Below are 52,674 nucleotides of genomic sequence, written 5' to 3'. Positions count from 1 at the left end.
AATCAAACCAAAGTTCTCCTGCTATATTTGTCTCTCGTCTATCACACAATATCACTAGTTTCATACGTGGTTTTTCTTTAGTCCCAAGGTTTTTCTAATGAAGCATCAAGTTTTCTTGAGCTTCAGCAGTAAAGACATGTGGCATAACTTCACTAATCATCATCTCAAAGCTATGAAAGATATGGAAAGAATGGCCCTTCCCATAGGAGCTGCACTAGAATTAGGGGAGCGATTGTCACCAGTACTCTCGAGAAGTTGCACCCTCAAATGTCTCAATCATTATTTTGTTTGTCAACTATGCTTCCTCAAAATCATGCTTAGCTGAACTGTCTGACATCATGAGGCGCAAGGCCATTCAAGGACATTTCGTTCTTCCCATTTTCTTTATCATGTTGATTGACATATAGAGTTACAGGCTAATTGGTGGGTATTGCCATGTTCTTTGAGGGATTTTCAAAATACCCATTTTATAACCATAAATCAAGAAAGCTAGATCAAGTACAACAAATGGAAATCTGCCTTTGCTGAAGATGGTAAATTAAAGGGGTGGCAGATAAAAAGCGGCAAATTCAATAGGTAACCATATATTTTTTTATCTTCTCATATTCGACTTATCTTTGTTTTAGATTTTATATATAATCATATTTGTATTTTGGTTATTTGCTATTGAGGTTATCGTTGAATATGTTATAAAAAACTGATTGTTGTCATTGATGATGTTAATGACCCAGATTATATGAGTGTTAAATATTTTAGTGATGGAAGTAGAATCATTGTAACATCTCAAAATAAAGATGGGTTAACAAGGTAAAGGACTTTCTTAGGTCTTTTGTTGTCATTGATGATGTTAATGACCCATATTTGATAGATTGTATGGGTGTTAAATATTTTAGTGATGGAAGTAGAATCATTGTAACATCTCGAGATAGACAAAGATGGGTTAATAAGGAAAAGGACTTTCTTCAGGTTTGTTGTCCTTGATGATATTAATGACCCAGATTAGATAGATTGTATGGGTGTTAAATATTTTAGTGATGATGAAAGTAGAATCATTGTAACATCCCAAAATAGATAAAGATGGGTTAATAGGGTAAAGGACTTTCTTCAGGTCTTTTGTTTTCATTGATGATGATAATGACCTAGATTAGTAGATTGTATAGGTGTTAAATATTTTGGTGATGAAAGTAGAATCATTGTAACATCTCAATATAGATAATGATGGGTTAACAGGGTAAAGGTCTTTGCTTAATCTTCTTAATTATTATGGATTCGTCTGTAGCAGTATGTCTGGTGCTTCTTAGGTTCAATGCTAGTAATATCGTAATCCTACTCTGATCATTCATTTTGTTGTGGGGTATTTGAAATACAAACTCTAGAACTATGGTGTAATTAGAGATATAATCATATTGTATATCAATAGTCACTTCATTTCCTTCAATGATATACAAATCCATTGATTTATGGTTTAGTACATTTCCCTAATCAATTCATGATTACAAGATTTCTGATTTTTTTTTTCTTGTTAGCTGATATAAACCTTCTAAGTATTCCGTATGTGTCAGATTGTTTTTTCTTATAGGTTGCAGCCTATGCTTTTATATTGATCAAAGTGTTTGGTATTTACTTGCAGATCCTTGGAGAGTTTAATGAAACATAGTATATGTTAACCAAAACAAAGAGTCAAGTAGGAATTAATAGAAGATCCTTGGAGAGCCCATTATGCTTGGACCTTTACCAATACAAAAGAAAAGGGGGAACAAGTAAGCTTTTAAGAGCTTCTATTTCATCACCAAAGTAATCATTCCAAAGCCTCCAGATCTTCCAGTCTCATCATCATTATTTATCTCAGATTCCACCATTTCACCATAAGTACTCAAGCCTTCTTCGAGGACCCGGTCAGCAACGGTCAATTGGAGCCAACGAAAATCATATCTGGTTCGTAATCCGGAGAAATAATAAGTACTGGAGTCTAGGAGTTAAATTGCTCGGGTTCGTAACTGACGGGTTTTGACGAGGCAAATTCTGACCTAAAGCTGAAAATGGGTTTTCAATGGGAAAGACTATCATATCTGGCCAGCAAGGATGAAGGCTCATTTGGAGGCACAAGAACAGAGAAGACTTTTGAGGTCTGAAAGGACTTTTGAGGGTGCATTGCCTGCAAGGGTTCAGTCAAATCAGGCAGACAAAGGAAAAAAGAAAAAGAAGGAAATATCAAGTTTTGATTCTTCTAAAATCAATAGGGAAACAAAATCTATTTTTCCTCCTTGCAAGCATTGTGGAAAGAAAGGTCATCCACCATTCAAATGCTGGAAAAGGCCAGACCAGCAGTGTGAGAAATGTCAGAAGATGGGGCATCATCAAAAGATATGCAAAAGCAACTTCAAACAAAAAAGAAGTTGCACAGATAGTCGATCAAGAAGAGGAGCAACTCTTTGTAGTAACTTGTTTTGCAACTAGCAGTAGTAGTGACAAGTGACTTATTGATTTTGGTTGCACAAATCATATGACATTTGATCGTGATCTCTTTAGGGAGCTAGATACTTCGATAATTTTCAAAGTATAAATTGGTAATAGAGACTATATTGTTGTTAAAGGAAAAGGCACTATGTCAATTAGATGCCCTTCATGGACAAAGCTAATCAATGATGTGTTATTTGTACCTAATATAAATTAAAATTTGTTAAGTGTTGGCTAGTTTCTTGAGAAAGGCTTCAAAATTGTATTTAAAATCGATCATTGACAAATCAAGGAAGCAGAAGGCAAAGATGTATTCCAAGCAATGATGAAGGGAAAGAGCTTTGCTCTAGATTCGTTAGAGGAGCAAAAAGTTTATGCTATAACTAAGATCAATGCGGAAGTTTAGCACAAAAAGGCTTGGACATTTCAATCATGTTGCTGTAATAAACCTGCGAAAGAAGGATCTAGTTTAGGGGCTAGCTCACCTTGAAGCTGATATATCATACTACAAAAATTTGTCAATTTGGTAAGCTAGCAAGGCTTCCTTTCAAAAAAGCAACCTGAAGAGCTACTGAAAAACTAAAATTAATTCACACAAACCAAGCTAGACCTCAAAAAACTTCGTCACTTAAAAGGGAGTATGTAACACGCCAAAACCCGGCCTAGAAGTTTAGACCAAATCTCGGAGGTTACATTGGCCACCAAATGTGGCGGAAACAAAAGCTTTAATTCAAACCAAGAAAAGCTTTTTGTTCATTATGTTTGAAACAATATTTAACCGACGTCAAACATTTGGAAATAAAATCTACAGTTTCTAAATTTCAATCGACCAAATAACACCTTACGAAAGTCCACCATAAAAACTTGTACCATAGTTTATATAATCATTTTACAAACCGACTTAAAAATTAACCATATAAACTTATGAGATTTGACTTAAACCGAATCAAACTTATGAGACCTCCGGTATGCCGAGTCTAGCTCCAAAACACGAAACGTACCTGAAAGGAAAAACACTATAGAGATCGATGGGTGTCGAGTCCACCAATATAAATCTACGCCTAATTTGCAATAAGCAGTATAGGGAGTAGGGTTGATCCCTCAGAGACTGGGTTTACTGCAAATTGTTGCTCTCTTGACCAGATTTATGTCGGGGCAGTTGTCATGCCCAAGATATTAGGGGGAGGATAAAATCGAAAACCTAGAACCTGAAATAAATAAATAAAATGCGTAAAAAGTAAAAGTTTAAAATGAAATAATAAAAAAGCAGTTAAATAAATTTGAAGAAAAATTAATTAGAATAAGTTCAACTTTAGGCACGGATTTTTCCTCATCTTTGAACCGATCGTCGAAATTAGATTACCTCCTCTTTTCCAATAAGCTAGTTATAGCTACCAAGGACGCCTCGAACACCAACTCTTCCTTCTGTAAATTAGTTATGGAACGTCCAATAACTAACCCTTACTGATCGAACAACCAACGAAACGTTCGTGATTTAGAACTTCAGCAGCTTTGCGTTCTAGAAAAGCCTAGCTCGAACCAATGCCCTCAACCGCGTAGGACATTTAAATCTGGTTACTACTTCCCTTGACGGAACCAAACAGCAATCTCTACTTGGCACGCCAATGCGTTCACAGAAAACCGATTAGAATCGATCCTTTCGGAATTTCAACTGTACGTCTAACCACACTAAATCAAACGACGTCTTTTTTGACTTAGTGTTGATCTGACTTTGTGAGTTGACAAAATCATACTCTTAATCTGGAGAAATAACAAGTACTGCTGGAGTCTAGGAGTTAAATTGCTCGGGTTCGTAACTCACGGGTTTTGACGAGGCAAATTTAAATGCATGAGTTTTAAAAGTTGAAAGATAAACTTAATTTTGAAGATTAACAATGTTGCGCCCTAACTCACTGGCTGTGACATTTTATTTCTTTGAAATAAGAGTGTCTTATTATTTAATTCAATTTATTCAACTTAAAAGGATCGTGTTGTAAAATCTTTTCAAATTTTTGACATTAAGACGTCAAACAATCAATTCGGTACCAATTTTGGGCGTTACGAGGGTGCTAACCCTTCCTCGTGTGTAACCGACTCCCGAACCTATTTTCTCAAAATTCGTAGATCTAAAATCATTTTCAAGGTGATCCGATCACACCTCAATAAAAGATCGGTGGCGACTCCCATTTTTATTTTCAAAATCGATTCTCATTTTTCAAATAAATAAAAATGGTTTCGACAGATTGTTTTCCAACTTACATAATACGATTTCTTTTCTAAAACCGAGACAATCAAAAATTTCTAAGTAAATAAAATTGTTTGGTGCTTATTCTCGTTTCAGGATTTAAGATTATATCCTAACTCACGGGGTATAATTCTTTTTTTCGATTGACGTGAAATGCGCCCTTTTTAAATTCTTTTAGGTAATTTTAACAAAAGGATCGTATTTTAAAATCTTTTTAGAATTTCAACTTTCGACATTAAAACATTAAGTAATCAACTAGGTACCAATTTTGGGCGTATCGAGGGTGCTAATCCTACCTCATGCATAACCAACTCCCGAACCCGTTTTCTGGATTTTGTAGATAAAAAATTATCGTTTTAGTAATTTTAAATATTTATTAAAATGATTAAATTATTAGGTGATCTGATCACACCTAAATAAAAAGGATTTGTGGCAATTCCATTTTTGTTTTTAAATAAAAAGTCGACGCTTCTTTTTGTCAAAAAAGTGGTTTCGACAACTTCTATTAACACTATAATAATAAATGATCAAATTATAAGGATTAAATACTAAATCTGATCATAGTAGATGGACCAAGACAAGAATTTGACCCTTCGCCATCAAAAGCACTTGTCTCTTTTGGCAGTAAAAGAGAGAAAGATTAATATTTTGAAATATATATATAAGTGTTGCATGACACAGTGGCGACACCAAAAAAATTATTTCTTTTAAAAAGATAATGATTGGCTAATGATGGTGTTGAAAAAGTGGGTGGTATTGCTTGACCAACTGGCAACACCAAGTTACATCGTTCAAACTAGGTCATTTTATTAAATAATTTTTTGTCCAAATAATTTTTGTTAATTAATTAATTTTTTAGGCTATTTTACTAAAAAAGCCAAATTAAGCTGTAAAATATAAAAAGCATTTAGACAAAATTGTTGAAATAGAATAAGTAATAAACCATCATTGTGTTGTAATTAACATTATCATCTTGTGTTGTTCATTGTGGTGAAAAATAACATCAAAAAACATTGAAATCTCAAAATAAAGACCTTAAATATGTGTCGCAACTGCTATCTAAATACTTAACTCTTTATGGGCTGATTTGTATTACTTCAGCTTAGTGTGATGATAGACTTTAGAGATACAATAAAAATAAAAGATAGAATTAAGTAATCTTATTTTTCACTTCAAATTATCAAAACATGATCGTTCAAATTAATATTTAAAAGGAATTAAATATTTTAATTTAAATATATTAATAATATTTGTTTAATAAAATAATTAAAATTTAATTTCAAAATTTTCATTGGAGGAGTTCAATAATTATAATGAAAATTGAAATCTATTTTAACAAAATAACAGAAAATATTTTGGTGGATCACTTTTATTAATTTAGGAATTGATTCTTAGATATGAATTGTATAGAAAGAAAGTAAATTTAGCTTTGTTGAATTATTTTAGTTGTTACGAAAAGAACAAAAAATCCATCCTATATTTCGATGAAAAGAAGCAAGAAAAAACAGAACATAGAAAGCATCCAAGCCTTCAGATTGGGAAAATCCGACTAAACAAAAATTTCTTCCCAGTTTAACCAAAACAAAAATATAAATTGTTGAAAACAAGGAAGATGGAACAATGAAGGAGATACCTCAAATTAATCGTATAGAAGATAACGAGCTCAGCATCTTCTCCCAGTTGATGAACATTTTAAACTTATCTTCTTGACTGCTATAAGAATAAACGAAGGCAAGCAAGGTGAACCTAATCAAACTAAAAGTTCTCCTGCTATATTTGTCTCTCGTCTATCACACAATCACTACTTTCATACGTGGTTTTTCTTTAGTCCCAAGGTTTTTCTAATGAAGCATCAAGTTTTCTTGAGCTTCAGCAGTAAAGACATGTGGCATAACGTCACTAATCATCATCTCAAAGCTATGAAAGATATGGAAAGAATGGCCCTTCCCATAGGAGCTGCACTAGAATTAGGGGAGCGATTGTCACCAGTACTCTCGAGAAATTGCACCCTCAAATGTCTCAATCATTATTTTGTTTGTCAACTATGCTTCCTCAAAATCATGCTTAGCTGAACTGTCTGACATCATGAGGCGTCATGAGGCGCAAGGCCATTCAAGGGCATTTCGTTCTTCCCATTTTGGTGATGAAAGTAGAATCATTGTAACATCTCAATATAGATAATGATGGGTTAACAGGGTAAAGGTCTTTGCTTAATCTTCTTATTATGGATTCGACTGTAGCAGTATGTCTGGTGCTTCTTAGGATCAATGCGAGTAATATCGTAATCCTACTCTGATCATTCATTTTGTTGTGGGGTATTTGAAATACAAACTCTAGAACTATGGTGTAATTAGAGATATAATCATATTGTATATCAACAGTCACTGCATTTTCCTTCAATGATATATAAATCCATTGATTTATGGTTTACATTTCCTTAATCAATTCATGATTACAAGATTTCTGATTTTTTTTTCTTGTTAGCTGATATAAACCTTCCAAGTATTCCGTATGTGTCAGATTGTTTTTTCTTATAGGTTGCAGCCTATGCTTTTATATTGATCAAAGTGTTTGGTATTTACTTGCAGATCCTTGGAGAGTTTAATGAAACATAATATATGTTAACCAAAACAAAGAGTCAAGTAGGAATTAATAGCAGATCCTTGGAGAGCCCATTATGCTTGGACCTTTACCAATACAAAAGAAAAGGAGGAACAAGTAAGCTTTTAAGAGCTTCTATTTCATCACCAAAGTAATCATACCAAAGCCTCAAGATCTTCCAGTCTCATCATCATTATTTATCTCAGATTCCACCATTTCACCATAAGTACTCAAGCCTTCTTCGAGGACCCGGTCATCAATGGTCAATTGGAGCCAACGAAAATCAAGGGGAAAAGAAGTCGGAAATTTGCCAAAGAGTTAAATAACAACCCTTTAGCAATTTTCACTCTTATTTATTTATTTATTTATTTATTTAAGGGAAGCAGTATCTACGCATCAACTAACTGACGAAAGGGGGTGAACCAGATATTCGATCTTGCACCCACGGTACAGTAAACACCAACCCAATATCGACGAGGAAAAGATAACAAATAGCAATTACATCCAAAAATAGCTGTAAGAAATATAAGGAACGCGAACTCTTCTAATAATTTTGATTTGTTTAATTATTCTGTTTTACGAAAAGAACAAAAATCCGTTGTAAGAAACAATGAAAAAAAATTCATCTCTTCGAAGAAAACAAAAAAACATTCTAAACAAAAAAACAAGTAAGAGGAATCAAAGAAAGCAACCAACCCTTAACTAGTTGAGTGGAAGATAACGAGCTGAACATCTCTTCCCAGTTGATGGAGATTTAAAACGTATATGCTTCAGAGGTATAAGAATAGGCAAAGGAAACCAAAGTGAAACAAAGCAAACCAAAGCTCCCTTGGTTTATTTTTCTCTCTTTTGCTTCAATCAAACAATCAATACTCTTTCATGGCTTCTTCTTCTCCTCCTCCTCCTCCTCCTCAAACTGACACATGCCTTAACTTCATCACTCATCTACTCAAAGCTGTGAAAGAGGCAACGATGAAGGTCTTCTTCTTATTCTTCACATGCTTTAACTTCATCACTCATCTACTCAAAGCTTTGAAAGAGGTAATGATGAATGTCTTCTCCCATGATGAAAAACCAGAAAAATTGGAGCAACTTTCACAAGCATTGTCTCAAGCAATTGCTTCTTCTTCCTCTTCTCGTCGACTGAAGCCTCAAGTTTTCTTGAGCTTCAGAGGTGAAGACACACGCCTTAACTTCACCGCTCATCTACTCAAAGCTTTGAAAGACAAGGGACTGAATGTTTACTTCGATGAAGAAGCACTAGAAAAGGGGGAGCAACTTTCGCAAGCACTTTCTCGGGCAATTTCAGCCTCTATTCTCTCACTAATTATTTTATCAGTAGACTATGCTTCTTCAAAACCATGTTTGGCTGAACTCGCTGATATCATGCATTGTAAGGACACTCAAGGACATATTGTTCTTCCCATATTTTACCATGTCGATCCTTCTGATGTGCGGAATCTCGGTGGTAGTTTCAAAACATCCTTTGATGAGCATGAATCAAATAGGCTACATCAAGTACAACAATGGAAAGCTGCCTTCGCTAAAGTCGGAATATTAAAAGGATGGCATATAGAAGGGGGCAAATTCGATAGGTAACTATATTTTCCTCTTCTTATATTCAAACTTATCTTTGGTTTAGATTTGGTATATACTTACATATTTTTTCATTATTTTCTAGACCTGAAACTGAGTACATCAAGGATATTGTTGAATATGTTACAAAGAAGTTGATGAGTACCCAATTTAGAAGTGCTTCTGAAGAATTGATTGAAATAAATGATAAGAAAAAAACAATTTTGAGCCTGATTGAGGAGGAAGACAATCATCTAATAGGCCTATGGGGATGGGGTGGTATATGCAAAACTATCCTCTCTAATGCTATATGTTGTTCAAGATTTGCCTCGACTATTGCAGTTAAAATAATTTGGCTATTTTTAGTTATTTTCAATTTGTTGCTTATTTTTAATCGTTTTTGAGCTTTTTAATCATTCATTGTTGCCTATTTTCAATGGGAAAGACTATCATATCTGGCCAGCAAGGATGAAGGCTCATTTGGAGGCACAAGAACAGAGAAGACTTTTGAGGTCTGAAAGGACTTTTGAGGGTGCATTGCCTGCAAGAGTTCAGTCAAATCAGGCAGACAAAGGAAAAAAGAAAAAGAAGGAAATATCAAGTTTTGATTCTTCTAAAATCAATAGGGAAACAAAATCTATTTTTCCTCCTTGCAAGCATTGTGGAAAGAAAGGTCATCCACCATTCAAATGCTGGAAAAGGCCAGACCAGCAGTGTGAGAAATGTCTAAAGATGGGGCATCATCAAAAGATATGCAAAAGCAACTTCAAACAAAAAAGAAGTTGCACAGATAATCGATCAAGAAGAGGAGCAACTTTTTGTAGTAACTTGTTTTGCAACTAGCAGTTGTAGTGACAAGTGACTTATTGATTTTGGTTGCACAAATCATATGACTTTTGATCGTGATCTCTTTAGGGAGCTAGATACTTCGATAATTTTCAAAGTATAAATTGGTAATAGAGACTATATTGTTGTTAAAGGAAAAGGCACTATGTCAATTAGATGCCCTTCATGGACAAAGCTAATCAATGATGTGTTATTTGTACCTAATATAAATTAAAATTTGTTAAGTGTTGGCTAGTTTCTTGAGAAAGGCTTCAAAAATTGTATTTAAAATTGATCATTGTCAAATCAAGGAAGCAGAAGGCAAAGATGTATTCTAAGCAATGATGAAGGGAAAGAGCTTTGCTCTAGATTCTTTAGAGGAGCAAAAAGTTTATGCTACAACTAAGATCAATGCAGAAGTGTAGCACAAAAAGGTTTGGACATTTCAATCATGTTGCTGTAATAAATCTGCGAAAGAAGGATCTAGTTTAGGGGCTAGTTTACCTTGAAGCTTATATATCATACTACAAAAACTTGTCAATTTGGTAAGCTAGCAAGGATTCCTTTCAAAAAAGCAATCTGAAGAGCTACTGAAATACTAAAATTAATTCACACAAACCTAGCTAGACCTCAAAAAACTCCATCACTTAAAAGGAGTATGTAACACCACAAAACCTGGCGTAGAAGTTTAGACCAAATCTCGGAGGTTACATTGGCCACCAAATGTGGCGGAAACAAAAACTTTAATTCAAACCAAGAAAAGCTTTTTGTTCATTATGTTTGAAACAATATTTAACCGACGTCAAACATTCAAAAATAAAATCTACAGTTTCTAAAGTTCAATCGACCAAATAAAACCTTACGAAAGTCCACCATAAAAACTTGTACCACAGTTTATATAATCGTTTTACAAACTGACTTAAAAATTAACCATATAAACTTATGAGATTTTACTTAAACCGAAATCAAACTTCTGAGACCTTCGGTATGCCGAGTCTAGCTCCAAAACACGAAACGTACCTGAAAGGAAAAACAATATAGAGATGAGCTACGCGAGCTCAGTGTGAGTCTAAAATATGAACAGATGGGAAAAGACGGAGCGACACAATAAATATTTCAAACAAGCATATGTATAAAATATCACTTACGAAAATCTCAATCGGTATGTCAAATACAATATCAAACCACATAAATGATGTTCCAGTCATACGCAATAATCAGAACATATTACATGACATTAACTATATTGTCAATAACCAAAAGTTCACACAAACAGACAAAATGTTCTGACAAAAAGACGTCTATTCAGATGTGAACGGATGCACAAGTCAAAATCTCACCCCACCAACCAAACACCACTTCATCCCTCCAGCACACCACATAAGGGCTATGGTAGGTCTGTCCACCATGCACGCCACATGGAACCATAATAGGTTCATCTACCCTACACACCTCAACATGGGACCTTGCCACTTGAGTAATTGTATACAGTTGAGCTGATATACGTAAAGGATAGTGCAGTAAAACGCTATACAAAAGTATTGCAGTTAAAATTGCTAAGTCTGTTTCCTTCTCTTCATAGCCAGATCCCAAAATTTTCATGCTATTCAACAATGCACACACAACGCAGACAACATAAAGAAACGGACATCAACATTTCCAGTTGAACAGATTCAAATTTGATACCACTTGTATTCTAATATTCAGTTAGGACAACAATAATAAACTCATACTTATTCATCACATAAGCGAGCAATAAAATTAAAGCCCATAAACGCACATATATACATGAACCAAACTAAATTGATTTTCAAACACACTTACCGAGGCTTGAACGAGGGTCGAATTACACAGAAACATAAAACAGACATTTTATGACTCAAAACAAAAATTCTGCAAAATAGGGCCACATGGCCATGTACCTCGATCGTATGGAAGTGTCTAAGCCGTGTAGAGGCCTACATGCCTATGTGGAGGAGACACATGCCCGTGTAACCAAGTTATACTGCTGTGTGAGTAGCCCGTGTAACTCACTGTCTAAAAGTGCCAAAAATAAATAGCAAAAGAGACACAACCGTGTGGAGATCTCACACGCCCGTGTGGGGACACATGCCCTTGTTGCCAGGCCGTGTGGTACCAAAAATCATCGAAAACCCTAAATTCCCATTTGCACATGGCTGTGTGGACCGCCTGTGGGTGGTACACGCCCGTATGGTCACGAAACCACACCGAAATAACCTAAAAATCATGCTTCTGATGTTGAAATAATCCCCAACCCATGGTAACCCTGAATTATGCCAAAACATATAGCATTCCATGAAATTCAGTAACAATATGATACTTCAAATAACCAATTTCAGAAACACACAAGACATTATCGAATTCCACCGTAATTCAATACAGAAGTTAAACCATTTTAGAACACACACCTTAGAACGTGATATCAAGCACCAAGGATCAATCGATTCGCCCTCTCCAACTGTTCAGAAACCTCGATTTCACATATAAACTTAAACTATAAGAACTTCAATTAACAAATAATAGAAACAGAAGTAATTCTATCATAAACCCTCATGAATAAAACCTACCCGTTTCACCTCTAATAAAATGAAACACACGAGGACAATCAGTCTTGACAAACAACATGTAACGTGAGTGTAAAACGGAAGAAACAAGAAACCAAAATAACTAAAATTTAGGGAAAAATGAAAAAAATAACAGAGGGAACAAAAAAAATAGAAAAAAGGAAAAGAATGTGAAACTAAAAAAAAACTCCTATTTCAAATTTTAAAAGTAAATCTTTAAAAATTAAAAAGCAAAACCAAAATGAATTAATTCCTCAAAACACACATGAGGACTTGAACCCGAAATCCAAAGGTAAACTAACACACTCACCACCACCGAACCAGTAGGCTCATTCTAACATTAAAATGTGAAAACCCACTCAATTGCTCAACCTATTCAATGACCCTAACCACAACCTCAAAACTTCTAACCCTAAATTTTAGGGTATCACAGAGTAAGTATAACATAGTTTTCATTGATGATTATATTAGGATATGCTAGATTTATTTCCTTATATTTAACTTAGAGGTTGTTGGCATGTTTTGGAAATTCAAACAATAGGTTGAAACTCAAAGTGATTGTAAGATTCAAGCTTTAAAGTCTAATAATGGCAAGGAATACACATATAATCAATCCAATTTGTTTTGTGAAGAAGCTATAATTGAACACCAACTCACTGCTCCATATACTTCACAACAAAATGGAGCTAGAGAGAAGAAGAATCTTGCCATAAAAGGAAAAGAATGCACAAAAGTGTTTGTAGATAATCAAACAGCTATTGCTATCTCAAATAATTCTATTTTTTTATGGGAAAACCAAGCATTTCAATATCAAAATATTCTTTCTTAAATATGTGCAAAAGGAATGTTCAGTTGAATTAAAGTAATACAAGACTGATCTTCAATTAGCAAATATATTTACCAAAGCTTTGCCCAAGAGAAAATTTGAATCTCTTTCAGAAAAATTATTGGTGTGAAATGGGTGTTCAGGACCAAGCATAATGCAAATCGGTCACTAAACAAGCACAAAGTAAGGCTATTTGTAAAAGGATATAACCAACAATATGGTACTGATTTTTTAGAAACCTTTGCAGTAGTTGCAAGGTTAGATACCATAAGGATATTTTTTGCCTTAGCAGCTCAAAAGTTGTGGAAAGTGCACTAGCTAGATGTTAAACCTGCCTTCTTGAATAGTTTTCTCCAAGAAGAAGTCTTTGTTGAGCAGCTAGATGGTTTCAAAGTTCTTGGTGAAGAACACAAGTTCTACAAGCTTAAGAAGGCTTTGTATGGCCTAAAACAGGCTCCAATTGCCTAGTATGATAGGATTGATGCTTATTTATCAAAGTTGGGATTTGAAAAGATCGTTAGTGAGCTTACACTCTATGTGAAGAAATTTGATAAAAAAATCTTATTGATTGTATCATTGTATGTGGATGACTTACTGGTTACTGGTTGTAGGAATGAACTGATTGGAGAGTTTAAGAAACTGGTTGTAGGAATGAAAGTGAATCAGATTGAACATGACATCTTCATAAGCCAACAAGTTTTTGCACTGACGATCTTAAGCAAGTTTTGCATGACAAACTGCAAACCTGCTAACACTCCTCTAGCACAAGATGAAAAGCATTCCAGCAAAAGTGACCATGACAGAGTGGATGAGAAGGGCTACAGAAGCCTTGTAGGTTGTCTACTCTATTTGACAGCAACAATGCCAGACTCATGTATGCAATTAGCCTTTTATCAAGGTTCATGCATTGCTGCAATGTTGCTCATCTCAAGGCTGCTAAAAGAGTCTTGAGAGATGTCAAAGGGACCTTAAACTATATAGGCTGAAGTTTTTGAAGACTAAAGAGCTGAAACTGATTGGCTATTCAGATAGTGACTGGGCAAGCTCAGCTAATGATATGAAGAGCACATTGGGGTACTTTTTCACTCTATGTTCAGGGGTCTTTTGTTGTATAAGAAACAACAAACAGTAGCTCAATCCACTACAGAAGTAGAGTACATTGCAACTGCCACTGTTGTTAATTAAACCATTTGGCTTAGTAAACTTTTAAGTAACTTGAATGTTGATCAAGAAGAAGAAACGGAGATCAAGGTGGACAACTAGTCAGCTGTTGCTATTGCCAAAAGTCTTGTCTTTCATGGCAAGACCAAGCATTTTAAGATCAAGTACCATTTTTTTAGAGAAGCTGAGTGATGATGTGATTCACTTAACTAACTAAAATCATGACAAAGGCAACGCACCTGTCGAATGGTAGTATAGCTATGGTGAGTCGGGAATATCGTATCCACGAGGACTAAAAGTACTAGTAATTACTATCTTTTTTATTATCTAGCCTATAAATTGAAGGGTTGTTTTTATTCTAAAATTAAACTAATTACTAAAGACTCGACAGAGAATGAATTGGGAAAATATTCGAAGAAAACCAATGATAAAGACAATACCTAAGAAAGAATCGACCTATACTTCACTTATTATTCTAAATCTGAGTTAAATGATTTATTCACTTGCCTTGATCCGTAGAAATCCCTAAATTATATTAATATCTCTTTTGAGAGTAAAAATAGCTTACTCTAGGTTGATTAATTGAAATCTCTTTCTAATTAAAACACCTATTGTCACATTAACTCGATTTATGGATTCCCCTATTAGATTTGACTTTAATCCTGTAGATTTATATCGTCCTATTGCTAGGATTGCATGCAACTCCACTCAATTATGCCAGATTTACTTTTAAACAGAGACTTTTGCTCCACTGAATAAGCACATCAATCATGAATTAATATCCTGAAAATATTAAAACATGAAATAAGAACACAAAATTGAGATCAAGAACAAATATTTATCATGTAATTCAGAAAAATCAAATAATAAGATCCGTCTTAGTTTTCATCCTCCCTAGATATCTAAGAAGTTTAGTTCATACTTTGAAAGGAAAACATCTCAAAATTAGGAAAACAACAAAACATAAAGAAACTCAACTTCAAGAGAAATTGAATGGAGATCTTCAGTCTTGAAGGAGATCCTGCTTCTGAATTGAATCTATTGGCGTTCTTCGAGTCTTTTCTGCGTGCTACTCTGCGTGCTCCCTTTAGATCTTCTTCTAGGGTGTATTTATAAACTTTAGAATGCTCAAAAACCCTAAAAATTTGCTTCTTCCGCATGTTTGGGAAATAGGGGCGATATCGACACGGACTGCCACATGGGCGTGTGGGAATGGTCTTGGCTGTGTGGATCCTTAAATTAGTTCGTTTTGTCCGTTTTTGGCCCGTTTTTTGCTCCTTTTGTTCCCCTATGCTCACCTAAGTATAGAAACATGAAATTAAAGGATTAGGAGCATCAAATTCACTAAATTATATAATAAATCATCCAAAAACATGCTAAGCATGGGATTAAAATGTGTTACTTTTATGGTTTATCACTAAGTTATCAAGAGAAGTTAATTTGAGTCATTGTAGTTCAGAGATTCAGCTTGTAGACATCTTAACAAAGGCATTAGCTAATACAAGGTTTGAGTATTTGAAGAGAAACATTGGTGTCTGCTGCTGCTGCATAATAGCCAAGGAGGAGTGTTGAAATTTGGCAACAAGGCAGCAGTAAGGAAATGTTCAATGTCTAATTTGGATGTTTGATTTTTTTTGTAATATGTAAACTAAGTTTTGTGTGATTGTAATTTTGTTTTTGTTTAGGTTAGTCAGCTTCTTAGCTAATTTCGTAGCTTTTTAGGTTGTTATTAAGCTGATTTTATAGCTTGGATACTAGCACAAGTTATGTTTTTTTTCTTCCAATGTAATGAAGCTATTTATGCAAATTGTATTGCTATTAATTATAGTAATTAGAGTTGTCAATTTTTTCTCTCAACCGATTTGTTTTTTTCTCTGTTTTTCATCTTTCAAACACAAATTTTCTTTGTTTTAATCTTTGGATGCTGATATAACTCCACAAACTGTCATGCTCTAGTCCGAAGCTTCAAGCACAGTATGATAGCTTGAATCACAACCACGTTTTACGACTGCTACAAGTCCGGCACCCCCTTAATATCATTCTCCGGAAATAGTGACTGTAAATTCACAAAGAAGAAGTACCGTATGCAGCAAACTGTTATGGAAAATTGCAACGTTCGTCTCAAAACACAAACACCACACTGCAACCGCATATCATGTTCAGCTAAAATAAACACCTTCAAATTTGTGTAAATACTGCAATATAAAATAATCACAGTAGGATGATTTGTGTTTTTTTCTTAATAGTAGATCATAGTTTAGGATTAGAGAAAGTGATTGTATACTAAAGTTCGAATCTTAAACTTGTTGGATATCATCTGATAAAAACGAATGTATGAACTAAATGGATTAAATACAAAATTATAAGGTGATAGAATAGTTATTTCTTAGTGAATAGGTCACTGATTACTAATTCCAATATTGCATCCTTTTAATCCAAAAACAGAGTAAAACTCTGGAATTTTAATTACAAAAATCCAAGTTCTGATAATCTTGGAAAACACAAATTTGATTCAAGTTTCAGCCCAAACTGATAAAATAATGAAGACCATCAATTCAATACCAGAACCAGCAATGTTAGATAAAGCAAGACTATCCTCGTTTTCTGTATACTCAGTCCGCAACTCAGAAGGGCTTGCAATATCTCGTTTATAGCCCAGCGGCAACAAGCGATTCCCATGAGCCCTAAAGGCGTCATCAATCAGTTGCTCCTTAAGAGAAAATCTATGGCTTCAACGATTACTATATCCCTGCCTAATAGATTGGAATTAGCGTCATCCCGCTCTATTGAAAATCCCCCGCCTACATCATCATTATTACCATTACTGACAGCATCTAAGTCTAATATTGCACTATCCTCACAAGCCAACCACTATTAGCATGTGAGCCGACAATAAACAGGTTCTCATGCAATTGTCCGTCAACTCTATCATTTGTCTCAACAGGCTCTTTCAAGCCTGACCGCTCAACTTCCTTACCCATCTTGCAATCTCCAACAGAATACCTCGGTTGAGAGGACGAATCAAAATCAATTTTCGGTTATGAGTTAAGTTTTTGGCCTTCATGTGGGGCATTTTTCGAAAGGGCAGAGGGTTCCACTTCGATGATACGAACTTCATTAGTAGAACCACCACACTTTAGCCTTATTATCTCATCAATTCTAGAGGACTGATCTGTGATATTTTGAATATTAGCCCTAACAAATGATCGAAGTTTTTGAGTATCGGATGGTAATTGATGCATCTCTTTCCTTTTCTTTACGATACTCATCCTTAACAGTGTGAAACTTGAATGGGATTAGACAAGGTGATATCTGCTCCAACAAGTCTGTTGGTGCAAGAGGCAGCAACAAAAGAGAGAACAAGAGCACAGAACATGAAGCAAGGTGCAAGAAGCATTTTTACTTGCTCACAAATGTGCAGCAAGGGAGCTAATGGCTGATAGCTCATTCAGCTCATTCATTCAACTAGAAAAAACATACATTGATAGTCAAATACATCACCAAATAGTCAACTAACCCCACTAATCAGCATTGGGACTATTAAAACATTGCTTGTACACATAAACAAGCCACCTAAACTAGTCATTCAACACCTAATGCATCAAGTTGTCATCAACTTGTCCATTTTAAACTAGATTAATTAGAATGAAACTAAAGAGAAACCTTGCTGTTACAGCAAGCATATGTGCTGCAGCATGTCATCAAGCTGCATGCACTTCAACCACAAAATGTAACAGCAGCATGGTTGGCCAATTTCCAATACTCCTCCTTGGACTCCATGCTGCAAATACCAGTCATTCATCAAGTTTTTTGAACTTGGCAGCTCTTAGATGCTTTGATTCAAGCTGACCAATTCATTTTCTTCTTGCACAAACAGTTCGTGAGTATAGTTGCTTGCCTTCATTCTGCCATTTTGGCTTGCAATTCGACAGGCTCACACTTTGCTTACTATCTTCAAGAGGCTTGCAACTATACAACACGCATTGAGCTTCCACATGTTGCTGAGCTCACACCTTTGACAGACTCACATCTTTGCATATTGTCTTCAACAGGTGTCTTCATCAGGCTCGCACTTTGCTAAGCTTGCAGCTTTGACATCTTGCTAAGCTTGCACATTTGGAAAGCTCACACCTTTCCTTTAAACTCCTCCTTCAGCTTATTCAAGCTAGTTTGGGGATCTTATAAGTTTGAGCTGATATTATCTTCTCTACAAGCAGTCCTTAATGACTTGCTTGTGCTTTGACAGCTTCTTTCTTTTCAACAAGCAGGGGAAGCAAAATCAATGGTCCCGTAAGACATAGGCTCATGATACCAATTGTTGGTGCAAGAGGCAGCAACAAAAGAGAGAACAAGAGCACAGAACATGAAGCAAGGTGCAAGAAGCATTTTTACTTGCTCACAAATGTGCAGCAAGGGAGCTAATGGCTGATAGCTCATTCAGCTCATTCATTCAACTAGAAAAAACATACATTGATAGTCAAATACATCACCAAATAGTCAACTAACCCCACTAATCAGCATTGGGACTATTAAAACATTGCTTGTACACATAAACAAGCCACCTAAACTAGTCATTCGCCACCTAAACTAGTCATTCAACACCTAATGCATCAAGTTGTCATCAACTTGTCCATTTTAAACTAGATTAATTAGAATGAAACTAAAGAGAAACCTTGCTGTTACAGCAAGCATATGTGCTGCAGCATGTCATCAAGCTGCATGCACTTCAACCACAAAATGTAACAGCAGCATGGTTGGCCAATTTCCAATAAAGTCTCAGCTTAGAATTCATATTATCTATATTTTGAACAATGTTCCAGCAAAAACCAGATTCTATCAAAACGAAAAATTCAAAAGATCTAAAAGGAAAAGTTCAAAAGAAGAACAAGGTGTTCTAAATGATTATCCAAAATGTTTTCAAGTCCATATATATTCACACATAATAAGTTGACTAAGACTACAAAACATACTAGTAAGGAACTATGCTTAAGAAGCCTGGTGAATGCATATATGCCATTGACCATTAATCCTCTCGAACACATTTATTACAAACTGCGAACCCCAATTGCTACCTTTTGTTGTCTTGACAAATTCCATGCACGTAACATACCCAAAATCTCCTCTAACATGAACTCGAACATTTTTCAGCTTTATCTCTAGTGGAAATTCGAAGTTCATCCACACAATTTTCCAGCTTTTCATTATGGAATCATAACCAGATATCCCATTTCCCCCTGGGTGTACACAACAAACATCATCTCCTTTCACCCAAAGGTTTTGCATCATGGCTAGATCCCCTCTCCTAAAAGCATCATAAAACGCGAAATTTGCTATCAGTACCAAAGCCTTACTATCCTCATGTAGGACTCGAAGATCATCCTTGATTTTTGCTGCTTCAGCATAGTTTTCTTCCTCGATGGTAATCTGCAGGTCCCTTCGTAAGGTTTGTTCATCCAACATGATGCTTTCAGCATTTCGGTTACCCTCGATGTCATCACCTTTGGCTTGAAAAGGCATCAACAATAGCATATGTGGATTTTGTTTGATGGGTACTGCACTAAATTAATCAGCAATTAGATAAGCTGGATTTTGCAAATATGATGAATCTATATTAAGATAAGTTGCAAAGACAAGAAACTTACAAGAGGTATTCCATTTCCCAACTTGTAGTGTCACTAACCCAGTAAAAACTCGGTCTTGTTTCCTCTTGAAGCCTTCCTTCTTGTTTAGTTTCTCTTGGATAAAACTAGGTCCAATCAAAAGGTTGTCTATGCATATTTCTTCATTTAATAGTTTGGAAAAAAGGTCATTTCTTAAAGTTCTCATCTCTTGCTTTTCTATATTCTCACTAACATTTTGATGAAAATCATTACAATCTCCGGACTTCGGAGAGACTTCCTTATGTACATCACCAACAAGGGGAGTTTTGGTTATACCACCTATTCCCCAAAGTCCAATTGCACGATAGTCTTTTCGCTCAATCAGCCTCAAAATCGTGTTTTTCTGATAGTCCAATCCAACCAGTTCCTCAGAAGCACTTTTAGATTTGCTATTTGTCAACTTTTCTGTAACATATTCAATAATATCCTTGATATATTCCGCTTCGGGTCTAGCAGATAATAAAGAAAGAAAATGGTAAGATGACAGCTTGTAAGTTTGAAAGGTACTTACAGACAAGGTTTTTTTTCCTGTTATAAAGTTTGTTTGTTTGTTTTAATTTAAGATAAATATAATTTTAGAGTTTAGAATTTGAAGGTCTATGATTTAAGGGGTCAAGGTATAGGGTTTTAGTATCTAGGAGTTAAGTTTTTAGAAATTTATAAAAAAATATTAAATGAATTTTACTAAATTTTTTCTTAAATCTTAAAAAGAAATTAAAAGAAAAAGCTCAAGAAGAATAATATGGATGGTGTAGATTTCATGAAATCTAATACAAAGATAAATATAAGAAGAGAAAAAATATAGTTACCTACCTATCAAGTTTCCCACCATCTATATGCCAACCTTTTAATTTACCAATTTCAGCAAAAGCAGCTTTCCATCGCTTCACTTCATCAACTAACCTCTTTGATTCATGCTCTTCAAAGGATACCTGAAAGCTCCCACCAATATTTCGCACATGGGAAGGATCAACATGGTAAAAGATGGGAAGAACAATATGCCCTTGAGTGTTCTTGCGGTCTATGATGTCAGAAACTTCAGCCAGGCATGATTTTGAAGAAGCATAGTTTACGGATAAAACGATAATTGAGAGATTTGAGGCTGCAATAGCTTGAGAAAGTGCTTTTGAAAGTTGCTCTCCTTTTTCCAGTTTTTCTTCATCGAAGAAGACATTCACTCCCATGTCTTTCAAAGCTTTGAGTAGATGACTGGTGAAGTTAAGGCGCGTGTCTTCACCTCTGAAGCTCAAGAAAACTTGATGCTTGATTTGACGAGAAGAAGAAGAAGCCATAAAGAAAGAGTATTCAAACAAACTAACCTAAGGATATTTTGTGAAGAGAAAAATAAAAAGAGCAAAACATACTAAGGAAGATTTTCTTGGCTTGATTTCTTTAAGTATTCTGCAAAAGAAAAGTTGAACATACTAAGGAAGATTTTCTTAGCCTGATTTTCTTTAAGATTTTCTTGGCCTGATTTTCTTTAAGCCAAAGATTTATGTTTCTTAATGTCCTTTAAAACATTAATTTATTTGGTAAATGGTAACTGCTGTGTAGTCGAGTCAAGGTCTTCTAGTGGGACAAAATTGTGAACCAATTTAGTGGATTTTAAAAAAAGAAACTGCGGATTAAGTTTTAACTCAGCTGGCGTTAGAATTGTTATCAATGCAAGAAGACATAGATTTGAGTGCGCTGAAGCACATTATCCTTTTATTTAAGGGTTGGGGAGAAGTCATAAGTAGTTCTAGATATTAATGTATCAAAAAACAACACTACAGCAAAATAGGTTTTTAGAGGCTTTTTTGGCCCTATAGCCCTCTAAAATAATTCGCGGCCTTTTGAGAAGTGCCACAAAAAACCCCGTTAAAGAACATGATCTTTAGCAACGCTTTCCCACAAACGCCGCTACAAAACATGATCTTTAGCTGCGTTTTTAGTGAAAGAGTCGGTAAAGATCATTGTGGGAAAACGCCACTAACTTTAACAAATTTTACCAAACCATTTTAGTTTATATAGAACCCGAATTTTTAACATAATTTCCTATAACATCAAATCTAACCAAAAACTTCAAATCTAAATGATATCATCACGAAAGAAATATGCATATGATCTAAATTAATAAATGAAATAACAAAATATATTATATTCAAAAGTTATATTGTTAATATATTCTCACAATAAGAAAACAAAAGTCTAAGATGGCAGGTTCTGCAACTGCTGAAACATTTTCATCATATTCTGAAGTTGTACTTGGAGTTCGTTATATTTTCTTGTTGCCTTTGCTTCCCTCGCCACTGCCTCCGCTTTAAGTTGTAGCTAGAGTTCATCATATTTTCTTTGAGTCTCTATTTCTAGGTTGTTGTTTATTCAGAACAAATGTTTTTTACGTTGCTGTAGGTTAGAATTTGAAACATGAGAATAAATTAACAAAAAACTAGACCCAAAACAGAAAAACTTACATGGCGATGCAGTAGAGGAGTGTCGACAGCGATGCGCAAAGGAGTGTCGACGGCGATGCAGCAGACGGTCGAGGAAAATCTAAGGGATTGGGGATTTTGATTTAGGGAAAAAATTAAGGGATTTGGGGAAATTTTTTAAGAGAAAAAAATAAGGGATTTCAAGGAAATGATTTGAGGATAAAACTAAGCAGAGCAAAACGGCATAGTATCGATTAAAATAAAATCATACTTTACGGCGTTTTTCTCATAAACGTCGCTATTGCTTACCTTTGGCGACTTTTTTCCATTAGTGCCACTAATGTATAATATTTGCAACGTTTTCAGTCCAAACGCCACTAAAAACACTGCTAAAACCTTAATTTCTTATAGTGCAACTTATCATTTAATAGAGAATACTTCAACTCTTTTATTTTATTTCTTTTAAGATATATTATCCTTTATCAATTTTTATTTTATTTTTTCTTTTAAGATTATGTTACACTTTATCAAATAATATAATTATATTCATTATTTAATTTTAACTAGTACACCAAACAAATTTTATAAATCAAATTTAATACTTAATATTTTAATTTTTTAATTTTTTAACATTTAATTTTTTAACTTATCATACAGAACCTAAAAATTTAAAATAAAATTTATCATGATCCGTTTCTTTACCCATTTTTATTATATAAACTAGTTGTACTTATTAAGGTAAACTATAAAAATAGCCACTTTTGTTTGTCTCAAATTACATTTTAGTCATTTACTTTTGAAATGTTACGTTGTAGTCACTTATGTTATCGTTTTGTTACGAAGTGGCCACTTTACCGTTAAATTCTGTTACCTCCCTAACGACAATCCTACGTGGTAGTCCAAATTAAATTTATTTAACTAAAAACCTATTTTCATCTCATCAATCGGACATCTAAGTTGGTATTTAAAACCCATTTAGACTGCTACATAAGACCACCATTAGGAGGTAATAGAGCTTACCAGTAGAGTGACCACTTCGTAACAAAACGATAATATAAGTGACTAAAACGTAACATTTCAAACATAAGTGACTAAAATGTAATCTGAGGCAAACAAAAGCAACTATTTTTATAATTTACCCTATTTATTATTTATTAAACCATTTGCTTCCTCAATTAGTCTATTCAATTAAATTGTACTTGGTGGATCACAGATTGATACTATTAGATGGCAGCTTATCCAAATATTAAAAAATAAATTTGTATTAAAGAAAACCTAATGAGAAGACAAAATTACGCTTTGTCTTTATTGACTTATTTTTAGTCTAAAAAAATTTGAAGAAACAAAGGAAGGCAGCCAAGCTTTTAGAATTGCGAATAAAAAAATCGATGGATAATTATATGAAACATTGGTCTTTTTATAAGATTAAAAAAAAAACAATTAATCTTAGAGTAAACATTGCTTACTTTTACTGAAAGGTTCACATATCCATACCATTAAATGCCAAATAAAATAGATTTTTATTAAAAACACACGAAAGAAATTAAATGCAAAACTCTTCAAGAAATACATCGGTAAATTCACTAACAACTGGTAACTTATTTAACTTCGACTCTAAATCTCTGGTATCAAGGATGTATGCTAGAAACGCTTCACTACCTTTACGTACCAATCTCTGTGCGGAGATAGCTGAAATGATTCTAACAACACTATTCGACCTGTCAAATTCAACTGAAACCATTTCTACTGTCTGGCATTTCAAATCAATTCATTTCTGTCTACGATTTACCACAACATCATGTAATGATGATAGTCAATTCATACCCAGAATAACATCAAATTCCTGAAAGGGTAGTAACATCAAATCAGCAGGGAGCAACCTCTAATTTTCCATGGACATTTACGATAAACTAACTATTACACTCTAACCTTGTGGATTAGTAACTTGAATATCATATTCAGTTGATTCAATAGGTAGTTTTTTTTTTTTGTTACTAATGCAGTGCAAATATAAGAATAAGTTGACCTAGGGTCAATCAGTGCATACACAGTAACATCAAAGAAATAGAATGTACCAACAATCACATCAGGTGCAGTAGCTTCCTCTCTGGCTCGGATGACATATGTTCGAGTAGGTGCTCTAGTCTCTGATCGTACAACTATATCTTTTGCTCCCATACTAGGAGTCCCAGTAGTGTTGTTCTGGCCTGAACGTCTACCTTTCTGAGATGTAGACATTTGCTTTTCATTACGTTAAGTTTAAAGTTTTAATATGTTAAATTTAATAAAGGTAATGATAAGTTTAATTCTTGATATACTTAATAAGCTTTTATAAGCTTAACATGTTTTTTTTTTCAATGCGTATGATAAAGGAAGAGATGGATGAATGCAAAAGCGGATTGTAAAGTTTTTCAAAGTCGCGGATTTGACTTAGGGCTCTAGACGTTAGGAAAGAAATTTGGATTTTGCCACAACCTAAAACGAAATTGAATCCAAGTCAGATAAAAAAAATTAAAATAAATAACTAAAATAAAATAATAAATCAAAGATTAAGGAAGCGAATAAATAAGATAAATAGAAAGATAGAACGTGGCATGTAGAAGTCCTAAGAAGCCTTGGAAACACGAAGAATCCACAAGCCCCTTCAAGCGGCTCTAATTTCCCCTCCAAGATAGAAACATTGGCAAGAAAAAGTTTGAAGATGATCCCCACAATCTAAAAAGATTGTTAAAACTCTTTTAAAAGAAACTATAGAGAATTTCTTAAAAAGAAACACAGAGAGAATTTATTAACTCAAATGAGAAATAGAATAATAATGAAATATTGAATGCATTGTGTATAATGCAAAGGCCTATATATGGGCTAGTTAAATAAATCTAAATAAAACTCTTAAGTATACTAGAAATCTAATTTAATCTAAACAAGAAGTAGTTTTAAACTAAATTTTCTTGTTAAAATAAAACTCATAAATAACTTGAAATACTTAATAATCATCAAAAATTCGGAATAAATAATAAAATCTGACAAATATAATATTGGGCTCATATATAATAAAAATTAAGTCTAAAATAAGAACCCAACATGACTTAAACTCGAATTAAAAGCCCAAAATTCGTAATTCCATCATAATCCCATTCAGAAATTATGCTCGTGCAGTCTTCACTAAAATAGTCATAACTTGAATTCCCGAACTCAAAATTGAGTGATTCAAAATACGTTTCGAAGCTAAGAGATAGATCTTCAAATGCCATGAGATATCTCAACCCAAAAATGTCAGGATCCTATTCAAAAAGTCATCACAAGTCTGCTGACTTTCTAAGCCTGAAATTTGGTAGTCTTGATTATTGGAATCTAATGAATTTCACCTCATTCGTGTATTTATCAACGTAGGTGGTAGAGGCTTGAATTGAAACTTTAGAGTGAAGACATCTCATCACATCACATCTTAAAGTTTGGAAGAAGATATGGTTTTGATATTTTGGTAATAGATTATGGCATGTATTTAGGTTTAATCAAAGCATGTGTGTAAGATTTCTAGTGGAAATATTTAATGAATAATGATTGAGTTGTATGTACAAAACAAGGAGATGGAGACTTGGGGAAACTTCTCGAGACTACACTATCCATGGAGTCGAAACCAAAGTTGAAAAGAGATGCCAAATGATTGAGGCAAGGAAGTTCAACCAAACTTTCACACTTGGAGTGTCAAACGAGTTTAAAGTTGATTGCTCCTGAAAGATTAGGTATCTTCCTTAAATTCTTGCAATTTGAAATGTCAGTTTCCCTTAAATTAATAAGGTCCTATGCAAAAGAAAAATATATAAAAATAATTATATCACTTTTAAGCTTATGCATCTTCTCAAAAGCAGCAGCACATCTAACTTTTAATTATGCTACGGTCTTTGCTCCACCTAACACCTTTTAATTTCTAATCAATTTTTATTTGCGCATGATGTATATGATGATGAAGATTATGATGATGGTGATGATGTATATGAAGTTGACGATGATGAAGAGCTTGAGGAGGAGGATTGGGATGGAGAAGATGATGTGGATATCTTTGAAGATGGTATTGTTGCTGGAGATGATGATTACATAGAAGAATCAAATCACAAATCAGGTAGTGTTGGGAATAAAGAGGTTAACTGCCTGCCCCTGCACTGCACTGCACATCTTCACCTTCATATTCATCATCTACCTATCATAAGTTTCGGACTACCTTAAATAATTATATCTACGTCGTTGGCTATTGGGAATGTCTTGGAAATCTAGTTATGGCTTCCCGTAGGTCCTCCCTTCCTTCTCACCATTGAGATTCTCGAACGGTGACTCGATTAATCAAGAATTCGGTAACCCAAATTTCAAAATACAAAGAAAGGGGGAAAAATGCATTCTTGAATTGTGTTAAGAAATGGCTTAAAATTGGTAGTGGATTGTTGTTGTTGGTAGTGGGTTGTTGGTGGTAGTGGATTAGTGGATGGTTGTTGGTGTCCATTTTCAACCACAAATCTTTGCCAAAGTTTTGGACAATTATGTCCTTGAACTCTCTTATAAATAGAGAGGTTCATTAGCCATATTAATCATCCCAAACCAAGAGAGAGCAAAGCTTGTTCTTTGAAAGCTAGGATTTTAGCTTTCGGGTTTTCTATAGGGGTTGAGAGTTGTGAGGTTCTCGGGTTGTGTCTTGAGTGTAAAACACTTGTAATCTTCATCTTGTTATAGTGAAATTTCTTTTCGCCTCTGCCCGTGGACGTAGGCATTAAAGCCGAACCACGTAAATCCTTGTGTTCACTTTATTTTTCGTTCCGGTCAATTTACTTGTAGTCATATCGGAGTTCTCGAATCGATCCTTTCCGCAACAAATTGGTATCAGAGCGTAGTTGAAGGAGTGATAATATTTTCTGAATTGCCCTGTGACTGCAGCTTTGTCTGATCTTTCACATCAGGAAGAAAATATTATCATTCATTCAAAGGTTCCAAATTATGGCTACAAGTGTTTCATCGACTAAGTATGATGTCGAGAAATTTACCGGGAAAAATAGTTTCAGTTTATGGCGCATCAAGATGCGGGCAGTGCTGGTTCAACAAGGATTGCTAAAAGCATTGTCTGGTAAAGATAAATTACCAAGCACGCTTTCGGAAGAGCAAAAGGATGACATGCTAGAAAGAGCACATAGTGCTATTCTGCTATGTCTAGGAGATGAAGTGCTACGAGAAGTAGCGGATGAGAAAACCGCGTCCGGTTTGTGGCTCCGGTTAGAGAGCAAGTACATGACGAAGTCATTGACGAACCGGCTCTACCTCAAGCAAAGACTCTATGCCCTGAAGATGGAGGAAGGTACACCTGTTTCCCAGCACCTGGATAAATTCAATTCCATTATCATGGATTTGAATAATATCGATAACAAAATCGATGATGAGGACCAAGCAATAATTGTTTTGTGTTCTTTGCCTCCCTCGTATGAGAATTTTGTTGATACAATGATGTACGGTCGTGATGACCTGACTTTAGAGGAGGTGAAAAATGCCTTAAGTTCCAGTGAGTTGAGGAAGAAAATCACTGGTAAGGTGGTCGAAAACAATGAAGGCGAAGGCTTGGTTGCTCGAGGAAGATCCAAGGCAAAGGGTGGAAGTTCAAGTAAAAGCCATCCTAGATCGCAGTCCAAGAAGAGAATACAGTGCTACTACTGTAAGAAGTACGGGCACATGAAGGTAGATTGTCCGAAAAGGAAGGAGAAATCAGAATCACAGGAGCAACAAAATGATCGTGCGAATGTAGCTGATGCAGATTCTTCAAGTGATGCCGAGATCGTTCTTGCAGTATCCGACTCTTACGCTGGTGGGAGATGGATTCTTGATACGGGAGCTACATTTCATATAAGTACTTCGAAAGATGCATTCTCAACATACGAGAAGCATTCTGGTTCAGTACTAATGGGAAATGACCACGCATGTCAAGTCATGGGGATTGGCACAGTTCGTATAAAGATGTTTGACGGTATTGTTAGAACTCTAACTGATGTTCGGCACATTCCAGAAATGAAGAAAAATTTGATCTCTTTGAGTACGTTGGACAAGAAAGGCTTTCGGTACTCTGCTGAAGGTGGAGTTCTCAAGGTATTCTCGGGTGCTTTGACTGTGATACGTGGTAATTTGGAGCGGGGCCTTTACTTCCTCGATGGTTCCTCGGTTACAGGTGTTGCGGGAGTGTCATCATCAGATGATCTAGATTCTGACACCACGAAGTTATGGCATATGCGGCTCGGGCATATGAGCGAGAGAGGCTTATCGGTGCTAAGCAAACGAGGATTATTGTCTGGGCAGTGTACAGGAAAGTTGAATTTCTGTGAGCACTGCGTCTTCGGTAAGCAGACTCGGGTAAAGTTCAGCACTGGGATTCACAAGACAAAAGGCACAGTGGATTACTTCCATTCTGACCTTTGGGGGCCTTCTCCGACAATTTCTAAAGGTGGTTACAGATATCTGCTTACCTTTATCGATGATTACTCGAGAAAGGTTTGGGTGTATTTTCTGAAGAGCAAGTATGAGGTTCTCATCAACTTCAAGCAATTTAAAGCTTTGATCGAAAATCAAACAGGAAAGAAGATCAAGCGATTCCGGACGGATAATGGCTTGGAGTTTTGCTCAGGTGAATTCAATGAGTTCTGCAAAAATGAAGGAATAGTGAGACACCGCACTGTTCGTCGAACACCACAACAAAATGGAGTTGCAGAACGCATGAATAGAACTCTCTTGGAGCGAGCTCGTTGCATGCGATCAAATGCTGGGCTCGGTGAAGAATTTTGGGCTGAAGCTGTTAATACTGCTTGTTATTTGGTTAACAGATCTCCGTCAACAGCTATTGAGCTGAAGACTCCTGAGGAAGTATGGTCTGGTTCTCCTGCTGATTACTCTGGTTTAAGAGTGTTTGGCTGCCCTGCGTATGCTCATGTAAATGAGGGAAAACTCAAACCGAGGGCGAAGAAATGCATATTTCTTGGATACGGCCAAGGGGTGAAAGGATACAGGTTGTGGTGTCCTGATCCGGTTTCGTCCAAGTTCATCATCAGCAGAGATGTGACTTTTGATGAGTCATCCATGCTTCGATCCACCACAAATTCCCGGGAAAAGGAGGAGTCAGATAGAATGGGAGATCACGGTGTTGAGAAGCAGGTGGAGTGTCAGGTGGACGCTCCAATTCCTACGGAAGGTACTTCAGTCCAGGATGATCAAGTTGAGGTGCAAGATTCCGATGAAGATGAGTCACCTCAAGAAAAACCATATAGCATTGCCACTGGAAGAACGAAGAGACAAATCAAACCAAATCCGCGTTACGCTAATCTGGTGTCTTTCGCGCTCAGTGTGGCGGAGTCCATTGGTATAGAACCTTCCAGTTATAATGAGGCTGTCACGTGTGATGAGTCGGCACAGTGGGCAATTGCTATGAGTGAGGAGATAGAATCTCTTCACAAGAACCATACTTGGGAGTTGGTTAAGCCGCCAAGTAACCAGAAGATAGTTGGTTGCAAATGGGTCTTCAAGAAAAAGGAAGGCATCCTAGGGGTTGAAGCAACTAGATTCAAGGCACGATTGGTTGCTAAAGGCTTCACTCAGAAAGAGGGGATTGACTACAATGAAGTTTTCTCCCCAGTCGTAAAGCATTCTTCCATTCGTGTATTACTTGCCATGGTGGCCAAGTCTGATCTAGAACTTGAGCAGCTTGACGTAAAAACGGCGTTCTTGCATGGTGAGCTCGAGGAAACAATCTACATGCGTCAACCAGAGGGTTTTACAGTTCCTGGTAAAGAAGACCATGTCTGTCTATTAAAGAAGTCTTTATATGGATTGAAACAATCCCCAAGGCAGTGGTACAAGCGGTTTGATAGCTTCATGATTCAGCATGGTTACACAAGATGTGACTATGATGCTTGTGTCTATCATCGGAAGCTCTCAGATGGTTCGCACATTTATTTGTTGCTGTATGTTGATGACATGTTAATTGCTTCCAAAAACATGTCGGAAATCAACAAGTTAAAGTCGCAGTTGAGTGGTGAGTTCGAGATGAAGGATCTGGGTGCTGCCAAGAAAATTTTGGGCATGGATATTCACAGAGATCGCAAGGCGGGCAAGCTTCGTGTGTCGCAGAAGAACTACATTGAAAAGGTTCTTCAACGCTTCGGCATGGATAAAGCGAAAACTGTGAGTACTCCGTTGGCACCACATTTCAAACTCTCTGCAGAGTTGTCACCACAATCTGATGAAGAAAAGCAGCAAATGTCTCACATTCCATACTCGAGTGCAGTTGGAAGCGTGATGTATGCAATGGTTTGCACTCGTCCAGACATTTCACATGCAGTTAGTGTGGTCAGCAGATACATGAGTTGTCCTGGCAAGGAACACTGGCAGGCCGTGAAATGGATTCTCAGGTACTTGAGAGGTTCTGCAGATTTATGCTTGGTATATGATCAGAGTGACTGCACTAGCAGTGTCACGGGCTATGTGGACTCTGATTATGCTGGAGATCTGGACAAAAGAAGATCTCTGACGGGTTATGTTTTCACTTATTCTGGAGGAGCCATTAGTTGGAAAGCTGTGTTACAGTCTACCGTAGCCTTATCTACGACTGAGGCGGAATATATGGCGTTAGCAGAAGCAGTGAAAGAAGCATTGTGGATGAAAGGTCTAGTAAGCAGTTTGGGTTTACAACAGGATTTCACTGTTGTATTTTGCGATAGCCAGAGTGCCATACATCTGACTAAAAATCAGATGTTTCATGAACGGACCAAACACATTGATGTCAGATATCATTTTGTTCGGGAACATGTTACGCAAGGTGACATTGTTATCAGCAAGGTTGCTACCGAGAAGAATCCTGCAGATATGTTAACTAAGGTGATCCCTGCATATAAGTTCAAGCATTGCTTGGACTTGATAGGTATTCGGGATTGATTAGCGCCAGAGAGGCGTTTGGAAGAGGTGATCCAGTTCGAGGAATTCACTATGATGTTCAGCTTGGTAAATTTCAAGCCAAGGTGGAGATTTGTTAAGAAATGGCTTAAAATTGGTAGTGGATTGTTGTTGTTGGTAGTGGGTTGTTGGTGGTAGTGGATTAGTGGATGGTTGTTGGTGTCCATTTTCAACCACAAATCTTTGCCAAAGTTTTGGACAATTATGTCCTTGAACTCTCTTATAAATAGAGAGGTTCATTAGCCATATTAATCATCCCAAACCAAGAGAGAGCAAAGCTTGTTCTTTGAAAGCTAGGATTTTAGCTTTCGGGTTTTCTATAGGGGTTGAGAGTTGTGAGGTTCTCGGGTTGTGTCTTGAGTGTAAAACACTTGTAATCTTCATCTTGTTATAGTGAAATTTCTTTTCGCCTCTGCCCGTGGACGTAGGCATTAAAGCCGAACCACGTAAATCCTTGTGTTCACTTTATTTTTCGTTCCGGTCAATTTACTTGTAGTCATATCGGAGTTCTCGAATCGATCCTTTCCGCAACAAATTGTTTGAATGACGATGGTGGTGGTAAACATGAATGGATTTTGAAAATACTAAAAAGAGCTTGAAAAATTATGATGGCGAAGATCTATGAACAGCATGTACCAAATGAGAAAAATTTTTTAGGGGCGAAAATTAAATTATAATTTTTATGATAGTAAAAGTATAATTTCATCATTTTAATAATTTATATTTTATAATTTTTAAAGAATTAAATTAATTTTTTATATTTTTAAAAAGTTAAAATATAAATTTACCTTTACTAATTTAAAATTTTAAATAGCTTAAATGAAAAATATTCTATTTTGAGTGAGGAAGACTGGGCCTCCCCCAACCTAGTTACTTCCCTGCATTGGGTTAGGTATTGGGTTGGGGCTTCAGCAGTGGAGCAAGGTGGCTCGATTATAGTTTGGCAATGGTGATGGTGAACAAGGACGGTTCTGGGAAAAGAAGAAACCATTAATGAGAAATTAAAAGAAAAGAAAGAAATTTTAAAAAAGTGAATTAATTAATTAATTAGAATTTTTGTTTTTAATATTTAAAAATTAAAATTAAAATAAATATTTTTAATACACGTGGCCTAATATTATTGTTTCATAAATAGACATGGTGCAATATGATTAGATAAGATAAAAAAATTGAACGATAGTCAATTAGGTACTAAGGTGGCTTATAATTTTCAAATGTAAGTATTAGTTAAGTCTAAAAATAAGTTTAGGTACCTTTGTATATATTAAGTTTTTAAAAGAATATATATTTTAATTTAATATAAAAATTAAATATTAAATATTTTCTTATATATTAAACAATAAAACTGAGTATTTAGACAAGTCAAGCAAGGGTTTGGAATAGTGTTTAAGATAGGGCTGCAGCTCGACCCATGGGAATCTCAACGTGACAAAACTTTATTATTTTAAAAGCAAATAAGAGTATATAATAGTATATTATCATTCACATCGCTTGAAGTTCGTTTGGATGATACATATGCATATTCAACAAACAGTACATGTTTCTAGCAAGTGTTGAATTGCATTCTAACTTTTGAGTAGTACTGAAGATTACATAGAGAGTCTAAAGATAAAGGACACTTCTTTAATTTGAGTCATAGATGAATTTTAAGCTTTCAGGGATTTTTAAGAATTCAATAATTGGGAAATGAGTTAGGTCTAGATTATTAAAAGATTCCATCTTGAACCATACATTTTTACCCTTGAGTCACTCATAACTAAAGCCTAAAGATCACTTGGAGGATCGAGAGACAGACACACCTCTTCAATTTGAGTTCCAAATAAGTTTAATCTTTTTAAACTTTGTTGGGGTTTTGACAGCGGCAAAGGAAGAAAACAGAGAACACAGAACAATGAAGCAAGATGCAAGAAATATTTTCACTTGCTCAAAAATGTGCAGCAAGGCAGTTTATGGCTGATAGCTCATTTTTCTCATTCATTCAACTAGAAAAACAATACATTTATAGTAAAATACATCACCAAATATTCAACTAAACCCCACTTATCAGCATTGGGACTAATAAAATATTGCTTGTACACATGGTTAAGCTGATTTATCAACATCAATATCAAAGTTCATTTTCAACCAAATTAAATTACATTGCAACTAAAATAGAAAATATGTTGCTGCAACATGTACAATTGCTACAGCATACATACAAGCTGTATGCACTCAACATAATCATCATAGTAGGATGCACTTTAACAAAAACATAACAGCAGCGGTTGGCCATTTTCAACAAACTTTCTAGGATTTTTGGAAATTTGACATTGGGCAAGCACTTAGACTCAGATCACAAAGGTAACATTTTTTTACCCTTGAGCCACTCATATCTAAAGTCTGAAGATTACTTGGAGAGTCAAGAGATAGGCACACCTCTTCAATTTGAGTTCTTGGGATTTCTGGAAATTTGACCATTGGGCAATGAATAAAGTTCAGATTACGAAAATATTACAACTTTGAAATATTTCTCGATACGTTATTTTTACCCTTGAGTTTCTCAAGCTCAACATTTTAAGTCCAATGGGATACTCAATTGATTCACTTAATTCTAAAATAGGAAAGTAATTTTGAGATTACGACATCCGGTAAGTACAAGCCTTTTCAGTGATGTTGAATGATTGAGGGAAAGAAGTAACCGAACTTTCACACCAGCTAAACAGAAGAACTTCAAGGTTGATGGCTCCTAATAAACTAGGAATCTTCCTTAAATTCTTGCAAAAACTAATGTAAATTTCCCTTAAAATTATTTTGGGCTGTATAAAAATGAAATTCAAAATAATTATAAATCAAATAATGTTGCTATTAAATAACCTATACTACCACATGAAAGAAAATTATCAATTTATTAAATAATAACCCTTAAATATTTTAAAAATCCTATTAACAAATAGATGCTCTTTGTCCTATTGGAAGACATTGACTTCGAGGTTACAAACCCATCGGAGCATAATAATACTACTAATAATAATAAACTCCATCCACCCCCCTTTCTTTACCCATTTTTATTACAATTTTATTGTACTTATTATTTACTAAACCATTTGCTTCCTCAATTAATCTATTTAATTAGATATTGTTTTACAAGACATTAATATTTTTTTATAAGAATTGTAGTTGGTGGTTCACAGATTGGTACTACTAAATGACAGCTCACCCAAATATTAAAAATTAAATTTGTATTAGAAAACCAATTAGAAGACAAAATTACGCTTTGGCTTTATTGACTTATTTTATATTGAAAAAAATTTATTAAAAAAAAAAAGAGTAAGCAATTAATACCACTAAATGGCAAATATTATTATAAAAACACAGAAGAAATGAAATGCAAAATATTATGAATGTGTGCTTCAAAGGTTCACAAATCTATTTTGCTCTCTCTTGCTTCAATCACACAATGAATACTCTTTCATGGCTGCTTCTTCTTCTTCTTCCTCTTCCTCTTCCTCTTCTCCTCAAACAGACACATGCCTGAACTTCATCACTCATCTGCTCAAAGCTCTGAAAGACTCGATGGTGAATGTCTTCTTTCATGATGAAAAACCGGAGCAACTTTCACAACCACTTTCTCCAGAAATTGCCTCTTCTAGTCGATTGAAGCATCAGGTTTTCTTGAGCTTCAGAGGTGAAGACACACGCCCTAATTTCACTGCTCATCTACTCAAAGCTTTGAAAGACACGGGAATGAATGTTTTCTTCGATGAAGAAAAACTAGAAAAAGGGGAGCAACTTTCACAAGCACTTTCTCTAGCAATTGCAGCCTCAAATCTCTCAATTATTGTGTTGTCGGTAGACTATGCTTCTTCAAAATCATGCCTGGCTGAACTCTCCGACATCATGCGCCGCAAGGACACTCAAGGACATATTGCTCTTCCCATTTTTACCATGTTGATCCTTCCGATGTGCGGAATCATGGTGGTAGTTTCAAAACATCCTTCAATCACCATGAATCAAATAGGCTACCTCAAGTACAACGATGGAAAACTGCCTTTGCTGAAGTCGGTAAATTAAAAGGATGGCATATAGAAGGAGGCAAATTCGACAGGTAACTATATTTTTCCCATCATCTTATATTAATAATCATTGTTTTGTTTTAGATTTCGTATAATTATATATTTTTATTATTTGGTAGACCTGAAACTGAGTACATCAAGGATATTGTTGAATATGTTATAAAGAAGTTGATGAGTGGCAAGTTAAAAAGTGCTTCTGCAGAGTTAGTTGGAATAGATGATCAGAAACAGACGATTTTGACGCTAATTGAGCAGGAAGACAGTCGTCTAATAGGACTCTGGGGACAAGGTGGTATAGGCAAAACTACCCTCTCTATGTTATATACAATGAAATCTCTTATAAGTATGAAGATAGTTGCTTTCTTCTAAATGTTAGAGAGAAGTTAAAAAAACAGGGGATGGAATCTTTACGAAATGAACTTCTTCCCAAACTCTTAAACCAAGCAATTCATGTAGACACCCCCTCAATTGGGTCAACTTTAATCCAAGAGAGGCTAAGCAATAAAAGAGTACTTGTTGTCCTTGACGATGTTAATGACTCAGACCAAATAGATTGTTTTGGTGTTAAACATTTTGGTGATGGAAGTAAAATCATTGTAACATCTAGAGATAGACAAGTACTTAAGAATGGAGGTGTTGACAAAATACATAAGGTAAAGAAGTTAAAAGACAATGACTCTCTTCAACTTTTTTCTACATTTGCATTTAAACAATTGAATCCCGCTGTTGAGTTTCAAGATCTATCGAAAAAGTTTGTAGAGTATGCCCAAGGAAGTCTAGAAAAGAGTGGGAAAGTGAGGTGGATAAACTAAAAGAATATGAGCGACCAAAAATTTCACAGATTTTGAGGAGTAGCTTTGATGACTTGGATGAACTAGAGAAGAATATATTCCTTGATATTGCAATCTTCTTTAAAGGAACACTCAGAAAAGATGTAGAAAAAATTCTAAGTTGTTGTTATAAGGGTGTTGTGAGTGGAATAAGCAACTTGATCCACAAGTGCCTACTTGATAGCACACCTGATATTGAATGGATATTTATGCATGATATGCTTGAAGAGATGGGCAAGGACATTGTTCGCAAAGAATCTATAAACCCTGAAAAACGTAGTAGGTTATGGGGTGCTAAAGACGTGTTTCAAGTGCTCAGATATAACAAAGTAAGCCCTAGTTATATTTATATTCTTTTAATTTTTTATATCTTTGTGTGATTTTTATTAGAAAGTATAAAAATTCAATTAATTATGTGTTGTCAAATGTTAACAAGTTTTATTATTTGAAATTATTTTGAGTTTAAGTTTATTGCCAAATCACCGGGAATGACCAATGTATTAAGATATATGTCATGGGATTTTCGCAATGGTTTATAGACTTAGTATCTAATGCATTGCTTTAGAAAAAGAGTAAACTACAAAAATAGTCACTTTTGTTTGCCTCAAATTATATTTTAGTCACTTATATTTGAAATGTTACGTTTTAGTCACTTATGTTATCGTTTTGTTATGAAGTGGTCACGTTACCATTAAACTCTGTTACCTCTTTAACGACAGTCCTACGTGGCAGTCCAAATAGATTTTAAATGTCAACTTGAATACCCAGTTGCTAGGAAGAAGATAGGTTTTTAAGTAAATAAATTTAATTTGGACTGCGACGTAGGACATCTAAGTTGGCATTTAAAACCCATTTGGATTGCATGTAGGATCACTGTTAGGGAGGTAATGGAGCTTAACGGTAAAGTGACCACTTCGTAACAAAATAATAACGTAAGTGACTACAACGTAACAATTCAAACATAAATGACTAATATGTAATCTGATGCAAACAAAAGTGACTATTTTTGTAGTTTACCCTTAGAAAAACAATAAAATTAAACATTTTCTAATATAATTACTTTCTTTTCGTGATATAATTGTTTAATGGAATGGCCATAAATTTCTTTGTCTTGGTTTTTGTTCTTAGGGAATTAATCGAATTGAAGGAATGAAGTTAGACATATCTCAAATTGATAACCTACGGTTACATCGTTCTGCTTTTGAGGGAATGATTAATCTTAAAGTTATCTTCTTCTACACTGATGGTTTTTTTTTTGGGATAAGTGTTTGGCAGAGAAGTTTCTTGCAGACCAAGTTGATAGTGTATCTCTTCCTGAAGAGCTAAAGTATCTTCGTTGGGACTATTATCCCTTCAAATCTCTATCTGGTTTTAATCCAAAGAATCTTGTTGTGCTGAAATTAATACGTGGCGATATAGAATATCTTTGGAATGATGATGATCATCAGGTATATTCTTTCATACTTTCTTCATTCAAGATAGTTTCGAAATTCAAAAATAGTTTATAATTGATATGTTAATGAATAATAGTATAGATTCTATTAATAGTTATAATGTATCATTTTTTATACGGCCGAAAGTAATATAACTATTTATACTTTCTTTGCACAAGGTCTAGTTAATTTAAAAGAAATTAACGTTGCTGATTGCAAGAATTAAGGAAGATTCCTAGTCTATTAGGAGCAATCAACCTTGAAATCCTTGAGTGTAGCGGGTGTGAAAGTTTGGTTGAACTTCCTTGGCTCAATCATTTGACATCACTTAATAAACTAGGACTTACAGGATGTTGTAATCTCAAGACGTTTCCCGTGGTCCCAAAACACTTTCCTATTATAGAATTAAGTGATTCAAAAATAGAAGAAGTGCCTGATTCAATTGAGCATCTCGTCAGACTTATAAAGTTGTGCTTGAAAAACTCCAAGGTCAATACAGTATCAAGCAATATTTCAAAGTTGGAATCACTTCATGATCTGGATCTTAGTCATTGCCCAATAGCTGAATTCCCAATAATCCCAAGAAGCTTGACAGAATTTAACTTATCTGAAACTCAAATTGAAGATGTGTGCTTGTCTCTCGACACTCCAAGTAATCTTCAGACGTTAGATATGAGTGGCTCAAGGGTAAAAAATGTATCCATCAAGATAGAATCCCTTCGTGACCTGAATCTTAATCATTGCCCAATAGTCAAATTTCCCAAAATCCCAAGAACTTTAATAAAATTAAACTTATCTAGAACTCAAATTGAAGAGGTGTCCTTGTCTCTCGACTCTCTAGGTAATCTTCAAACATTAGATATGAGTGGCTCAAGGGTAAAAAATGTATCGATCAAGATGGAAGCCGCCCTTCGTGATCTGAATCTTAGTCATTGCCCAATGACAGAATTCCCAGAAATCCCAAGAAGCTTAAGAAAATTGAATTTATTTGGGACTCAAATTAAGGAAGTGACTTTGTCTTTAGACTCTCTAAATAATCTTCAGATGTTAAAGATGAGCTGCTCAAGTATTCAAAAGCTACAATGTAGTATCATCCCGTTCGGTTTAAAAGAGATTCCAACAGTTGATGTGTCCTCACCAATCTTGATGTCTAAAAGCATTTATAGGCTGCAAATGGATCATTGCGAGAGTCTTACTGTTGGATCTGTAACTGAAATAACAGACTCGGCAAGTGTCTTGTGCAACAAGCCTCGATGCTTGCTGAGGAATCAAATGAATTCGAGCAAAAGAAAGAAGAAAAAGCTAAGGAAAATAGAGAGGAAAATTGATGAACAAACTGATTTCATTCATTGAGTAAACAATAGCATAATGCCAATACATAAACCAAGCACTAAGCTTGTCAAAAATAGTAAACAATCACCTAATAGTTACCTAACACTACTAAACATTGAAACTTGAAGTAATTAACTTGAACATACAAGCAAAGCTGAATTAACAGCTCATATGGCTGCAAATTACATCAATCATATACCTAACATAGTTTTAAATGAACTAAATTACATTTCATTAACTAGAAGTTACAAAATGAACAAGAACTAGATCATTTGAGCTTGAGAAGCAGCTTCTGCCTTGGTCGATCTTCATGATCTGCATGTTGACTGGTGTTGCAGCATGCTGGCCAAGTTCATCACTCATCCTTGGGTAGCATGCTGCAAACTCCTAACATCTTCCTTAAATATTCAAACTTAGTTGCATTAAGACCCTTGGTCAAAATATCAGCAATTTGATCATCTGTCTTGCAATGAATTAGCTTGACTTCTAATGCTTCCTCCATTTCTCGTACAACATGGAGTTTGATGCTGAAATGCTTTGTTCTCCCATGGAACACTGGATTTTTGGCAATGGCAACAGTAGATTGATTGTCACAAAAGATCTATGTTGCTCCCTTTTGACTCACATTCAAATCATTCATGATTTTTCTTAGCCAATTGGCTTGGTTGACAGCACTTGCTGCTACAACATATTCTGCTTCAGTAGTTGATTGAGCCACCAAGGTTTGCTTCTTCGAGCTCTAACAGAACATGGCTGAACCAAGACTGAAAGCATACCCTGAGGTGCTTTTCATGTCATCCAATGAGCCAGCCCAATCACTGTCAGTATAAACAGCTTTAGGCTTTCTTCTTTCCTATACATCAAGCCATAGCTCAATGTACCTTTGATATACCTGAGCACTCTCTTTGCTGCTCGAAAATGCTTCTCATTGCAACAATGCAAGAACCTTGAGAGCAAACCTACAGCATACATTATGTCTGGTCTCGTTGCAGTTAAATACAGTAAGCAACCAACTAGACTTCTGTAGGTTGTTTCACAAACCTTCTCAAAATCACCTTGGCTCGATAGTTTTTCTCCAACAGCAACAGGAGTCTTTGTTGCTCTACTGTTTTCCATAGAGAACTTGGTTAAAATCTTCGAGGAGAAGCTCTTCTGGCTTAGAAATATCCTATTCTGCATTTGTGACACCTCCATGCCAAGAAAATAGGACATCTTCCCCAAAATCAGACATTTCAAACATCTCATGCATCTTGGTCTTAAAATCAGCCAGCATTGCTTGGTCTCCTCTTGTCACCAACAGATCATCAACATACAGAGACACAATAAGCTGTGTTTGTGTCCCTTCCTTCTTAACATAGAGTGTTGGCTCACTCTTGCTCCTGTCGAATCCCAAATCAACAAGGTAACCATCGATTCTGTTGTACCAGGCTCTGCCTGTTTCAAGCCATACAAGGCTTCCTTCAGCTTATATACCATCTACACCTTCCCAGCTATTTCAAACCCCTGAGGTTGTTCAACATAGATGTCTTCCTCAAGAAATCCATTTAGAAAGGCTGACTTCACATCAAGCTGGTGAATTTTCCACTGCATTTGTGCAACTAAGGCAATCAATAGCCTTATGGTGTCAAGCCTGGCCACTGGTGCAAAGGTCTCCAGGTAGTCCAGGCCATATTTCTGACTGAACCCTTTGACAACCAGCCTTGCTTTCAATTTGTTCAAGGTTCCATCAGCATTCTGCTTGGCTTTGTATACCCATTTCACCCCAATTACCTTCCTTTTGATTGGCCTTTCAACCAATTCCCAGGTTTGGTTCTTCTCAATCATGCTGATCTCCTCAGCCATTACCTGCCTCTATCCCTGCTGAGCTTCTGCTTCTACAAAGTTGCTTGGTTCAGCTATGGCTACATGAGCCCTTTCATAAATCTCAGTCAATGGTCTTGTTCCTCTGACTGATTCATCATTAATGTCCATTTCAGGACCATTTTGGTCTGGCTCAGCTTGATCTGCTGCAAGTTCTTCTGAGACTTCCTCAGCTTCATGTCTTTCCCAGTTCCAACATAATCTCTCATTGAATACCACATCCCTGCTGACTAACACTTTGTTTGTTGAAGGATCAAGATCCTATAGCACTTCTTGACAGTGCTGTAGCCTACCAGAACACCAGGTCGAGCCCTTTCAGACAACTTGTCCCTTTTAACAGAAGGTACATGTGCATAACAGATGCACCCAAAGACTTTCAGATGAGCCAGTGATGGCTTGAATCCAAACCAGGCCTCGAATGGAATCTTCTGGTCTAAAGCCATGGTTGGAAGCTTATTTTGAATTTAGGTTGCAGTGTTAACTACTTCTGCCCATAGAGCTTTAGGCAGATTCTTCTAAATCATCAGGCACCTAGCCATATCCATCAAACTCCTATTCTTCCTTTCACTTACACCATTTTGCTGAGGTGTATAAGTGTTGGTAAGTTGATGTTTAATGTCTGCCTTATCATAAAAGGCTTGGAACTGAGCTGAGGTGTACTCAGTCCCATTATCAGACCTTATGGTCTTCAGCTTACAGCCTGTTTCAGTCTCAGCAGCAGTCTTGAACTTCCAAAACACTGAGGCCACCTCTGATTTTTGTTTCAAGAAGTAAAGCCAACAATATCTCGAGAAATCATCAATGAACAGTATGAAATACCTGTTTCCTCTTAATGACTCAGTCTTCATGGGGCCACACACATCAGTGTGTCCTAGTTAGAGTTTTTTAGAGGCTCTCCAAGCTTGATTCAAGGGAAATGGGAGTCTAGCTTGCTTTCCTAGCTGACATACTTCACATACATCACCATGCTCCACTGAGTTGGTGAAGTTTTCAGCCAAGTCCTCTCTGACCATTCGAGCCATCGATCTGAAGTTGGCATGTCCAAGCCTTTAATGCCAAAGCTTGGATTCATCTGATGTAGCTGTGTAGGCAATGTCTGACTCCTTTGTCCAGTCAACCACAAAGCTCTTATCAGCCATAGGGACTGCCATTAGCTTGGATCCACTTGGACCACTGATTTGGCACTGATTGTCTTTGAACACCACAGAATAACCTTTCTCAAGCAATTGAGCTATACTGAGCAGGTTTCTGTCAATTTCAGGCACTAGAAGCACATTTGAAATCACTTTGGCACTTGTGGAAGTACATATCAGCACATCACCCTTGCCTTCAGCTTGGATAAGGTGACCATTACCTATATTGACTTTAGTTTTGCAGCTTCTGTCTAAGGACTTGAAGATAGCAGCATCAGGTGTCATGTGGTTGGTGCATCCACTGTCTAGGAGCCAACCAGATGAGAGTCTTTCCTGTAAAGCTGAGCATGACACAGCAAAAACCTGCTCCTCTTGGTCACTGTCCTCTTTAGCTACTCGAGCCTCAGCTTTCATCTGTTGAAACTGATTCTGCCTTGATTTGGCCTTTCTCTTACAGACTCTCTCAACATGACCCTTCTTCTTACAATGCTGACATACAGCATCAGGATTGAACCAACATTTTTCTTCTGGATGACCAACTCTTCTGCAGTGCTTACAAGTCTGACTCTCTTTTCTTGCAGCATCAGACCTTGGCTTGTCTCTCCAAGCCTTCTTGCCTTTGTAGGCAGTATTTGTTCTTGCTTGAAAGGCACCTTCTTGATGCTCCTCCAGTATGCTTGCTCTCCTCTGCTCTTGAGCATATAGAGCATTGATTAACTCTGTTAGGGAGATGGTGGCCAGGTCTCTTGAGTCCTCGAGAGATGAGATTTTTGCCTCATATCTCTCAGGCAGAGTTGCAATAACCTTCTCCACTATCCTAGCTTCATTGAACTGCTCTCCAAGGAGCCTAATGCTGTTAACCACGGCCATAATCCTGTCAGAGTACTGCTTAACAGTTTCTTCTTCCTTCATCTTCAAATTCTCGAATTCTCTCCTCAAGTTCAACAACTATTGCTACCTAGTCCTCTCTGTCCCTTGAAACTCCTCTTGCAACTTGTCTCATGCTTGTTTTGGTGTTTCACAGGCCATAATCCTTGTGAAAATCATATCTGACACTGAGTTCTGGATGCAAGACATGGCCTTGTGCCTCTTGGTCCTCTCATCAGCATGCTGCCTGATTTGAGCCACTGTTGGATTGGCTTTAAATGGCTCTGGTTCAACATCTGAGTTGACTACCTCCCACAGATCGAAAGCCTGCAGGTAGGTTTTCATTTTGACCACCCATATGTGGTAGCCTTCTCCATTGAAGACTTCAGGTGCAGCTGGTGAAAAGCTTGATGAAGCCATAGATTTGTATAACAGATCCCTTAAGAAATAGGCTCTAGATACCAATTGTTGGAGCTGTAACTGAAATAACAGACTCGGCAAGTGTCTTGTGCAACAAGCCTCAATGCTTGCTGAGGAATCAAATGAATTCGAGCAAAAGAAAGAAGAAAAAGCTAAGGAAAATGGAGAGGAACATTGATGAACAATCTGATTTCATTCATTGAGTAAAAAATAGCATAATTTCAATACATAAACCAAGCACTAAGCTTGTCAAAAATAGTAAACAATCACGTAATAGTTACCTAACACCACTAAACATTGAAACTTGAAGTAATTAACTTGTGCATACAAGCAAAGCTGAATTAACAGCTCATATGGCTCCAAATTACATCAATCATATACCTAACATAGTTCTAAATGAACTAAATTACATTTCATTAACTAGAAGTTACAAAATGAACAAGAACTAGATCATTTGAGCTTGAGAAGCAGCTTCTGCCTTAGTCGATCTTCATGATCTGCATGTTGGCTGGTGTTGCAGCATGCTAGCCAACTTCATCACTTACATTACTCTCAGAGCTTTCACCATATATTCCGTACTTGGATGCACATGGCTGTACATCATTAGAAAAAGTATCATTTACAAATCTTGATCCTTTAGATGATGATGTTGCCGATTGGTTTTACATGTTATTCTGTAATTGCTTCAGCTTGAATCAAGATTCAATTGATAACATTGAGGCAAATGCCATGCTCAAAATTAGATACCTGGCAGAGAAACAGAGATTGACATGGGAGTATCCTTATCTTCTATATAGATTATTTTACTGTTTCACAGGAAACAAAATTTTAACAAATATGTTCGAGCATCAGAGCATGAGTTCTTCGTTAGTTTTGAAGATAGCCCCAAATGGGTCCAGTGGGAGTAGATTCTAGGCCTTTTCCATCAGCTTTGTGGCTGATCTCACGCGCTGCCACCACCATGAATATCTTAAATTTATCTATGAATACCAATTGACAACCGCCAGTGGTGGTGATTATGAAAAGTTCACAAGTCAGTAGAGTTCCTATACAGACCTTGAGACGGAGAGGAAGTATATAAGTGATCATGTGCTGATTCTGTTTAGTGAGGATATGGTTTAAAAAAAAGAGGATTATCAGGGGGCTTCATTTGAATTCTACATTGAAAATCCCAATTACAATGTAGAAGGAGAAGAAATTGAAGTCGAATATATAAAGGTGGAGAAATGTGGTGTACATGTATCTTATATGGATGAAGAACCCAGCACCACCCCCACAACATAAAAGTCCTAGGCACACTTAAGCACTAAACTTAATTCTTGATGAAGTTGGCCAACATGCTGCAACACCAGCCAACATGCAGATCATGAAGATCGACTAAGGCAGAAGCTGCTTCTCAAGCTCAAATGATCTAGTTCTTGTTCATTTAGTAACTTCTAGTTAATGAAATGTAATTTAGTTCATTTAGAACTATGTTAGGTATATGATTGATGTAATTTACAGCCATATGAGCTGTTAATTCAGCTTTGTTTGTATGCACAAGTTAATTACTTCAAGTTTCAATGTTTAGTGGTGTTAGGTAACTATTAGGTGATTGTTTACTGTTTTTGACAAGCTTAGTGCTTGGTTTATGTATTGGCATTATGTTATTGTTTACTCAATGAATGAAATCAGTTTGTTCATCAATTTTCCTCTCCATTTTCCATAGCTTTTTCTTCTTTCTTTTACTCGAATTCATTTGATTCCTCAACAAGTATCGAGGCTTGTTGCACAAAACACTTGCCGAGTTTGTTATTTCAGTTACAGCTCCAAAAATTGGTATCTAGAGCCTATTTCTTAAGGGATCTGTTATACAAATCTATGGCTTCATCAAACTTTTCACCAGCTGCACCTGAAGTCTTCAATGGAGAAGGCTACCACATATGGGTGGTCAAAATGAAAACCTACCTGTAGGCTTTCTATCTGTGGGAGGTAGTCCACTCAGATGTTGAACCAGAGCCACTTAGAGCCAATCCAACAGTGGCTCAAATCAGGCAGCATGCTGATGAGAGGACCAAGAGGCACAAGGCCATGTCTTGCATCCAGAACTTAGTGTCAGATGTGATTTTCACAAGGATTATGGCCTGTGAAACACCAAAACAGGCCTGAGACAAATTGCAAGAGGGGTTTCAAGGGACAGAGAGGACAAGGCAGCAACAGTTGTTGAACTTGAGGAGAGAATTCAAGAATTTAAAGATGAAAGAAGAAGAAACTGTCAAGCAGTACTCTAACAGGATTATGGCTATGGTTAACAGCATTAGGCTCCTTGGAGAGCAGTTCAATGAAGCTAGGATAGTGGAGAAGGTTATTGCAACTCTGCCTAAAAGATATGAGGCAAAAATCTCATCTCTCGAGGACTTAAGGGACCTGTCCACCATCTCCCTAACAGAGTTGATCAATGCTCTATATGCTTAAGAGCATAGGAGAGCAAGCATACTAGAGGAGCATCAAGAAGGTGCCTTTTAAGCAAGAACAAATATTGCCTACAAAGGCAAGAAGGGCTGGAGAGACAAGCCAAGGTCTGATGCTGCAAGAAAAGAGGGTCAGACTTGCAAGCACTGCAGAAGAGTTGGTCATCCAGAAGAAAAATGTTGATTCAATCCAGATGCTGTATGTCAGCATTGTAAGAAGAAGGGTAATGTTGAGAGAGTCTGTAAGAGAAAGGCCAAATCAAGGCAGAATCAGTTTCAACAGATGAAAGCTGAGGCTCGAGTGGCTAAAGAGGACAGTGACCAAGAGGAGCAGGTCTTTGCTGTGTCATGCTCAGCTTCACAGGAAAGACTCTCATTTGGTTGGCTCCTAAACAGTGGATGCACCAACCACATGACACCTGATGCTGCTATCTTCAAGTCCTTAAACAGAAGCTGCAAAACTAAAGTCAAGATAGGTAATGGTCACCTTATCCAAGCTGAAGGCAAGGGTGATGTGCTGATATGCACTTCCACAAGTGCCAAAGTGATTTCAAATGTGCTTCTAGTGCCTGAAATTGACAGAAACCTGCTCAGCATAGCTCAATTGCTTGAGAAAGGTTATTCTGTGGTGTTCAAAGACAATCAGTGCCAAATCAGTGGTCCAAGTGGATCCAAGCTAATGGCAGTCCCTATGGCTGATAAGAGCTTTGTGGTTGACTGGACAAAGGAGTCAGACATTGCCTACACAGCTACATCAGATGAATCCAAGCTTTGGCATCAAAGGCTTGGATATGCCAACTTTAGATCGATGGCTCGAATGGTCAGAGAGGACTTGGCTGAAAACTTCACCAACTCAGTGGAGCATGATGATGTATGTGAAGTATGTCAGCTAGGAAAGTAGGCTAGACTTCCATTTCCCTCGAATCAAGCCTGGACAGCCTCTGAAAAACTCTAACTGGTACACACTGATGTGTGTGGCCCCATGAAGACTGGGTCATTAAGAGGAAACAGGTATTTCATACTGTTCATTGATGATTTCTCGAGATATTGTTGGCTTTACTTCTTGAAACAAATTTCAGAGGTGGCCTCAGTGTTTTGGAAGTTCAAGACTGCTGCTGAGACTGAAACAGGCTACAAGCTGGAGACCATAAGGTCTAATAATGGTACTGAGTACACCTCAACTCAGTTCCAAGCCTTTTGTGATAAGGCAGGTATCAAACATCAACTTACCAACACTTATACACCTCAGCAAAATGGTGAAGTGAAAGGAAGAATAGGAGTTTGATGGATATGGCTAGGTGCCTGATGATTCAGAAGAATCTGCCTAAAGCTCTATGGGCAGAAGCAGTTAACACTGCAACCTATATTCAAAATAGGCTTCCAACCATGGCTTTGGACCAGAAGACTCCATTCGAGGCCTAGTTTGGATTCAAGCCATCACTGGCTCATCTGAAAGTCTTTGGATGCATCTATTATGCACATGTACCTGCTGTTAAAAGGGAGAAGTTGTCTAAAAGGGCTCGACCTGGTGTTCTGGTGGGCTACAGCACTGTCAAGAAGTGCTATAGGATCTTGGATCCTTCAACAAACAAAGTGTTAGTCAGCAGGGATGTGGTATTCAATGAGAGATTATGTTGGAACTGGGAAAGACATGAAGCTGAGGAAGTCTCAGAAGAACTTGCAGCAGATCAAGCTGAGCCAGACCAAAATGGTCCTGAAATGGACATTGATGATGAATCAGTCAGAGGAACAAGACCATTGACTGAAATTTATGAAAAAGCTCTTGTAGCCATAGCTGAACCAAGCAACTTTGTAGAAGCAGAAGCTCAGCAAGGATAGAGGCAGGTAATGGCTGAGGAGATCAGCATGATTGAGAAGAACCGAACCTGGGAATTGGTTGAAAGGCCAGTCAAAAGGAAGGTAATTGGGGTGAAATGGGTATACAAAGCCAAGCAGAATGCTGATGGAACCTTGAACAAATTGAAAGCAAGGCTGGTTGTCAAAGGGTTCAGTCAGAAATATGGCCTGGACTACCTGGAGACCTTTGCACCAGTGGCCAGGCTTGACACCATAAGGCTATTGATTACCTTAGTTGCACAAATGCAGTAGAAAATTCACCAGCTTGATGTGAAGTCAACCTTTCTAAATGGATTTCTTGAGGAAGACATCTATGTTGAACAACCTCAGGGGTTTGAAATAGCTGGGAATGTGTAGATGGTATATAAGCTGAAGAAAGCCTTGTATGGCTTGAAACAGGCTCCTAAAGCCTGGTACAACAGAATCGATGGTTACCTTGTTGATTTGGGATTCGACAGGAGCAAGAGTGAGCCAACACTCTATGTTAAGAAGGAAGGGACACAAACACAGCTTATTGTGTCTCTGTATGTTGATAATCTGTTGGTGACAGGAGGAGACCAAGCAATGCTACCTGATTTTAAGACCAAGATGCATGAGATGTTTGAAATGTCTGATTTTGGGGAAGATGTCCTATTTTCTTGGCATGGAGGTGTCACAAATGCAGAATAGGATATTTCTAAACCAAAAGAGCTTCTCCTCGAAGATTTTAACCAAGTTCTCTATGGAAAACAGTAGAGCAACGAAGACTCCTGTTGCTGTTGGAGAAAAACTATCGAGCCAATGTGATTTTGAGAAGGTTTGTGAAACAACCTACAGAAGTCTAGTTAGTTGCTTGCTGTATTTAACTGCAATGAGACCAGACATAATGTATGTTGTAGGTTTGCTCTCAAGGTTCTTGCATTGTTGCAATGAGAAGTATTTTCGAGCAGCAAAGAGAGTGCTCAGGTATATCAAAGGTACATTGAGCTATGGCTTGATGTATAGGAAAGAAGAAAGCCTAAAGCTGTTTGGGTATACTGACAGTGATTGGGCTGGCTCATTGGATGACATGAAAAGCACCTCAGGGTATGCTTTCAGTCTTGGTTCAGCCATGTTCTGTTGGAGCTCGAAGAAGCAAACCTTGGTGGCTCAATCAACTGCTGAAGCAGAATATGTTGCAGCAGGAAGTGCTGTCAACCAAGCCAATTGGCTAAGAAAAATCATGAATGATTTGAATGTGAGTCAAAAGGGAGCAACAAAGATCTTTTGTGACAATCAATCTACTATTGCCATTGCCAAAAATCCAGTGTTCCATTGGAGAACAAAGCATTTCAGCATCAAACTCCATGTTGTACGAGAAATGGAGGAAGCATTAGAAGTCAAGCTAATTCATTGCAAGACAGATGATCAAATTGCTGATATTTTGACCAAGGGTCTTAATGCAACTAAGTTCGAGTATTTAAGGAAAATGTTAGGAGTTTGCAGCATGCTACCCAATGAGGAGTGATGAAGTTGGCCAGCATGCTGCAACACCAGCCAACATGCAGATCATGAAGATCGACCAAGGCAGAAGCTGTTTCTCAAGATCAAATGATCTAGTTCTTGTTCATTTTGTAACTTCTAGTTAATGAAATGTAATTTAGTTCATTTAGAACTATGTTAGGTATGTGATTGATGTAATTTGCAGCCATATGAGCTATTAATTCAGCTTTGCTTGTATGCACAAGTTAATTACTTCAAGTTTCAATGTTTAGTGGTGTTAGGTAACTATTAGGTGATTGTTTACTGTTTTTGACAAGCTTAGTGCTTGGTTTATGTATTGGCATTATGCTATTGTTTACTCAATGAATGAAATCAGTTTGTTCATCAATTTTCCTCTCCATTTTCCTTAGCTTTTTCTTCTTTCTTTTGCTCGAATTCATTTGATTCCTCAGCAAGCATCGAGGCTTGTTGCACAAGACACTTGCCGAGTCTGTTATTTCAGTTATAGCTCCCGCAATTCTTCAGTTGCATAAGTGAGCTTTATTTCACCTGTAGTTTTTCTAGTATAAGTTAGCCATAACCTAGAGATTAAGGTTTGACAATCTAAATTTGATTCTATGAAGGGAATGAGGATGACAGAACAGAGACAATAGGGAATGGCAAATCTTCGGAGCTTTGATGATGCCACTGCTTAATTGGAGTTTTTGCCATACAAGGAGGAACAACTAAGCTGTAAGAACTTGTTTTACTGAATTCTTGCTTTATACAAGTGTTTGAACTGAGATTTTGAGACAACGCAAGTTGTTAACAGATTTGCCTTCTTCATTCTATTCAACATGGTGCAACTTAATATTTTCTTTTCTTGGATTTTGATTATCATATCAATTTGGGCTTAAATTTCTTTGTATGCAGCCGCCTTTCAAGTTGTTTGAGCATTGTAGTGAGGAGATATTTAAGATTCATACTGACTAGTTGCGGATTGGTTTTAATTCATAGGGAATTAATGGTACATCTTTGGAAAGACCATTATAGTTGGAGCTTTAACTACACAAAAGAGGAGGAACAAGTAAGCTTTTAATTTCTTTTTCTGAATGCTCGTTTCATACTTTGTGCTTGAACTGCGATTTTCAGGCCATTATTTATTTGGGATTTGCAGAGATAGTGCTATTGAATATTGCAGTGAAAATTTCAATCATGGAGTTTTGAGATTTCAATGCATTAGTAGAAAAGGTTGAGGGGTTTCAAGTTAAGATTTCATAAAAAAAGCTTCCAGATTTGGTGCTCAATTCATGTCATAGGCATCAATTTTAAGCAATCAAATGATAGTTGAGATTTAATTATATGGTATCTCCATACTCACTGAAGTTTCCTTCAATGATTATTATTTTTTCCTTACAAAAACACATTCAAATTTTATGTTATTAATGGTTTTATTTGCGTTAATAAAAAATTGGATTGATTTCTATTTAAGAAAATATTAATAAGTAGATTATTTTCTTCACGGTTCGTGTCCCATTGAAAGTCCTTTACTTCCCAGATTACAAGTAGATCTTAATAAATGTATTTTAATTATTATTATCAAACGCTTAATTTATTGTATTTGGCAAGGCCACTAAACTACTAGTAAATTTACATTTTGATAATTTAATTTCAAAACATAATAAAATGATCATTGATCTATTTGAAAAGTTTTCCTTTAAATTACTGAACTATTCAAAAGTTATTAATTTAAGTCGCACATTGCTACCACTATGACAAACTTACATTTAAATACCAATTTAAAGTCGCTTGTGATAATAGTTATGAAAAGATCACAAGTGAATAATGTTAGGAAATAGAAAGATCAAAGGTATATAGGTAATTATGTTTTGATTCTATCTAGTGAGAATATGGTTAAGAAAGATAAAGATTATGAGGTGGCTTCATTTGAATTCTACATAGAAAATCCCAATTTGGTAGTAGAAGAAACTCAAGAAACCAAATTCTATGAAGAATTCCATTATATAAAGGTGAAGAAGTGTGGTGTTCACTAAACCTAAGACCTCAGTTGCATAAGTGGGTCTCATTTCGTTTTTTATATTACCATATTTTTCTACCATTGTTAATAGTAGGTTTTTAACTTATGCATTGCCTATGATGGAAAATGCAGCACTTTATATAAGTGTTTGAACTAATATTTTGAGAGAATGCATGCTTTTGAACTAATGGTAAGTTGTCAACACAAATTTGAAGTAATTTTTTAAAGCCCTTTTGGGATTCTGACAATTCAGTCTTGGTGAAGTAATTTAAAAGGAATAAATCCAAGGTAAATTGGTGATTTTATGTTGATCCCATAGATAAACCCAATAAAACTAGAGAACAAACTTATAATAAATCCAAATGAATCATTTGGGCTTAGTTTGAAGTGTAAAGTTTGCTTCAAGAATTTAGTCTTTCTATTTTTAAGATTTCAAAATCTCAATTGTAAACATTTTTTTTATCAAATTTTTTGGTGTGGCATTTTGAAATTAAAAAAAAATTACTCACTTTATAACCATGTAGCTAAAAAAATGATGTTATAATGAACCTAAATTTAACAAAATAATTTTAACAATGTTAATAGTTAGACCCGAATTTTGAAATCTGAAAAGTAGAGGGACTAAATTTTTAAAATAAAAGGACATGGACTAAATTCTAAATTTGTGTAGAATATATTAAGATTATCAGAAATTTGTTTTTTTATATTGTTCGTCTCTGTTCTATGATCTCTACTTGTAATTCGTGCTGCCGCCTCCAACAAATTCCTAACAAATGACACTTATTGGCATATTTGAGCCTAGTTGAGTTGATCCTATTTCTTGAACTGGACATTATTTATCAATAATTTATAAGGAATTCCATCAAAGGGTAATTCATGAATGGTAACAAGAAGTTTTTAAAGTTATTTAAGAAATGAATTTTTCTTATAATAAACCGTCAAAAACAATCAAGCATAAGATAGTATTGTTGCTCTGTTTTTCAACCAAGCGAAGGATTATTCATGAAAGGAGTATTCAAATAGTTACCGTAGACAACAAAAATTGATCATTTCATACATAAATAATAAAACATCATATCTTACTTATATGAAAGAATTGTGGGCAGTGTAATGACAGGAGAGATTTGACTAAAGATGTTAATCAATTTTAATTTGAGTCTTTAAGCTTTCAGGGATTTTTGAGAATTCAATCATTGGAGGTCTAGATTATTAAAAGATTCCATCTTGAATCATACATTTTTACCCTTGAGCCACTCATAACTAAAGTCTAAAGATCACTTGAAGGGTCGAGAGATAGACACACGTTTTCAATTTGAGTTTCAGATAAGTTTAATCTTTTTAAGCTTTCTAGGATTTTTAGAAATTCGACTATTGGGCAAGCACTTAGATTCAGATCACAAGGGGAATATTTTTTTACTATCGAGCCACTCATATCTAAAGTCTGAAGATTACTTGGAGAGTCGAGAGATAGGCACACCTCTTCAATTTGAGTCCCGGATAAGTTCAATATTATTAAGCTTCTTGGGATTTCTGGAAATTTGACAATTGGGTAATCACTAAAGTTCAGATTACGAAAAGATTACAACTTTGGAATATTTCTTGATACGTTTTTTTTACCTTTGAGTTTCTCAAGCTCAACATTTTAA

The 52,674-nt window shown here is 36.0% G+C and overlaps 3 protein-coding genes across 3 annotated transcripts; 1 reads left to right on the top strand and 2 right to left on the bottom strand.

The window, feature by feature from the left end:
* Positions 1-19,205: 19,205 nt before the first annotated feature.
* Positions 19,206-20,377, bottom strand: LOC107934947 (uncharacterized). The gene is made up of 2 exons (XM_016867475.2): positions 19,918-20,377; positions 19,206-19,827 (listed from the first exon to the last, which is right to left on the bottom strand). Exons 1-2 carry the CDS (start codon positions 20,099-20,101, stop codon positions 19,262-19,264), a joined length of 750 nt encoding a protein of 249 aa, XP_016722964.2. The 5' UTR covers positions 20,102-20,377; the 3' UTR covers positions 19,206-19,261.
* A 298-nt stretch (positions 20,378-20,675) lies between these two features.
* LOC121222592 (TMV resistance protein N-like) lies at positions 20,676-21,369 on the bottom strand. The gene has a single exon (XM_041103642.1). The coding sequence runs from the start codon at positions 21,225-21,227 to the stop codon at positions 20,745-20,747; it is 483 nt and encodes a 160-aa protein (XP_040959576.1). The 5' UTR covers positions 21,228-21,369; the 3' UTR covers positions 20,676-20,744.
* A 13,397-nt stretch (positions 21,370-34,766) lies between these two features.
* Positions 34,767-37,718, top strand: LOC121222134 (disease resistance protein RUN1). The gene is made up of 4 exons (XM_041102060.1): positions 34,767-35,353; positions 35,488-35,685; positions 36,107-36,527; positions 37,464-37,718. Exons 1-4 carry the CDS (start codon positions 34,767-34,769, stop codon positions 37,704-37,706), a joined length of 1,449 nt encoding a protein of 482 aa, XP_040957994.1. The 3' UTR covers positions 37,707-37,718.
* Positions 37,719-52,674: the final 14,956 nt, after the last annotated feature.

Source organism: Gossypium hirsutum, chromosome D10 (assembly GCF_007990345.1).
Source record: "Gossypium hirsutum isolate 1008001.06 chromosome D10, Gossypium_hirsutum_v2.1, whole genome shotgun sequence".
NCBI classification, from domain to species: Eukaryota; Viridiplantae; Streptophyta; class Magnoliopsida; order Malvales; family Malvaceae; genus Gossypium; species Gossypium hirsutum.
The sequence above is the reverse complement of the archived record's forward strand: the minus strand, read 5'-3'. Positions and strand labels throughout refer to the sequence as shown.

Bases quoted from the DNA above. Each gene is read 5' to 3' on its own strand.
- LOC107934947 (XM_016867475.2), bottom strand. From the start codon at position 20,101: ATGAGAACTTTAAGAAATGACCTTTTTTCCAAACTATTAAATGAAGAA. The intron at 19,828-19,917 runs GTAAGTTTCTTG...AATTTAGTGCAG, and splicing joins TGGGAAATGGAATACCTCTT to TACCCATCAAACAAAATCCA.
- LOC121222592 (XM_041103642.1), bottom strand. From the start codon at position 21,227: ATGGCTTCTTCTTCTTCTCGTCAAATCAAGCATCAAGTTTTCTTGAGC.
- LOC121222134 (XM_041102060.1), top strand. From the start codon at position 34,767: ATGGCTGCTTCTTCTTCTTCTTCCTCTTCCTCTTCCTCTTCTCCTCAA. The intron at 35,354-35,487 runs GTCGGTAAATTA...ATTATTTGGTAG, and splicing joins GGAAAACTGCCTTTGCTGAA to ACCTGAAACTGAGTACATCA. The intron at 35,686-36,106 runs GTTATATACAAT...TTGAGTTTCAAG, and splicing joins GGCAAAACTACCCTCTCTAT to ATCTATCGAAAAAGTTTGTA.